Source organism: Hylobates moloch, unplaced genomic scaffold, assembly GCF_009828535.3.
Source record: "Hylobates moloch isolate HMO894 unplaced genomic scaffold, HMol_V3 SCAFFOLD_7, whole genome shotgun sequence".
NCBI classification, from domain to species: domain Eukaryota; kingdom Metazoa; phylum Chordata; class Mammalia; order Primates; family Hylobatidae; genus Hylobates; species Hylobates moloch.
In genome coordinates this window covers 56,004,214-56,075,078 of record NW_026652282.1, presented here as the reverse complement: position 1 = coordinate 56,075,078, position 70,865 = coordinate 56,004,214, and the positions used below count along the sequence as shown (strand labels likewise).

At 50.4% G+C, this 70,865-nt stretch overlaps 1 protein-coding gene across 1 annotated transcript; it reads right to left on the bottom strand.

Annotated features, from left to right (window-relative positions):
• Window positions 1-21,056: 21,056 nt before the first annotated feature.
• On the bottom strand, window positions 21,057-53,263 carry STARD8 (StAR related lipid transfer domain containing 8). The gene is made up of 14 exons (XM_032757109.2): window positions 53,180-53,263; window positions 33,788-33,859; window positions 31,385-31,466; window positions 30,326-30,389; window positions 28,123-29,540; window positions 27,353-27,526; window positions 26,310-26,469; window positions 25,611-25,809; window positions 24,979-25,189; window positions 24,564-24,678; window positions 24,083-24,307; window positions 22,888-23,105; window positions 22,611-22,787; window positions 21,057-22,412 (listed from the first exon to the last, which is right to left on the bottom strand). The coding sequence occupies exons 4-14, from the start codon at window positions 30,380-30,382 to the stop codon at window positions 22,295-22,297; spliced, it is 3,072 nt and encodes a 1,023-aa protein (XP_032613000.1). The 5' UTR covers window positions 30,383-30,389; window positions 31,385-31,466; window positions 33,788-33,859; window positions 53,180-53,263; the 3' UTR covers window positions 21,057-22,294.
• Between the last annotated feature and the right edge of the window lie 17,602 nt (window positions 53,264-70,865).

Sequence of the window (70,865 nt, the reverse complement as noted above, 5' to 3'; positions counted from 1 at the left end):
CCTGCCCTGAAGCAATTGTCCTACATATACATTTGAAGCACGCTTACCATTGTCCTATGGTATATGAGCCCTGAGGCTGAGGGGGTAACCGTAACAACACGGAATGTGTGTGGGCGGGGCATCTAGCATCTCAACTCACAGCTGTCTGAGGCATGGCTTCTGTTTCCAAGTCCCTATTAAATATTTATTTCTGAAAAACTGAATTTGTCAGCCTCTTTCTTCTGCCTCTTAGCTTCGTTGGCCTTTGGGCTTAGGTTTGCATAGACCTGCACCAAGCAGCAGACACTTTAAGGCAAAGGGAACTTTTGCAAAAACATGTTTCACAGAAGGACTCACCAGGGAAAGAGGTCTGCGAGTTTCATGACTAACTGGGAATTTACCGTGTGTTTCTCTCTTAAGTTAAATTCACTCTTCAGAGGTTGCTTTCCCACTCGAGCCAGCCCTCCTGGAGTCTCCAGAACACCCACTGCCCGGGTAAACCCCAAGCCCAGCCCTGTCCATTGCCTTTAACTCTGCTCTGTCCTTTTGGGCCTTTCTGCTCCCACAGCTTCCACAACTCCATCTGCTCACTGACTCCGCAGCTCTTTCAAGACCTTTCCTGCATGGAGTGGCTGTGAGTGGCTTCTTTCCCTCTGGGGGTGCAGTGGAGATGAAGGGGAGTCAAGAAAGGGACTTTGAGCATCTTAGTCCATTTGCATTGCCATAACAAAATACTACAGCCTGGGAAATGTATAAATAATAAAAATTTATTTCTCACAGTTTTGGAGGCTGAGCAATACAAGATCAAGTGTCAGCAAGACACGTGTCTGGTGAGGGCTGCTCTCTGCTTCCAAGATGGCGCCTCGTTGCTGCATCCTCCCAAGAAGAGGAACTAGCCCACGTCCTCATATGGTAGAAAGGGTGGAAGGGCAAGGGGACGCTCTTTTCAACCTGAAGCCCTTGTATGAGGTGCTAATCCAGAGCCTGGATCTTGTGCACACTCTCTCTCTCTTGCTGTAAGTAAACACTGTGCCACTAGAGCCTGATGTACATGTTTTCTGTTCTCACGACCTTGACTCATGCACTGGTCTCTTCTGTGGAGGTACTTATACAACTTTTAACCTTGGTCATACAGCCTGAGTACTCAGTGAATGGTAAAACAATAAGGCCAGCTCACACAGCAGTTGCTGGGAGTCAACCTTTGTGTTTGGATAAATGAGAATAATGCAAGGTTGAAGGTCTGGCAAGGCCCAGGTAAAGAGACTTACCTTGGATGTTCACAAACTTTTTGGCCCCATTGTCAGGGCAACTCTGTGACACCTTCCTGAAGGCTGTCCAGGATGAGGGCAACAGTCTGGGGAAAAGCAGATTGGAGACCATACCTCTGGTCACTCCCCATCGCAGAGCTATGGCTCTTGCCTGGGTAGTTCCCACCTGTTTTTCCTCTTTGCTGAGTGGTCTTCCCACAGGGTGCTGGACAACACTAATGTCATCCAGCTGCTGCTGAACCCCTTTCTGGGGCTGAATTCCTTGTACTTTCTGTGAGTTCTTGACCCTGTCCTCTCTTCTCTTCTCCTCACATTTGCTCCAGCCAGGGAGCAAAGGATCTGAGCTCTGTGTCTGTCTCTGTATGTGCTCCTCTGTCCACACATAAGCATGCATATATGGTGCACATGTCTGTGGGTATGTGTGTGTATGCATAGGCCTACTTGCACACAAGACAGGGACAGAGGTTTCTTCCCAGACAACAGGGGCCAAGAAGACCCCAAGTACCCCCCCTGGGACTGATGTGGGATGTGGACAACTGGCCCTAGTTCCACTCCCTAGACCATGTCTCCACTTCCACTGGATGGACTTTGAGGAAGAGCAGGGTGGGGGATTTTGCTCTCAGTTCACAAGCAACAGAGTTGAGACAAGATCCCATGGCTCCTGATTCTCAGATAAGTATTTTTCCTAGTGCCCTAGAGAAGAGAGAAGAACTTTCATCCTGCCTCTCATGGAGCATTTGGGAAGCCCATGTTAGCCAATAAACAGAGCAATGCTTGGTTGGGTGTAAAGGGCCATGTGGCAGTGAGGAATGATTCTTGGATATTTTGTCTCCTTGGCATGGTTGGCATGATGTTGAGCCCCTGGAAGGAGCTCAGTCCTATCTGCTTGCTTGCCACCCTCTGCGTACCTGCTGAACAATTCTCTCGGCCACATGCCTGCCTTGTCTGTCTGTATCCAGATGCCCGAGCTGAACTGGCCATGAGGGCCTCTCCTTCAGAGCTCTGGGAATATGGCTGTAGTGTACATAGTTCCTTATATTCCTTGTTTCTTCTTCCTTTGCCTTCTTACCCTTGATCCCTGGCTTGAGGGACCTTGGTCCTATTGGTCTTGGCCAGTTAACTTCAACTGCAGCTGGAAGGATTTGAGTTAGACCAGGGTTTTTCAACCTGGACACTTGTACCCATGGACTGGTCCCTAGAAGAGGAGCTCAGCACTGCTGTTTGCCAGGGAATTTGAGTCCTTGCATATTCTCCCCAAATTCTGGCGCTACTTCCTGGCCTTATGGGAGTTATTTTAGATAGCCCTTTGCCTCCAAGCAAGATGCTGCCAGATAAGTTTGTGCTTTAGTGATCCACAGAATAAGGAAGTTCTTCCTGATGTTTACGTCAATTTCTCCAGCTGCTCCCTAAACCTACCTTTTCTCTTTCCTCCATGGACGTGGAAAACCACTTCTCAACAGCCTCTGGGTGAAGACTAAGTTCAGTCTTTTGTTGCTATGTCTCTGACTATGCTCCATTTTCGGTTCCTCTAACTCTGTTGAGTTTATCCCACTGGTTCGAATGCCCAGCATCCTGCCCAATCCCAATCTTTCTTTGGTGTTTGGAGTCTGCCAGACCAAGCTTCAAATGCAGCCTCCCTCGTTTGCTAGCTCTGTGAAGGTAGGTCCCCTCATCTCTATGGGTTTCAGTTTTTCTCATCCATAAAATGGAACTACAATCATGTATCACTTAACCACAGGGATACATTCTGAGAAATGTGTCATTAGGCGATTTTGTCATTGTGTGAACAACAGAGAGTATACTTACACAAACCTAGATAGCTTACTATATACCTAGGCCCTATGGTATAGCCTATTGCTCCTAGGCTACAAACCTATACAGCGTGTGTACTGAATACTACAGGCAACTGTAACACAGTGGTAAGCATTTGTGTATCTAAACATCTAAACATAGAAAAGGTACAGTATAAATATGGTATTATAATCTTATGGGGCCACCATCACATATGAAGTCTATCATTGACCGAAATGTTATGTGGTACATGACTATGTTAATAATGGGGTCGTTGCAGAAGGAAACAAGCTGATGAATAAAAGGCACTCAATCTATGACTGGCATAATAAGTGCACAATAAGTGTTAGAGCACTGGTCCCCAACCTTTTTGGCACCAAGGACAAGTGTCGTGGAAGGTCATTTTTCCACAGATGAGGCCTCGAGGTGGGAGAAAGAGGGGTGGTTTTGGGATGAAACTGATCCACTTCAGAAGATCATCAGGCATTAGATTCACATAATGAAGGTGCAACATAGATCCCTCGCATGCATAGTTCACAATAGGGTTCATGCTCCTATGGGAATCTAATGCCGCCACTGATCTGACAGGAGGCAGAGCTTAGTCGGTAATGCTCACTCGCTGCTCACCTCCTGCTGTGTGGCCCGATTCCTAACAGGCCATGGACCCCTACCGGTCTGTGGCCTGGGGGTTGGGGACCCCCACATTAGAGGAGGAAAGGCAGGTAAAGTTGGTAAGCAGTGACTGGTATATTGTAGGCACTAAATAAATGTTAGCTACTATGCTGATATCCACCCCAGGGTATTTTGGAAACAAATCAAGTGCACTTTTTTGGAGGCAGTGCAGAGACTGCCACTCATCTCTGACCTTGCCACCATCACCTCACTGACTGGTCTTTTCCCACCCACCCAATACTTTCAAGTCCCCCAGACCTAATTTGTTTAAATCTAGCTTCATCACTAACTAGCTGAGTATAACGTTAGGCAAGTTCCTTCCTTCACCTCTTGGAGCCTGTTTCTGCACCTCTAAATGGGGAATTCAAAAGTCTACCCACCTGCAAGGTTTTGTGAGTATCTAATGAGAAAACAGGTGGGCGAACTGTATCAACCACTTTGGAGAGTTTTTATTTCTGTGATTCCTCCTTTTTTTCCTGGGCCCAGCGCCCCGCCTCCCTTCTTAGCACCTTGCCCTCTTACCCCCTATCTCATTCCCCATCTCTACCTCCTCTGCTTCCCCTCGTCATAAAGTTGTCACAAGCCAGGACATAGCAATTTCCTGCGCCTACACAAGCAGTGGTTATTTATTCTGGTGTTTTTCTGTGACCTGGACAATGTGTTCCACTCTATGGACAAGCTGGAGCCACAGATTCAGCTTCCTATCTCTCCACCCCCACCCCAGGGGTGCTGATTGAAAGGAGGCCAGCCTCAGGCTGGGCCCAACTCTTCTTCTTCCCCTGAGAAGAAAGGAGGCTGGGAGCCATGGGGCTCTCTCTCCCTAGAGCCGCCTCAGGCCTTGCTCCATCCTTTCCCGGTCAGTAACCCTGTGCCATAAATGGCTCTCATTTGACAGTGATAAGCTTGCCCAAGGTCATAAGAGCCAATTAGAGGGCCTAGCAGGAACCTGCTTGCCTCTCTGGACTAGAATATGGCTGCGGTGGAGTTGAGAAATGAGGAGTCTCTACGCTCACTCCATCAAGGGAGGCAGCAAGTGTTGCTGTGGTCACAAGTGTGAGCTGCGCTGAGTGTAGAGACAGACTTCTAGCTGCCCAGGCCTTAGTGCCTCTCTCCCCTGGGCAGCAACGTTCTCACTCTTTTGCAGTCTCTGTGCTGGCCTCTGCCAGGGCTGATTTATCATCATTAGGCATAGTAGGCCCAACACCTAGGGCTCACAGAAATGTTTTAATTTTAATTTATTTTAATATTGGAAGAAGAAAAAATGAATATATTAATAATATAGGATGATTGATACAGCCTGGACAATATTTGTCATTATATCAATGCAGTCATGTAATACAATTTTAATATTGTTTATGGAGGAAGGGGCCCACTAAAGCAAAAGTACTTAGGGCTTATGAAAATTCATACGCAGCCCTGATTTCTGCTCAATCCCAGGCTCATCACCATAGGCCTGTTTTACAGGTGCTGCAGCAGCCCAGGGCTACCCTAGTGCAATTCCTGACCACGGCCAGAATCCCAGAGGCAGGGCAGAGAAGGCTGACTCCCAGCAGGCCATCAGGGCGGGCTGAGGTGGATGAAAGCAGCCTCTATGGACTGCTATGCATCCTAGCAGCCCTGCCGCCTTCCTCCCTCCGGCTCTCACTTCTCTTCAGCCAGCTTTCCTCCAGCGCCCTTATTCAAAAGCATTTCCTGGTTTGTTCAACAGCTCTCACACCTACCACTCCTGCTTCCCTCTCAGCTCTCTCCCCTACTCCTGAAACCACCAGCAGGAGGTAAGAGTCACCTCTCCCTTTGCATTGGGCTGCTGTGGAAAGAAGACAGGCTTGGGAGTCTGGGTTGAAGTCCCAGTCCTTTGCCTCTCGGGCTCTCAGATCTCCATCCAGGAAAAAGGGGTGCTAACACCTTATGGGGGATTTTTGAGGTTCAAATGACATCTTGTCTGGGAAAGTACATGGCATGGTGCCTGGTGTACAATGTACACTCAGTATCTACATGCACTCCCCTCATCCCCAGGGAAGGGAAGGGTTTTTGATGTCATCCTCACCCACCCTTCCCCAGTTTCCTTGGAGTTCCAGTGTCCCCTTCCATCTCCACAACCCCTGCCTCATGTCGTCTCATGTCTCCCTGCTCCTAAACACAAATATTTAACTGCACCCAGTGCACACTCCTTGACCTCCTTAAGCAGTGGCTCTTCTAGACCAGATCCTGTGATGTACACTGGGGCCAAAGAGATGACTCTCACCTGGCCCTGTCCTTAATGTCACAGCTTAGGCCAAGAGACTGGCTTATATATTTGAGGTTAGTTTGATGTGACAAAAATCCAGTTGAAAAAGTGCTTCACAAGGCCAGGCACAGCGGCTCAAACATGTAATTTCATTGCTTTGGGAGGCCAAGGTGGGAGGATAGCTTGAGCCTAAGAGTTCAAGACAAATCTGGGCAACATAGTAAGACCCTGTCTCTACACATGGTTTTTTTGTTGTTGTTGTTGTTTTGTTTTTTTTAACTAGCCGAGCATGGGTGGTAAACACCTATAGTCCTAGCCACTCAGAAGGAACTCGAGCCCAGGAGCTTGAGGCTGCAGTGAGCTATGATCACGCCACTGCACTCCAGCCTGGGCAACAGAGGGAAACTCTATCTCTTAAAAAAAATGCTTCAGGAGCTCGGGCGGGGGGGTGCGGGTTAGTTAGGGAAGGGTGGTTGAGGCTTGAAAGGTGTGAATTAACCCAAAGAAGGGAAAGAAGGGCATGCCAAGTGGGGCCCTAGAGAAAATGAGCCAACATGATGAACAGTGATTAAACACTCATGTCATGACTATGACTCTACTGGGCACTGTGATAAGTGCATAACACACATTTTACTGGATCTTCTCAACACTCTAGTAAGGTAGGCACCTGTATTAGTCCATTCTCATGCTGCTAACAAAGACATACCTGAGACTGGGTAATTTATAAAGGAAAAAGTTTTTTTTGTTTGTTTGTTTGTTTTTTTCGAGACGGAGTCTCGCTCTGTTGCCCAGGCTGCAGTGCAGGGGCCGCGATCTCGGCTCACTGCAAGCTCTGCCTCCGGGGTTCACGCCATTCTCCTGCCTCAGCCTCCTGAGTAGCTGGGACTACAGGCGCCCGCCACCACGCCCAGCTAATTTTTTGTATTTTTAGTAGAGACGCGGTTTCACCATGTTAGCCAGGAAGGTCGCGATCTCCTGACCTCATGATCCGCCTGCCTCGGCCTCCCAAAGTGCTGGGATTACAGGCTTGAGCCACCGCGCCCAGCCAGGTAAAAGGTTTAATTGACTCACAGTTCAGCATGGCTGGGGAGCCCTCAGGAAACTTACAATTAGGCAGAAGGGGAAGCAAACACGTCCTTCTTCACATGGCAGCAGGGAGAAGAAGAATGAGAACTGAGCGAAGGGGGAAGCCCATTATAAAACCGTCAGTTCTCATGAGAACTTATTGACTATCATGAGAATAGCATGGGGGAAACCACCCCCATGATTTAATTACCTCCCACCAGGTTCCTCTCATGACACATGGGGATTATGGAAACTACAATTCAAGATGACATTTCTGTGGGGACACAGCCAAACCATGTCACCAACCCTGCACCCATTTTACAGATGAAAACACTGAGGCTCCAAGATTGAAGTGGCTTGCTCAAGATCATACTGCTAAGAAGTGGCAGAGCCAGGATTTGAACCCACCTTTGTGTGACTCTAGATGCTTTTCATTAGGCCTCCCTACCTCCCTGAGCCAGGCACTAAGAAGGGCTCAGAGATGAACCCTGTGAGGATCATGACCCCAGATGCTCACAGAGTAATGGAAATGCTGATAATGTGATTGTTACCCAAAGGACCCTAAGATGAGGCATAAACAAAATGGAGGCCTTGAAAGAGATGCCAAGCACAATGACAACTCAGAGAGACAAATGATATCTTGCTGGAAGCTTTCGGGATGAATGATTTCATGATGGAGGCATATTTGAGTTGAGCGTTGCCAGACCAGTGGGGGGTTAAAATATAGTAAACCCTGGGTAGGGTGATAGCACTTTGCAATAAATAATCTACATTGCTAAGTAATCCACACATCTCTCTGAGCCTCATTTTATGTATGGGGAAACTGAGGCCCTGAAAGGTTAAATAATTTGCCCACAGCCCCATAGACAAGAACTGGCAGAGCTGGGACATGGAACCTGGGTTCTCTGAGCCCAAGAGCAGTCCTACCTCCACTCCTGGCAGAGGGACCCAAAAGAGCATATTCGGGACATGGCTGGAGAAGGAATATGAAGGAGAAGAGAAACTTGGCGGATAGGCCAAGGCCACATAGTGGGGTCCTGAATACCACAATTTAGTAGTCAGTTGGGGGAGGTGGGGGCATTGATGGGCTTTAAGCAGAAAGACATACAATGATACTTATTGGTAGAGAGAATCACCTTGCACCAGTATAGCTGGAAATGAGCAGGAAAAGAGAGAAAGGAGGTGAGGGCCTCTCCCTGACATCCAAGTGGAAAGGAATGAAATGGGAACTAGTGTGCTGGAGACACTGGGACAGAGGCTGGGTACAGGAGATGCTGCAGAGATGGAGTAGACAGGACTTGAACAGTTCCTCATTGGGGCCTACATGATCTGGTCCTACCTACCTCTTCCACCCCATCTCCTGCTGCTCTTCACTTGTTCCCTGCACTTCAAGCACACTGACTGCTCACCCTTGAAAATACTAATCATGTTCCTACCCCAGGGCCATTGCACATTCTCACTATTTAGATCTTTGCATAGCTGATGTCTTCTTCTCATTCAGGCCTTAGCTCAAATGTTACTTCCTCAGAGAAGGCCTCCGTGACCACCTGATTGAATAACCACTCAGTCACTATTACTTCATCCTGCTTTGTTGCCTTCGTAGCTGTGGGAATAGTGGAAGGTAGCTTGTATGTGTGTTTATTTATCATATACCTCCCCCAATTCATCTGTCTACTAGAGGGGGCTTGAAAAGAAGGTAAGAGCCTTGTCTGTCTTGTTCACTCTTGTATTCTCAGCACCTCAACAGAGTCCGGCATATACTAAACATTCAATAATTACTTGTGGAATGGAAAAATGGATGGAAACATGCATGCATAGGTTGTAGGGGAAGGCAAGAGGGACTGAGGAGTTATGGTTGATTTGGGGATCTGAGCTGAGCAGCTGGGGAGACAAGGGCACCACCCACAGAGACAGAGCAGGGGAGCAAATTGTGTGTGGGATGAGCTTGGCTTGGGTCTGTTGAGCTTGATATGCATGTGGGGCCTCCAGACGGAACTGCCCACTCATGTAGTGGGAAATACTGGCCTGAGCTCAAAGAGATGGAGACTCTGGGTAGTGATGTAGGAGGCATCAGCACAGAGGCGTAAAACTGAAACAATGACTATCAACAAAGTCTTTAGTGAGCAAGGTGAAGCAGGGAGAACAATAAAGAAGAACTCTGAGGAATTCCTGAGGTTGGGGCAAGGCTGAAGGAGAAGAGAAGTGACAGGGGGCAAGGAAAGAAGGCCAAGGAGCTGTGATCAAAGAATTGAGACAAGGTCTTGGAGCGTGGAGGAAGGAAGGGTTCAAGAAAGAAGATATGGCCATGGGGCTAAATTCTCAAGGAGGAAGTAAAGTGAAAAACAATTTATTAGTTAGGGTGCAAAGAGGCCCCTGGGATGTTTCAGGGCTGGGGAAGAGGTAGGTGTGTCCAGTATGGTGGAGGCTGAGGCTATGGGGGTCTGGGGGACAAGAGGGTAGACAGAGCCTTGGATGCCAAGCATAAAATGATATACATAGTTACACACCCAAAGTGGGAGTGCACACCCTAAGCCCTGCTTTTCTTCAAACACCCACTCTTCTTTTTTAAAAAAAATTTTTTATTTCAATAGCTTCAAGAGTACACATTTTTTTTGTTACATGGGTGAATTGTATAGTGGTGAAGTCCAGGATTTTAGTGCACTCATCACCCAAGTGGTGTACATTGCACCCAATAGGTGGTTTCTCATTGCTCACCCATCCCACTCTCCCTATCTCTGAGTCTCCAGTGTCTATTTTACCAATCTATATGCCTTTGCATACCCATAGCTTAGCTCCCACTTATAAGTGAGAACATGTGGCATTTGATTTTCCATTCCTGAGTTACTTCACTTGGAATAACGACCTCCAGTTCTATCCAAGTTGCCGCGAAAGAATTTATTTCATTCATTTTTATGGTTGCATAGTATTCCATTATATATACACTTTTACTTTTCTTTATCTATTCATTGGTTGGTAGGCGTTTAGGTTGGTTCCATATCTTTGCAATTGTGAATTCTGCTGTGATATACATACATGTGCAGGTGTCTTTTTGATATAATGACTTCTTTTCCTTTGGGTAGATAGCCAGTAGTGGAATTGCTGGATTGAATGGTAGACCTACTATTAGCTCTTTGAGAAATCTCCATACTGTTTTCCACAGAGGTTGTACTAGTGTACCTTCCCACCAGCAGTGTATAAATACTCCTTTTTCACCACATCCACTCCAACATCTGCTTTTTTTTTTTGGTCTTTTTAATAATGGCCATTCTTGCAGGCGTAAGGTGTTATCTCATTGTGGTTTGAACTTGCATTCCCCTGATTATTAGTAACATAGAACTTTTAAAATATGTTTGTTGGTCATTTGTATATCTTTTTTTGAGAAATCTTTATTTATGTCCTTTGCCCACATTTTAATGGGATTATTTTTCTTGCTGATTTGGTTGAGTTTCTTGTAGATTCGGGATACTAGTCCTTTGTCAGATACACAGTTTGCAAATATTTTCTCCCATTCTGTGGGTTGTCTGTTTACTCTGATGATTATTTCTTTTGCTGTGCAGAAACTTTGTAGTTTAATAGGTCCCATTTATTTATTTTTGTTTTTGTTACATTTGCATTGGGGGTCTTCGTCACAAATTCTTTGCCTAAGCCAATGTCAAGAAGAGTTTTTCCTAGGTTTTCTTCTAGAATACTTATGGTTTCAGGTCAGATTGAAATCCTTGATCCATCTTGAGTTGATTTTTGTATAAGATGGGAGATAAGGATCCAGCTTCATTCTTCTACATGTGGCTTGCCAGGTTTCCCAGCAACATTTATTGAATATGGTGTCCTTTCCCCAATTTATGTTTTTGTATGCTTTGTCAAAGATCAGTTGGTTATAAGTATTTGGCTTTTTTTCTTCTTTCTCTGTTCTATTCCATTGATCTATGTAACTGCTTTTATGCCAGTACAATGCTGTTTTTGTTACTATAGCCTTGTAGCATAATTTGAAGTCTAGTACTCTGATACCTCCAGATTTATTGTTTGTTTAGCATTGCTTTGGCTATTTGGGCTCTTTTCTGATCCCATATGAATTTTAGGATCGTTTTTTCTAATTATGTGAAAAATGATGTTGGTATTATATTTTGATAGGAATTACAATCTGTAGATTGCTTTGGGCAGTATAGTCATTTTCACTATATTGATTCTTCCAATCCATGAGCATAGGATGTATTTCCATTTGTTCTTGTCATCTATGATTTCTTTCAGTTGTGTTTTGTAGTTCTTGTAGAGATCTTTCACTTCATTAGTTAATATATTTCTAGGTATTTTTTTGTAGCTTTGGTTCTTAAATTGACTCTCAGCTTGGTCATTGTTGGTGTATAGCAGTGCTACTGGTTTGTATACATTGATTTTGTAACCTGAGAGTTTACTGAATTCATTTATCAAATCTAGGAGTCTTTTGGAAGAGTCTTTAGGGTTTTCTAGGTATAAGATCATATTATCAGCAAACAGAGATAGTTTGACTTCCTCTTTTCCAATTTGGATGCTCTTTATTTCTTTCTCTTGCCTGATTGCTCTGGCTATGACTTCTACATCCAGTCTTCTGCCCTCTAACCTGCCTTCCCTATTTCCATCCCACCCATGGGACCTCATCACACTTCCCAGAAGACCAGGAGCTGGATTAAATATTATAGCAAACTTTGGAGTCAGATAAGACAATCCATTTGCAGCTCTATTCACATGCCTCACACTGAGTGTGTTGGAAGGACACGAAGGTTTCATCCATGTTGTGCACCTGTGTAAATTGCTCCAGTTTTTTTATTAAAAATAGAAACAGGCTGGGCAGGCGCAGTGGCTCATACCTATAATCCTAGCACTTTGGGAGGCTAAGGAGGGGGAATCACCTAAAGTCAGGAGTTCTAGACCAGCCTGGCCAACATGGCAAAAACCTGTCTCTACTAAAAATACAAAAATTAGCCGGGCACGGTGGCTCATGCCTGTAATCCCAGCTACTCAGGAGGCTGAGGCAGGAGAATCGTTTGAAGCCGGGGAGCTGAGGTCGTAGCGAGCCAAGATCGTGCCACTGCACTCTAGCCTGGGTGACAGAGTGAGACTGTCTCAAAAAAAAATAAAATAAATAAAATAAAATAAAATAAAATAAAGTAAAATAAAATAGAAACAGATTGGAGTGTAGTGGGACAGTTATAGCTCACTGCATCCTCGAACTCCTGGACTCAAACAATCTTCTCTCCTCAGCCTCCAAGTAGCTAGGACTATGGGTGTGTGCACCGCATGTAGCTAATTAAAAAAAAAATTTTTTTTTAGAGACGGGGTCTCACTATGCTGCACAGGATGGTCTCAAATTCCTGGACTCCGGTGATCTTCCTGCCCCAGTCTCCCAAATCGTTGTGATTACAGGCATGAACCACCACCCTTGGCCTATGCTAGTTTTATTGAGGCTGACTTCTTCCTGGCAGTTGAGCACTGCCTCCCAGTTCCTGTTCACTAGGATGGTCTTCTTTATATCTGGCTCTCCAAGGCCTGACTTCTGTCTTCACACTGTCTTCACACAGCTCATGTCTTCACCTACTTCACCTCTGTCAAATGTCACTTTCTCTATAATCACCCTATTAAAATGACAGAGAGCACTCCCAATCCCCCTTCCCTGCTTAATTTTTTTCTAAAGCACTTGTCACCTTGAAACACATATGTCATTGAATTATGTTTGCTCCTCCCTCTAGAATGCCAGCTCAATGAGGGTAAGGATTCTTATTTATTTTGTTCACTGCTCTGTCCCTGGTATCTATAACAGTGCCTAGCACATAATAAACACTCAGTAAATATTTGTTGAACCAATAACTGGCCCATTAGAAAGGATAGTCTTGGATCCCAACAGACCTGGGTTCCATCCCAGAACTGCCTCTTCCCTCCTAGTGACCTTGGACAGGTCTTACTGATGGTCTACATCTTGTTTCTTTTCTTTCTTTCTTTCTTTTCTCTCTCTCTTTTTCTTTTTTTTTTTTTTTTGAGACAGGGTGTCACTCTGTCACCCAGGCCAGAATACAGTGGTGCAATCATGGTTCACTGCAGCCTTAACCTCAGTAGCTAGGACTACGGGTGCCCACCACCATGCCTGTCTAATTTATTTTATATTTTGTAGAGATGGAGTCTCACTTTGTTGCCCAAGCTGGTCTCAAACTCCTAGGCTCAAGTGAGCCTCTTGCCTCCCAAAGCGTTGGGATTACAGGAGTGAGCCACTGTACCTGGCCACACCCCGTCTTCATTTGTTCAATCAGGAGATGAACTAGATAGTGAATCTCAACTTGGAAAGAAATTCTCCCACCCCAAGGGACCAGTGGGAGGAGGAAAGGAGACAGAATTTTTAGGGCTCTGTAATGGAGAATGGCAAGATCTGAGGGGTGGGGAAGCTGAGGGAACAGGGAAAGGAACAACACCTGGAAGACCCTGTGAAGGAAAAGGGGCAGAAACTGGGGAACACTGAGAAGACTTGGAGGTGGGGGCAGATGCTGGGGTTGAGTCCCAGTAGCTTCCTGATGCCTGTGGCCCATCTTCCCACACAGAGCAGCAGTGCCCCCTTGTGGGCCCTGCCAGGGCCTGGCTGTTTTGGGGTTGATGCTTCCCCTCCACGCTCTAGCGCCAACTCTCACAAGGGCTTTCTTGATCCCAACAATTTCTTCTAGTGCTTCCAAAAGTGTGCACAACGGCAAGCCCAACATAGACAGCATCTCTTCCTTTGAGAACCTGCTGCTTCACATCTGTGTCTGGGTTATCGCCTGTGCCACTGATATAGTTAGGCTTTGTGTCCCCACCCAAATTTCATCCTGAATTGTAATCCCCAGGTATTTAGGGAGAGACCTGGTGGGAGGTGATTTGATCATGGAGGCAGTTTCCCCCATGCTGTTCTTGTGATAGTGAGTGAATTCTCGTGAGATATGATGGTTTTATAAGACAGTTTTCCCTGTTCTCTCTCACCTGCCATGTAAGACATGTGTCTTCCCCTTCTGCCGTGATTGTAGATGCGCTTTCCCCTTCTGCCATGATTATAAGTTTCCTGAGGCCTCTCCAGCCATGAGGAACTGTGAGTCTTTATAAATTACCCAGTCTCAGGTATATCGTTACAGCAGTGTGAAAGCAGAATTATACAGCTACCTACCTGGGAACCTTTCTCAGGTGTGCATGCACACCTGCTTTCTGTCCGAGCACAGCCCACATGCCATGGTCTTCAGTGCCTATGCTGTGATGACAGGGCAGCACTGGGGTGGGGAGGGGCTGGCCTATACAGGAACTGAGCCCAAAAGTGATGGGATCCCTGGCCATAACCCTGGAGGGAAAGTCACATTTTGCAAACGTTGTTCTAGAGTAGAGGGTGCAAACCAGTGGGCTATTCATGTGTGCATGTTGAGCCTGTTGCATGTTATGTTAAAATTTTGTCACCAACATTTTTTTTTAATCTTTATTTTTTTCAGAGACAGGATCTCTTTCTCTTTTCCCGGCTGGAGTGCAGTAATGTGATCCTACTCCCAGGCTCAAACGATTATCTCACCTCAGCCTCCTGAGTAGCTGGGACTACAGGCACATGCCACCATACCCAGCTAATTTTTTTTTTTTTTTTTTTTTTTTGTGGAGACGGAGTCTCACTGTGTTGCCCAGTCTGGTCTTGAACTCCTGGTCTCAAGCAATCCTCCCACTTCAGCCTCCCAAACTGCTGATATTACAGGCGTGAGCCACCACACCTGGCCACCAATATTTTAAAAGGGTAGATTTCACATAAAAATCTCGATTTGGGCAAACGTGGTCGTTCATGCCTATAGTCCCAGCAATTTGAGAGGCCAAGGTGAGAAGATTGCTTGAGCTCAGGAATTCGAGGCTATCCTGGGAAACATGGTGAAATCCCATTTCTACAAAAAATACAAAAATTAGCTGGGTGTGGTGGTGCGAACCTGTAGTCCTAGCTACAGGAGGCTGAGGTGGGAGGATCACCTGAGCCTAGGAGGCAACGGTTGCAGTGAATCGAGATCATACCACTGCACTCCAGCCTGGGTGACAGGGCCAGACCCTATCTCAAAAACAAAAACAAAAACAAAAAACAAACAAACAAAAAAACAAATCTGGATTTCTGGATTCCCTGGAAAAATCAGAAGATGTAGCTATCCATATCTGGACCCACATTCCCGCCTGTCCATAATGGATGAGAAGGGAATAGCTGCTGCCCTCTTTAGATGGGGTACAAACTCTGCAATCATTATGGTCTTTACCCAGTATGCTTTGCTTATCTGTGCTAACTGCCTGGTTCCCACAGGAATTTCAGTTTGAGATTCCTGCAGTTTTCAGGAAGAGAATTGACAGCATTGTTAAAATGAAACACAAGCCATCAGGGTGTGAGCAGTGGAAGATCTTGAAAGGAGAGTCTCAGAGGGGAAGAGCCTTAAAGTCAGAGACCAAGTAGTGATATAGCTTGGAGCCAGAGGAGGGTATGGAAGAGCAGGCAACCTTTCTGTCCTCTTCCACAGACCCTCCTTCCCGAGCTCATCTCTGCCTAAACCTAGCAGTGGGCTCTGTACTGTGTAACAAAAGAAGATGTGCAGTATTACTAACAAGACAAACAGCAGGTGATTTGCCACTTTGAAAGTACCCACCAAATGCTAGAAACAATCAAGTTGACTACTCATAACCTCCTTATAAGGTAGTATTATTCCCATTTTAAAGATAAGAAAACTGAAGTTCAGGGAGTGTAAGTAAGCCATGCAGCTATAATAGAAAGTGGTAATGCCTTTGAGCCCTGAGTCCCTGGTCTGCAGGGACTGAGGGGGAGTTCAAACATCTTCTGATTTGAATTCAGTTGAGTGAAATTTATGTCATCAAAATCAACCTCCTCACTCTATAGGTCACTGGTTTTCAAAGTGTGATGCCTGAACCAGCAGCATCACCATCACCTGACATCTTGCCAGAAATGCAAATTCTCAGGCTTCTCCCCAGACCGGTTGAATCAGAAACTCTGGGTGTGGGGCCTAGCAGCCCATGTTTTGACAGTCCACTGGGGTGATGCTGATACTCACTGAAGTTTGAGGCCCACTGGAGGAGTTAGGAGCACACACTCTGGTACGAGGCAGACTGGGTAACTAGCTATATGGCCACCTGGGTTACTAGCTACATGACTCCTTGAGAAGATGACAGAGTTACAGAGATAGTAAGTGATGGTGCTGAATTTGAATCCAGGCAGTCTGGCTCCAGAGCCCATCCTATACTCTCCTGATGTGATGGATCCTAACCTGGGCTTCCTGATTCCTGAGATGTGGCAAAGGTAGTGGTCTGCAAGCTATTTTTTTAAAAAATTTTCAAATGCCTAAGGGAAAGCAGGTTTTTATGTCCGGTGCCTTCAACTGCCCCAGATAACAAATTCTGGTTGTTTCATGTAATGAATCCCCAAGGTCCCCTTTGAATTTTGCTCTCTCCCCACCAACCCCAGATTTTAAGTGATCCCATCAATAAAACAAACAAAAACATTCTTTAAAAATTTTTTTAAACTTTTATAGATACATAGTAGGTATATATATTTATGCGGTAATTGAGATGTTTTGATACAGGCATGCAATGCATAGTAATTGCATGAGGATAAATGGGGTATCCATCACCTCAAGCTTTGATCCTTTGTGTTACAAACAATCCAATTATACTCTTTTAGTTATTTTTAAATGTACAATTTAGTTGTTACTGACTATAGTCACCATGTTGTGTTACCAAATAGAGGTCTTATTCACTCTATTTTTTTTGGTACCCATTAGCCATCTCTACCTCCCCCCATCCACCCCCTTACTACCCTTCCCAACTTCTGGTAATGGTAACCATCTTTCTACTCCTTATATCCATGAGTTCAATTGTTTTGATTTTTAGATCCCACAAATAAGTGAGAACATTTGATGTTTGTCTTTCTGTGCCTGGCTTATTTCACTTAACATAATGATCTCCAGTCCCATCCAAGTTGTTGCAAGTGACTGGATCTCATCCTTTTTTATGGCTGAATAGTACTCCATTGTGTATAGGTAGCACATTTCTTTATCTATTCATCTGTTGATGGACACTTAGGTTGCTTCCAAATCTTAGCTGTTGTAAACAGTGTTGCAGCAAATACGGGAGTCCATATATCTCTTCAATATACTGATTTCCTTTCTTTTGGGTATATACCTAGCAGGAGGATTGTGGGATCATATGGTAGCTCTATTTTTAGTTTTTTGAGGAACCTCTAAACTGCTCTCCATAGTGGTTGTACTTAATTACATTCCCACCGACAGTGTACGAGGGTTCCCTTTTCTCCTCATCATCACCAGAATTTGTTATTGCCTTTTATATATAAGCCATTTTAATTGGGGTGAGATGATATCTCATTCTAGTTTTGATTTGCATTTCTCTGATGATTAGTGACGATGAGCACGTTTTCATATGCCTGTTTGCCATTCGTATGTCTACTTTTGAGAAATGTGTATTCAAATCTTTTGCCCATTTTGATTAGTTTTTTTTTCCTATAGATTTGTTTGGGCTCTTTATATACTCTGCTTATTAATCCCTTGTCAGATGGGTAGTTTGAAAATATTTTCTCCCATTCTGTCGGTTGTGTTTTCACTTTGTTGATTGTTTCCTTTGCTGTGCAGAAGCTTTTTAACTTGATGTGATCCCATTTGTCCATTTTTGCTTTAGTTATTTGCTTTGGTTACCTGGGCTTGTGGGGTATTACTGAGGAAATCTTTGCCCAGACCAATGTCCTGGAGAATTTCCCCAATGTTTCCTTGTAGTAGTTTCACAGTTTGAGACCTTAGATTTCAGTCTTTAATCCATTTTGATTTGACTTTTGTATATGGAGAGAGATAGGGGTCTCATTTCATTCTGCATATGGAGATCCAGTTTTCCCAGCATCATTTATTGAAGAAACTGTCTTTTCCCCAGTGTATGTGCTTGGTACCTTTGTCAAAAATGAGTTCACTGTATGTGTGTGGATTTGTTTCTGCATTTTCTATTCTGTTCCATTGGTGCTGTGACCCCTTGGGCAACTGCCATGGCAACAATGGCATCTGCTTTCCTCTCCAGCTTGATGCACGTGCAAGTTCAGCTGCCCGGGGCTATTCCACGCTATCAGCTTCTTGAGTGAAGATGGGGACATAATGGGCAGGGGCCAAGCTGCCAGCTTCCTGACCAGTTTATCTGGCCCTGATGAAGGGGAAAGTGTTGCTCTGATTCCCTCCTTGGCACCTGGTGGGTAGCTAATATTCAGACCTTGCTACCAATTGGCTCATGAGTGACTCTCTCCCCAGAAAGCATTGCATTGGTTGCCAGCCCCAAGCCACTTTCTGAGACTTTTTTTCCCTATTGGCTGCAGCTTCGTGCAATGGAGTCCCCATGCCCATCTCTGAGTTCTACTGTTTGCCTGCCCTGTTGATGGACCTGATTGCTGACTCCTCTCCATCCCTGAGTGAGGGCCACAAGCTATTGAAGTTCCCTGGATTTCCATAGCCCCAGCCCCATCCCGTGTGTCTCCATGCCAGACTGCCCTGGGCTTTTTCTTTACCACTGCCCCCCCACCCCCCCAGGCCTTGAGCAAGGAGCTCCGAAGCTTTGTTACGAATAGATGTAAAGCTCCTGGCCGTCATTGCCATCATCTTTGCCTATACCAGTATGTTCTGCTCCATCCACACCACTGGGGCCCACTTGCATGGTGCCGTCCCCCCATGAAGTCTCCACTGCAACATGCTTCTTCATTGTCTTCACTGACAACGGGCAGATGCTGGCTGCTCATCTTTGTCCTGATGGGAGAAGAGCCCACCCACTCCTCACTATCTTGGAGCTGGAGATCCCAGATGAGGGGACCAAGTTCTCCCTATGGAGTCTCACTGGCAGGAAAGACACAGGGCAGGAGGGGGGCTACCATATTTTGATGTCTGCTATGTGCAAGGCACTGTGCAACCACATTCACAACTATTGGCTCATTTAACCTTGATAACAACCTTACAAGATATAAATGATTCTTACCCTTATTTTCTGAGAGGGAAATCAGAAATGTTAAATGTGCCACTTAAGGTCACACAGCCAGGAAATGATATAGCTAGATTTGAGCCTGGGTCTGACCACCATCTACCATCAGCCACTCTGGCAACAGGGCACTGGAGACTAGGAGACAATAATCAAAGCTCACAGGCGGATTGTTAGATTTCTATGCAGGATTCCCCTGCGGCCTGGTTTCTTTGAGGCAGTGGGTCAGGGAAAGCACAAGAGTAGACTATGGGCAGCAGGGCTGGGAATTTGAAGGCATGTTCTCTGGCACCAGGGAAATGAAGCCTACTCGGGGTGGGCAGAGGTACAAGACTCGGGGCTAGAAATGGCCAGGGGAGGTGCTTGCTTTGTGGGTGGGAACGAGAAGCCTGGGCAGCCTCATCATGAAACTCATTCCAACATCTAGAGGCACAGTGGAGTAGGCAGAGATGAGGGATGGGAGCCCTGTTTCACACAGGACGACGTTAAGGCCCAACAGAAGCTCTCCTACTTGGAGCTATCTCTTCCATAATGCCAGACACTGGGCCACTGGGTCAGGGTAGCAGAGTCCAGAGCTGCAAGGTTTGGGGAACTCTCTGGCCCTTCCAAGAGCCTCCCTCCTCTTTATCCATCTCCTAGCAACCATCACCTGAGTGCTGAGTCCCATTCTCTGTACCCTACCACCAACCTCCTTCCAAGAGAAGGTGAGCAGTGCTTGGGCCAGAAGACTCCGATGCCTTCCTTAAGAACTACTGGCCAGAAAACCACACTGGTGTCCCTTAAGCCCAGCACCACCAGAGTGATCTCCCAGCCCATACTCACACACAAGGCGCCTCCATTTAGTTTTCCCAAAGGCAAGGGGCTGACTGGGTCCTCTGCTCTACCACACTCACTTCCAGGGCTAGCCAAGACCCCCAGGTGGCAGCAGTGAAGAAAGACCAAGGCATGTAGGGACAACTGAACCCAAGAGAGAATGGAAGGAGGTGACAGAGCAGCGGGACTGGACAGGCACCTCACTGTTCAGGCCGGGTCGGAGTGCAGACTTGGGTGGTGCAACCTGAACACTTGCTGAGACAGGCTTGTGGCAAGGTACGACTGGCCTCGTTTGACCCATGAGGAGGTTGAGGTACCCAGAGAGCAGGGCTTGCCTGCCCAGGCTACTGACAGCACTTCAGGGATGCAAACGTCCAAAGCCTGGACTTTCTCTAGCTGTTCTTTGGAGCCTGGGAATTTTATGGCCATATAACATGGTAGAGGAAAGCCCCTTCCTTTGGGGAAGTCCAGATGAGAGGGTCTCTCTAGCCCCCTGGGCTTTGCTGGTCACTGGAGCCAGACCAGAGGCTGCCTTAAGGCACTCCGACCTCTTAGGTTGGCTTACAGGTGGCACAGGGCCCCCTAAGCCTCCTGGGGCTGGGACTTCACTCTTCATTCAAGCTGTTTAGAAGGGGAAGGAATGGCCGCTTAGCCAGGCTCATCTCTCCCTAGGATGCCTGAGGTCATGCTTGTGGCCAGGTCATGAGATGGGGTTTGCAGCTTCTGCCCAAGTTCTGGCTAACTTTCCACCCCTTCTCTGCCCCACCCCCCACCACCATGCCTGGCCGCAAATCCCTCTCCAAGAGAAGAGCTGAGGCCCTCCCCATTCCCCCTGTGGATTCACCCAAGTCTTGCTGCCAGTAAGCTAGGACTCAGCAGAGGGTGGGGTGAATGCTCAATGCTCTGAGCCCTAACACTGAAGCCTCAGTCACAACCCCAGTCCCCAGTCCCTAGCCCATTCTCAGCAAAGACAGCCACACAGTTAAAGTGCATCTCTGGTAATGCTTTATTGATCTGAGGGATCCTGCTGCACTTGGCTCCCTACCTCTCCATTCTCATCTGAAGTGCCCCTTAGGCCTTCCAGAGCCTTGCCCCCGCCAGAGTTTATAATACACTCATGAGAATTGATATATGTGTGTGTCTGTGCAAATGCGTGTGTATATATATGTGTGTATATATATGTGTGTATATATATATACACACATATATGTGTGTATATATATATACATACATATATGTGTGTATATATACACATACATATGTGTGTGTGTATCTCTGTAAACACACATACACACACACACACACACACACATATATATATATTAGCTGTACAGTATTTACAGGTAACAAATAAAATAGGCTGGAAAATTACAGTGGTGGTTGGGACCCATCTCATTTCAGTTTACTTAGCAGATAGAAAAATAAAGCACCAGTGGCCTTTGAATGGCATTTGCATTTCCATGTGAGCAAAGATGGCTGGCCGGTGGGACAGAACAGGTTTGGCTTAAGCTCCAGCTGGCTAAGACAGGCCCTTCCATCTGGCTGGCCCAGGGGCCAGGTCTCTGCTTGAGAAAGGGGCTGTTATGTTAGCCCACTACCATAAGCAAAAGGGATGATGACACAGACCCTTGTCTCTTAACCACACCCTGCTTTTGCTTGGCCTGGGCAGTGGCAGTGCGTGGCCAAAGGCTACACAGGACCCCATGGGGTGGTAGATAAAGCGTGAAACCCAAGTCAGGGAAAACTGGTTTCATTGGCATCTCAAGACTTGAGAAAGGAAGGTTCTCCACTCTCACATCCCAATCTATGCCAAATCGTCATGTCACATATTAGGGGCCCGTCAGTGCCCACTCTTAACTCAGCCTCATAAAATTCAGCATCGTATTTACACAAATGAAACAGATCGTGGTGATTGGGGCTGCCCTGCGCTCCACCCCTGTGCCCATTCACTCCAGTCCAATTCCTCTGAAAAAGACACTTCAGGGCCAGCGCTGGCCCCAAAGGCAGGACCAGAACCTCCTGTCCAACCTCAAAAGCATCCTTGCAGCAAACAAGACGGCTTGCCCTCTCAGTCTGGCAGAGAGCTGGGATCACACACTGCTGTCGACCTCTTTGCCCCTGCAGGCGGGGAGCTGTGGAGGCTTCAGGCCAAGTGGCGGCCTCACAGGCAGGTGGCTGGTGGCAGCAGTCTTGCTACTCATGCGATTCTCTTCTCTTTTCGGGAGAGTAGAATACAGGGTTGGGGGTGAAGGGGGAGTGGAGTTGCCTAAATTCTCTTTTTCTCCCCTCTATGTATGTGCAGAGGAGCTTTAGGAATGGGGACAGGACAGGCAGCTGGAGCCACCTGGGCCTGGCTGTGCTCCTGACAGCGGCACCCAGGGGGCTGCTCTGCTCTTATTCTCCCTCGATCCCTTGGTGCCCAGGGGGCCTGGGTGGTGCCACCCTGGGACCAGCCCAAAGCTCACAGCTTTGTCTCAGGGCCCGCTGTCTGCAGGGTGGGGAAGGAGTCCCGGATCTTTGCCACTTCCATGGCACACAGGTGCCCAAAGACTTTGTTGTACCAGTCAGGAGAACGGCCCCTAGGGAAGTAGAAGAAACCAGGCATGAACGATGGGTTTTTCCCTGGAGCCCTCACCAGGGAGAAGGAAGAAAGGACTTGTCCCCAGCCCCAGGGATCAATAGCATGGGGCAGAAAGTAGGGGCAGAGGCAGGGGAGGGGGTCAAGGCCGAGGGGGTCAAGGCCAAGGGGGTCAAGCAGGCTGTCCCAGGCCTGGTACCTGAGGTCAGCCCGGCAGATGTGTGTGAGCCGAGAGCGGCCCAAGCCGCAAGGCTCCATGAGGTACTGGGACGTGAGCATGAGGGCCCGCACACCCGACTCTGGCACAGGTTGCTCAGGATCCAGGGACTGGGAGACAAGCAGGCAACCCCCACGAGGCAGGTCAGAGCGCCACATCCTATTGGAAAAGGGACACGTAGGCTCAGATTCCTAGTGCTGGTTTCCACCCCACTTCTCCACCCCCCAAGCACAGGAGGGTAGCAGCTGCGGCCCCTCACCGAAGCACCACAAAGTCGCGGCAGGGATGGGGTGCCATGCTGTCGGTGACATAGTGGTACAGCTCCACACCCGGCATCAGGGCTTCCAGCACCTGCGCCCGCAGCAGATCCTCATCCCAGAGGGCCCGCTCCCGGAGAACACGATGCAGCACCACAGCTGGGGGGGCTGCCACCTCTGTGGACACCTTCCATAGCCGCAGGGGGTGCCCGTCCGGTGCCTGTGAGCCACAGGAGTGGGGATGGGGGCAGCTGTCAGGGCTGGAGAACTCTGACTCCAGCCCTAAGTCCAGGCCTCAAACTGCAGGGCCTGAGGCTTAATAGGGTAGGTTGCAGAGCTCCTCTGCTAATCCTAGCCAGACTGAGACAGTGCTCCCATGCTCCCTGCCGTCTCTCTCTCTTTTCTGGATGTCTGCTTTTCAGTCTGTTAGACAGCATAAAGAGATGACGGGGCCCACATTCTCAGAAGCCTCTCAGGCCCTACCACGATGGGCACAGTGCTTGGAGGTGCAGGAAGATGGTGATTGTCAAGGAGCTCGCCATCTAGCACAGGCAGTAAAACACATGCACAACAAAAGCTGCACTTACAGAACCTTTAGTATGTACCAGGCACTCCCACTCACCCTGATCCTACATGGAAGGTTTTGTTATGACGGTTTTTTACACAGGGCACTTCAGGCTTGCAATCTTACTCAGAATCCACGTCCAAGAAAGAGCATGACCAGTGCCCAGAGGGGAACAGAGAGAAATCCCCTCCATCCTGGGGCATGACAGAAGGTTCTGAATGGAGGAGGAACACATTCCGTTGTCGCTAAAGGTGACTCGAGAAACGTAATGCTTGTGGTCAGGGCAGTCCAGGCAGCAGGACCGCACAAAGGTGCAAATGCAAGGATTCAGCTGGACTGAGGGGCAGGGAGAGATGGGAGTTGAGGCTATCAAAGCAGCATCGTATCTGGAATGGGGCTTTTGGAAGGTCATTCTGGCAGGCGGTTCCTGAGAGAGTTCCCTTGGTCTCATTTGGTTCTTGATTCCTTAAGGTACTTTCTTGACTCTCTGACATTCTCCAAGGACCAGGCCGAGGCACAGCGAGACTCGGGGGGCAGCTCCTCCCCGGCTCCTTCCTTTGGGTTCCCTGACTCCCCTTGCATGCACCGTGCTCTCCCAGCCCCATAGCAGCCACCCGTGGTGTGGCACTCACCTTCCTGCAAGCCAGCTCCGTGTGCTGGGGCCCTGGCACACTCATCCAGCCCTTGAAGCGCTCAGCAGCATCACGCAGCAGGTCCTGGACACTCTCTTCCATGTAGAGGCTCAGGCTTACCCCTGCAGCTTGGGCCTGACGCAGCTCAGCCAGGGCTGGGCCGGGAGGGCTGAGCTCAGCTGCGCTGTAGGAGCTGCACAGCTGCAGCACCATGTCCTGGGGCACCTGAGAGGGCACACACACAATGGGCTGCAGCTCCAGAGAGCAGGAGACCCCATGGGGTCTGTCAGGTTCACGTGGCAGTGGAGAGGTGCAGCTACCACAGCAAGGTAGATGAGAAACATTGTGGAGGAAGAGTTGGGGGTATAAGCTTGAGGGGTATGTGTCAAATTGGGTCCTATCCCTGACTTGGGGCACCGAGGTCAGGCCTGATGGTTCCCCCAGATCTGGTAAGTAGGCGCCATGGCCTGGGGTTACTCACCTGGAAAAGTTTCTTGCAGTCACTGATCATGTGCGACAGGCCCTGGGTGGCTGCCATGTTGTCACTCAGGTCCCTAGGGCCTGGCCTGCCAATGAGGCTGCGTTTGCTCTTGATCCTAGATGGAGCAGGAGGTGGTGAGAGGAGAGATGGCACAAGGGCACAAGACAAGATGGCAGACAGGCTGCCTTCTAGCTGCCAGGAAGCCACTTTGCCAAACCTGGCCACAAAACAACCTGCTGCCTTTTGGAAGGCCCTGCTCCACAGCATCCCACCAGCCCAGGGCCCCTGAGGAGTCAGGCTCACTCCTTGTGGTGAGGCCGAGACACAGCAGTGCCAGCCATCAAAAGCCAAAAGTCCAGTGGGGCCCAAACTGTCTGGACCCGGCCCGGCCCTGACATGCCGTGCCCCATTTCACCTGGGAGAGGGGCTATCCTTCTTAGAGACATTAAGGTGGAAGATGGAGGGCGCCAGGCACACTGCCAGGTTGCCTGCTGTCATCTGGTTTTCCTCGGCAGAGGCAATGTCACTTAAGAAGTAGAGCAGGGTCTGTAGCACCTCTCGGTTCTCATCGGGGAGCAGCAAGGTGGCGGCTTGTGCTGCTGCCAACCACTGATCTTTGGGGAGGACTGTGAGGAAGCAATGGAAGAAGAGCCTTCCTTTACTTCCCCAGAGGCCTTAGCAGCCAGCCTCCTGCTTCCAAGGGGGCAATAGGCACAGCAGTCCCAAGGGGAGCGGTGACAGGGAAGGGAAAAGGTCAGTTCTGTGAGGTCTCTGGGTGCTTGATCTAGCTTTATTACTAACATACAGTGTAACCTTAGGTAGTTCCCCTTTCTTTCCTCAGGGCCTCAGTCTGCCCTTCCACATAATGGGTTTGGGGAAGCAGAATGGTCTCTCTGCAAGGGCCTTTCCAACTCCAGATAGTAACTGTTTCAATCAGCTCACAGGTCCAGCTACACGTGCCTGCACCAGGTTTATCTTCCACAAGGCCTGGGATTCAGGGAGGTTGAGAATGGGGCAGGTTGTTGGGGGTAGGAGTGGGCGACTCACGCTGGTAGATCTGGAGGAAAGTGGTGGTGAGCTTGCTGGTGAAGATGGGCTCAGGCAGGTCCCGGAAATACTGCTTTAGCAGGTCAGCCACGTCGTAGGCTGACTGGCCCTCATAGCAGACGTTGTCAGGCGAGGTCTCATTCATTTGACGCAGGTTCTGGATCCTGGACTTGACCCCAGACTTGCGGAAGATGCCTACCTAGTCCATGCAGGGGAGGGAGGGAGTGAGGAAAACATGCGTGAGTAGGAGGCAGACTGTGAGGCCAGTCCTGGACTGGGTGTCAGGAGCCTAGGCCACCCCAGAGACTTCAAAGCCTATCGGGCCTCCTGAGGGGCAGGGTAGGAGACAAATGGGAAAACCAAAGAGAAGGATTTTTACAGCTTCAGGACAAAAGAGAAAGGATGCTTTTGTGGAGATGAGTAGGAAAAGGTGGATCTAGGCAAATTCAGGCTCCCAGAAGATAAAGACTACAGAGCCTGGGCCAGAAAGAAGGTAGCACAGAGCTGGGCCTAAGCAGTAGAAAGGAGTTTCATCCTTTCTGGTCCTTGCTGAGAACAGCAAAGGCCTCTGGTGGACCAGCCCAAGTGAGGGGGAAGGCCAGAGCAGTTCCTCTCCCCAGCTCCTCAGCCTTCAGCCCAGTGCCCACCACCATCCCACCCCTGCACCATCTCCCCGCAGGCTGCCCCACGAGGGCTCACTTGGTCCAGGCACTGGCTGCGCAAGTAGCGCATGGCTTGCTGAATGCTCTGTGGCAGTGGCTGGCCCGTGCGCTGCACGTGGATGAGAGGTGGCACCCCAAATACGTGCTGTCCCCGGTAATCTGGGGTCTTGTTCCTCCTCATAAACTTGGGCATTGACCTGTATCGGAAAATGACAAGTGATCAGATAGGGGGAACACAGTTTGGAGACCCTGCCTGCAGTCTCAGGATCAGGTGGGGTGAGGAGGGTAAGGCACACACCACTGCCCCAGAGTCAACACTCATTGAGCACCTGCTTTGGGCCCAGCCCCAGGGAGTCACAGAGGAACACAGAGAGCTCTCAGTCTGGCCAAGGAGATAACTGTGTCAATAGGCAGTAACAACTCATGTGGCCAGTAGGAGGCCAAGAACTTAGGGGAAGACCCATTGAGGGAGGGGAAGACCCATTGAGGGAGGGGAACTGTACCTAGTGAGTTAGGGAAGACTTCAGAGAGGACGTGGTAACTCAGCAGGCTCTTGAGGGATAAGAAGGCATTGTCCCAGAGGAGAAATGGGGAAAATGCATTCCAGGCAGAGAGCACAGCACAAACAAAGGCAAAGAGGCAGGAAAAAGATCATAGCACGTTCACGGAAGGATGACTGGTCCCACTGGTCTGTAAGGTGGGGTTGCTTAGGAGTGGTAGGCTAAAGAGCCAGAAGGACGGTGTGGGACCAGAACAGGAAGGAGTCACGGTGGGAGGGAATCTGGACAATGGGGAGCCAGAGAAAAGTGTTTATCTGGAGAGTGACAACCACAGCTGCATTTTAGGACAATCTCACTAGTTGCAGCACGGAGGTTGGGATGGAGAAGATACAGCTGGAGGACCTCAGGTCCTCTGCCCCATACCCAGCCTCACCAAGCCCCTCCAGCCTCCTGGCATATCACACTGGTCCCCTGGCCTGTGGGCCCTGCCTGCCTGCACCCACCTCCTGGGCTGACCCTGCCTGGGGCCGTGGACCTGAGTCAACAGTTCCCCACTCTCCATGGCCCAGGAGCCACTCACCAGACCCAGCCCTGCTTGTGGGGCACAGTGTACTTCTCCATGAAGGCGGTAAGCCGCAGCAGCGAGCCCTTGTGCAGGAGGTTGATCTGGCCTGCAAACTGCCGGTTGATCTCCAGCGACTCTGAGTTGAGGCTGGGCCGATGGGAGTTCTGGAAGCTATGCCAGCGGAGCTTCCTGGTGGGGGGGCGGTGAGAGGGGTGGAGAAGCCCAGAGGAGCAGGTTTGGCTAAATCTTAGAAAAGGTGTGTGTTATTGTGGTCCCCTTTTTTCTCCCCAAAGAAAAAATGCAGGGAGCTGGGACCACTTTCAGCACTGCTGCTGAGGCCCCAGAGTGGAAAAAGCTTGGACTCAGCTTCTTAGGGGCCAAGAAGTTCTTGGGGAGAGTGGCACAGAGCTCAGGCCCATCTAGTGCCAATAAGCAGTGAAGCCCCCTGCCCATTCCAAGACTAACGTGGAGGGGCTACTCCAAGAAACCCTGAATGGGCAAAGCTGGGGACCAGAGACCATCTCCTCCATCCTCCCTCACTTTACAGATGAGGAAACTGAGGCCCAAAGAGGAGAGCATCATTTCCTCAAGGCCACAGCACAGGCAGGTTCTGGACCTAAATTTCTGGATTCCCAAGTCCTGTACTCTCTCTCCTGAGCTGGCTGTGAGGGGATAACGCAGCCCCCAAGCACTTAGCCCCGGGCATCATGACTGAGAAATCAGCTTCAGAGACAGAGAGAGAACAGGAGACCCTGCATCCACCCCATCCCAACTCAAACTCTCACCTGCAGGGTCTGGTAAGTGAGGCCCCAACACCTGAATCGCGCCGTTCACGGGGCATTGATGCCTGGAGTCCAGCCAGGGGCCCCGCAGCCTCAGCCTCATTCATGGAGTTCCCACTACTGTCAAGTTCGCTGGAGGAGGCCACAGTGTCAGAAATGGAGTGTCCTTCTTCCACAGACAGGCTAGAGGCAAAGGTGGGTTCCCCGCCTGATTGTGCCTCCCGCTTACTGTCCTGGGCTGGGGCCAGGGCCGGGGCTGGGACCGGGGCCTCAGCCTCTTCTTGTGACAATGGCTCAGCCTCAGCTGAAGCCTGAGCCGCAGCCAGGACTGCTGGCTGGACTTCAGCCTGGGCCCAGGCTGGGGACTCTCCATGGGCCGGAACCTCCATCCGGCTGAGAGCCTCAGCTTGGCATTTGACCTCAACTGTGGCTATCTCTACTGATGAAGCGGCCTCCTCCTCTTCCTCATCTCCAGGTCCCAGGTCTGGGTACATGGCCCGAGACCACAGCTCTACTCGTTGCTGTAGCCCCCACACGTGCTGGAGGATGTCATCTAGGTGAGCATAGCTGCCCCCACTCTCCTCATCATCTTCATCTTCAGCCTCGGCCCCAACCATTACAGGCTCAGCCGGGTACAGCTCAGGCAAGTTGTCATACGTGCTGGCATGGCTGCCCGTTGAGCCACAGGAGCCCCGGCGCCCCTCACAGCCCCACCGCCTACCTGGCTGCCAGTCTGCCAGGCGGTGTCCGTCCTCAGGACACAGGCTCTCAATGGACAGGGAGCGAGGGAATGTGCCTGGTTTGTGGTCCCCAGGCACGTGCACCAGGCAATCACCCTGGTGTGTCCTCTGAGGATGCCGGAATGAGGCCACAGGCCAGGCCTCCCAGGCCTTCCGAGTGTTGGCACCACTGCCACCGGCTGAGGTGGCGGCCCAGTTCTTGGCCCTGTAAAATCCGGCTGAGAGGAAGCCACGACAACTGCGGAATGATGAGGCTTTGGAGACCTTCTCTGAGGTGGCTGGACTACGCTCGGGCTCTGCTTGCTGGCTGCCACTCTTTTCTTTCCGCCTCAGAGACTCAAGGTGCTTGAGGAAGCTACGGTTACGATGGCGCTTCTTGGCTTTGTCCTGGGGACCCTCCTGGCCCTGGGTGGGGCTGAGGAGGGGCCGGTCACTTGAGCTGGGGGCACGGCCTGGCAAGGGCAAGTCCGCTGGCTCAGGTGGTAGGCTCACGGTGATGACTGGCAGAGAGGTGGCGCTAAGCTCAGTGAGGACACTCTCACAGCTTGAGGTCACTGGCAGGCCAGGGCTCGGTGGGGCCAACAGATCAGAGGACCCCATAGGAGACCAGCACTTACTTTCCTGCTGGAAGCCCCAGTGGCTACTGATGGTACACTGCTCTTCCTCTTCTGAGTCTTCATTCTGGGAAAGGCACTGCAGGGTCAGGTCAGAGAAGCCCAGGCCACAAGTCCTTGCTTGTACTCCACTCTCTGCTTCCAAACTCTTGGGGGACTCTGAGGTGAAGGGCCCTGCTTTCTGGCTGAGAACATGGCCTAGGTGGGGAGAGCTAGCTCGGGGAGTGCCAGAGGAAGCCAGCAGTCACAGACAGAGCCCAGATGTATAGTAATGGTAATGGTCAACTAATTAATCTAACCCCCCTTCCAATTTTACAGATAGGGAAACAAACCTACAAACCAGAAGCCACTTGCCCAAGGTCAATGACATACATTAAGTCAGTGACAGACCTTCCCAAGCTCTAGGCTGTAGTCTTAGATTAGAATCACAACAGAGCTGGATGGAATTGGAGATTTTCTAGTTCATCTCCTTCTTTGCAAAATGGGGAAACTGAGGCCCAGAAGGGAAGAGGTTTCCCTGAAGTCCCTCAGTAATCAGTGGCAGAGCTGATACCGGGCCCCATGGGCCGGCCTCCTGTCTCACAGCCCAGGGCTTTGGTCACTTGGCTGCCCTACCTGACTACAGCACTCTGGTATAGAAAGCCCCAGAAAAAAAAAAAGCAAGAAAGTGAGTTCCCAGGAAAGAATGGGGTCATAGATCTCCTCCATCTCTACCCCTAGCTGGGGAAGGGCACTGCTCTGGATATCTCAGACTCCTGGGATACTGGAGCTAGTTTTACAAATGGTTTATGTATGCCCTGGGTTTCCTTATGGCACCACAAGACCACAGACCCACCCTTTGCCATGACTCACCTGCTTGCTTTGAAAATGAACCTCCAGTTTCATCGAGGCACAATTATTCAAGGTCATCAGCCTCCTGTAACAAAATGGAAGTGTCCAACCAAGGATCCCCATCCCCAAAGCCTGGCAGAGCCTACGAAGATGCATCCGCCACTTCACATGCCCAAGCCATCAAAACTTCTCGCGAGCTCAAATATTCGTGAAGGTTGAAGAACCAGACACAATGCTGGGAAGATTATGGCCTCTGCCCTCCAGGAGCTTACACAGAGAGTGGAAATAAACCCTACAGAAATGGGACATGTTCAAAGACAGAGCAGACAGAAGGCACAGCAGACAAACACAGGGAGAGACAAGCAACTTCCATGAAGGAGGGATGCAGTCAGAGAAGGCTTCCTGGAGAATGCAAATGGGATTTTGAGGGTGACAGAAACAGGGACTCTTACCCAAGTTTACACAGGACACTGTAGGTGTACAGTCAGCAAATAGACCAGTGTAGGCATGAGACCAATGGGCCTAAGGCTAATGAGGCAGCTCGCAAAGGGCTTTGGGTGGTATGCTAAAAAGTCTTTGCATTTTTATCCTTACAGAAAGAACAACCATTTAAGCAGAAAGAACAACCATTTGGAGCTGTTACAATGCTGACACTGGTGGATCTAGATGGATCTGGGAGTGGGGTGAGGGAAGGGGGAGAGGGGAGGGGAGAGATAGGCTATCAAGACTAAAGCCAGTTAGGCTGAAGCCTTGTGATCGATCCAAGGAGAAGCCATGGTTTGGCCGCAAACAAGGGCCAAGCTGGTGTAAGTAGAGAGAGACTGAAGCAGGGGAATATTTGGGGGCTATAACTTTAGGAGAAAAGAAATAAGGCCAGATCTTGGCTTTCTAGCTAGAGTGACTAGGTGGTTGAGGGTGTCACAAACACAAAGAACAGAATGAGCAATGTGACCACAGAAGATGAGTTTTGTTAGTAAGCTGGGCTCCTCCTCTGTTAGAGGGTACGAGGGATGTTTTTTTCCATGAGGAAGCTTCAAGCTGGGCCTTTGGCTTCCCAGGCCTGGCCCTCAGCCCACCTACCTACACAGGGCCCCCAAAGAGTCCTCGTCCAGAAAACCGTGGTTTTTCTTCACAGAGCCAATATCCAGGGGAAACGAACCTTCTGTATGGCAGAGAGAAGCAAAGATGAGTGCAGTGGTATATCACAAACTCAGCCTCAGCGGCCCCTGAGCTGGAAGGGAACAGCCAGGAAGGAGGGGGAGCAGGAAGACAAGAGGCAAAGCAGAAGGAGAAAAAGTCAGGAGTAAAGGAGGGTGCCCAGGGAGTTCAGGGAAAGGTCTGGGAGAGGCCTAGAGGGCTGAGCTGGAACCAAGAATTCTGTCAGTCAGGGAGGCAGGTCTATGGGAGATAGCAGGCCCAAGACCCCAGGTGGCTGCCAAGAGCCCAATACGGGCTCCCCCATTCCCCTTTGAATCCTGGGCTGCTCAGGCAGGGAAACTTCTCCTTGGCCCAAGGTGAACTTGGGGGAGTAGGGCGGGAGCAAGGACAGAAAGGACAGGACAGCACAGTAGCCAAACAATACCTTGCATCCCCCTGTGGCCCAGAGCAGTAGGAGCCCACTCCCTGGGACTTAGGGAGGGGAGAGGGGAAAGAAAGGAGTTGGGAGAATGGAAGAGAGAATCTGAGAAGCCTCACAGCTCTCTACCTTACTGGTGAAGCAAGCCCATTTGTTCCTTTACTCATTCAACTAATGAGTATCCAACTGAGCATTTACTTTGTGCCAGAGACTTGAGCAAACCACACAGCATACAACAGTGAACACAACAAAAATGGTTCTTGCCTTCATGGAGTTTACACTCTTAAAGGAAACAGATAAGCAACAGTACTTAAAACCAAGATGGTGCAGTCATGGAAGACATCAGCCAGCATGATAGTGTAAAGGGAGGCTGGGAGGGGTTGGGGCTGCTTGTAGAGAGGTGGTCGGCAGAGAGCTTTCTGAAGCAGTGACATCCGAGCTGAGTCCTGAAAGATGAGAAGCAGCCAGCTGTGCAAGGAAATTGCAGAGAGAGTTCCAAGCAGGAGGAACATCAGCATCAAGGCTCTGAAGAGGGAAAGAGCTTGGTGAGAGCAAGTGTAGAGAGGAGTCGTGTGAACAAAGGTAAGAGTAATCAACGGAAGTTGGAGAATGCAGCCTGACAGGCCAGAGCAGAGCATCTGTGTGTATTTCATTCTGAGTGTGCTGGGAGGCCATTGGAGGGTTTGGAGCAGGAGTGACAGTCAGACCTATGGCCAAAAAGAGCCCTCCAGCTGCAGTGTAGAGATGAGAGTGCAAGAGCACAGGAAGTTGCTGCACTAGCCCAGGTGAGCCATGACACTGGGTCACACCCGGCTGTGGCAGTGGAGGTAGTGAGAAGTGGATTGATTGAAGATACGTTCTGGAGGGAAAAAGGTCTTGCTGAAGGGTTCGAGATAGGAGATGGGAACAAGGAGGAATTAAATTAAGGACGGCTCCTGGGTATGGGGCTGAGCAAGTGGGTAAATGGTGGTACCATCAGGAGTTGGTTTCAGACCTGTTTAATCCGAGACACCCATCAGACATCTGAGTAGAGAGATTGAATTGGCAGCTCTGAATATATGAATCTGGAGCTTAGGGATGAGGTCTGGACATTTGGAAGTCATCAGAATATGGATATTACTTAGACAAAGATCTCATGAGAAAGAAACGTTGAGAGAGAAGAGGGCCCCGGACAGAGCCCTGGGATATCCTAAACTTTAGATATCAGTTAGAGGAAGCAGAGTCAGCTAAGGAGACAGAACCCAGCCAGAGAGGCAGCCAGGAGAGGGGGGCGTTCCAGAAGCCGAAGGAAGGAGTGGCCAGTGGCACCGAATGCTGCTGAGAGATGGAGCAAGATGAGGGCTGGGAAGTGACCACTGAGTGTGACCACATGGAGGTCACCGGTGAATTGACCAGGCAAGTTGACCAGGCGAGGTGGAGGTGAAGCCAGGGTGTAGTAGGGGTGTGGGAAGAAAAGGGGAAGGGAAACAGCAAGTGTGAAGAACTCTAGAAAAACACGAAAGAGAAATGAAGGAAAACAGAGAAATGAGGTCATCACTGTGGGGCAAGTGAGGCCAAGGCTGGGCCAGCAGGGTGTACAACTCCAGGCTGCATTCTTCACACCGTGTGTACCTACATGGCATCCTCAGGATTGGTACCACGTGATGACCCTGGTCAAGACAAGGTACTTTAAAGGCATGGGCAACAGCAGAGCTTGTGGCAGTTGTGAGAGCAATCCTGTAGAGATGATGCGGGAGAGAAAGGTGCAACTGCAGGAGCAAAGCCCCTGAAAAAAATCGGAGCAGGGCCAGGAGACACTGCTTGTGTGTAATTGGAGAGAGAATCTGACTTGGCCCATTTAACAGATGAAAAACTGAGGGCTAGGGGAAGTATGGAACGGGGGAGGGTAAACGATTGAGTGGCCTTACCTTCAAAAAGCTGCACATACTGAGGGAATCCTGTTGCTCGAAGCCACTCACAAGCTCTTTTGGCCTCGGCTTCTAAAACAGAACAAGGGAAAGAAACAGGCAAAGAAACGGGGTTAGGAGGGTGCTGACACCAGGGCCCTAGGTGCATGCTGCCCAACCCCAGCAGGCAGGCATGTCTCATTCTGGTGATCCAGCAATGGCAAGAGAAGGCCAGAGGTCCTACCACATTTGCTCCAAGTCATAGCCAGCCAGGAGGCCCTCTGCTCCCCAAGCTCTACTGTCTGGGCATCCTGGCCCTGGCTTTCTTGAGTCTCATTCCCTGCCTGTTCTAAACCCCTCCCACTCTCCCACCCCCTGCCCAGGAACCAGGATCATCTGGGGTCAAGGAGGCCTGCTGGGATAAGAAGCCACAGCTGTGTCCCCCCCCCCCGAGCCTTTCTGAGGGACTCACCCCCTTCCAAGGCCCTGGGTAGACCACCCTAGTCCAGGCAGGAAGTAGGAATGTTCAACCATTCCTATCATTCTCTTTCTCATCATCGCATCTAACATTCTTCAGCACTTTGACAGCCAAATCTCATTTCACACACACAATAACCGGTGATGGCTTTGCTATCCCCATTTTACAGACATACAAACAGGCTCAGCCTATGGTCTCACAGTGGACAAAGCAGCAGTGCCAGGGTTGGAATCCCAGCTGAGTCTGACAGCAGCACCCCCATGCTCATTCCAGTCCTCCCTCCTCAGGGAGCTTCCCAGTACTGCCCCAGCTCTCTTGGCCTATTTGTGTCATAGTGCAGTGCTGAGTGTCATGAAGACACAGTACTGGCCTGTCGGGGTCTTGGGGGGCCATGGCTAGGTCAGCCTGTCACCTCTGCTCTGGGAGTTCTGCACAGAGTTAGGCACCCCTGCCAGCGCCAGCAGAGATGTGCAGCTGGACTGAAGCCACAGAGGAGGCGCTCCTAGTCAGGGTAGGCCAAATACCAGCAGCAAAGCCCTGCACCTGCCCGGGCGGTTATTTGCTTTCCACCCAGGTGATGCCAAGATGAGTGGGGCTGGGACCATGGGACCTGGCATCACCGGGTTGGTGGGGGAAGTCAGCTGGCTTTGGCAGAGCTGATCTTGCCATGGAGTCCCGCCCCCAACACGTCCTCCATTTCCTCAGCATCTCTGGCCACAGTCTTGCCTGGCCCCCCTGACCAGAGGACTCTAAGGAGGCTGGTGAGGTTTTTCCAAGACAGGAAGAGCTCTCTCTTCCCAGTGCTCACTCACAAGGAAACCCAGGATGAAATCCTAGTGGCTGGGGCAGATAAGATGAAGGACAAAACAGTATTTCAGAGATGCTAGGTGAGTAGACAGTGGAGGGAAGAGGGGGGGGAAGTTAGAAGTCAGTCAGAAAAAGTAATGGGCTCCTCAAGGGTCACACACTGATGAGGATTTGAGGGAAAGAAGAGAGGGCTCTGCAGCCCCTGGAGCCCCTGCAGGTTTTGGGGGCAAATGGGGGTAAGGGCAAGGATGAACATCTGTGCATTTCTGTGGGTGCATGCAACAGGTCAGTGCCCACCACAGCATCTGTCTCTACATGTAGCTGGAGCCAAATTTGCTCATGTCCATGACTCATGAGGATCACTGTGGGACCATGCACCTGTATACACCCACAGGCACCTCAGTCCGTGCATGCACCCGCCTCTCTCTCTCTCTCTCTCTCTCTGTCCCTCTCTCTCTCGTCTCTTTCTCTCCGTGTGTGTGTGTGTGCACGCATACATGTATGTTTTATGTTACTGCAACTTCCTAACCTAAGATAGAGGTCTAGGAATCGCCAGGACCTCTGAGGGGTCCCTGGAAAGTGTCTGAATGAGCCCTGCTAGCAGTACCTCCACCTGTCTGGCAGGGGGCAATGCAAGCCTGAAAAAGGATCATGTGCTCCAGGCCAGTGGTAGTCTAGGTGACGTAAGACCAGTCCAAAGGGAGCTGCCCAGGGAGCCTTTGAGGAACATGGTTCTGCTGCTAGGACAGCTGAGCTGGCTGCCACAGCCACTTCCCTGTCCCTGTTCCTGTCACGCCCCTGGGATGAGACCCTTTCCCCATCTCAGCACCCATCCTGGCAGCCAGCTCTGCTTTCCTGTTATTAGGACAAAAGGGAGGTGCCAGAAGATGGACCAGGTTAGGACTTCTAGAGAGGCGGGCACAGGAGCAGACAGTGGCACCTAAAGGGTCACAAGTATGGCCACCCCAGGAAAGGGAGCAAATCTCTAGGGTAGGCCTGCACGCCAGGAACACACCCTTAAAATCCCACTGCAGCCCTCAGTTACTCACGGCTAATGGAGAGGGTAGGAGAGACACCTCCCTCCCTGATGCTAGGCATTGGCCCTAGCTGGGGGTTGGCAGAAGGGGACCGTCTCACTCAGGTCAATGCCGAGTTCTTTCATGACTACCGAGAGCCCTGTAGCCCCTTGCTACCCCTTGCTACTCAAAGTGTAGTCCCGGACTAGCAGCATCAGCATCACCTGGGAGCTTGTTAAAAACGCAGAATCCCAAGCCCCACACCCAGAACCACTATATTCAAGAAGACCCTTGGGCAAGCACATTAAAGTTTGAAAAGTCTTGGTCTAAATCACATTGCTCAGTGACTGTCACCCCTGGATGCACATAAGAATCAGCTAGGAAGTGTTATTTTAAAAAATACCAGTGCCCAGGGCCCCTTCCCCAGAAGGCTGGCTTAACTGACCTGTGGTAGGACTCTCCACATTGGTATTTTTTGAAAGTTACAGTATAAGGCCTACTGAGGCCCAAGAGACTTCTCCAAGGTCATACAGGGTAAAGTGTCACAGCTGAGACTATAACCCTGATCTTTTCGCTCCATGTTCAGTGCTCTTTGCCATTGCATTATGCCACCTGCCCTCATGCCAGCCAAGCAAGGAGCTCAGACTCAAAGGAACCAACCCCAGCCCCCCAGGCTGTTTTCCTGCTCCTTCTGGTCTAGTGGAGTCACAACTCAGGGTTCAAATCCTGATGCTGTCAGTCACTAGCCCTTTGACTTTGGGCAAGTTGTATAACCTCTCCAGGTTTCTGTTTCCTTCTCTGTAAAATAGGAGCCATGGCATCCACATCTTTTTCCTATTTTTACTTTACTTATTTTTCATGTTTATGGGTTTTTTTTCTTTGTGAGACAGGATGTTACTCTATCAACCACGCTGGAGTGCAGTGGTGCTATCACAGCTCACTGCAGGCTCAAACTCCTGGGTTTGTGTGATCCTCCCATCTCAGCCTCCTGAGTAGCTAGGACTACAATAGCATCCACCACACCACAGCTGGCTAATTTTCTTTTTATTTTTTTGTAGAGACAGGGTCTCACTATATTGCCCAGGCTGATCTCCATCTCCTGGCCTCCAGTGATCCTCCTGTCTCCCTGTCTCAGCCTCCCAAAGTGCTAGGATTACAGGTGTGAGCCACCACACCCAGCCAACATCCACATATAATAGCTACTGAGCACATTAAATAAAATACTGGAGAAAGTAAAAGCCCCTGGCACATAATACCAAGCACTCAACAAATGTGTTCCACCCCAGCTCTGACTCTGAAGGGTCCCAAAGAAAAAGAGGAAATTAGAGAAAGAAGCCCAGCTGCTGCGTTCCCCTGTGGGTCTGGACAATAGCTTTGCCCAGACCACCGTCAGAACTGCAGCCAAATGGCTGGGGGAAGTGAGGTAAGGAGGCAGAAGTTTCAAAGAGGCTGCAATTGCTCCAAAGACAAAGGAGCAAAGGAGTTTGGAGTAGGGCTACAGACTGAATTCCCCACCAGCCCTCTTTAACAGGAATCTAGAGAATGTAATGGGTTATTACCAAACAGGATGTCAGGGACATTGGCTCCCCACAATACACCATCTCATGGAGGGCTGGGAGGCCCCGAGGCTCCCTCCCAGATGGATCAGTCAGGGACATGTGTCTTGGTGATTAAAGGCTGAACTGAGGTGCTCTGCTTTGTCCCTCCCACTCGTCTCAGCCTGCCCAGGCTGAGGCCAGGAGCGACCCCACCCCCACCCCCAGTAGACTCGATTCACCTGGGGCTGAAGCCCAGGTGGCCGGGACTGAGGATGGGCTTATGTATCTGGTGGGGAGAGTGACAACGGGCAGGCTGAGGTGAGTGAGGTAGGAATGTCTGTGGCCCCTTGCCCTACCTCTGTATCCAGATGTGCAGATTCCAAGGCATGGCTGCCAGCAGTTTTAAAGGCTATATTCTGCAGGCAGTGCATGCTCTGGCCAAAGCTTAGGTGATGGGCCAGGAGAGGTCAGTAACAGCAGTCGGCTGGCACAAACTGGATTCCACTGAGACTTAACCCCTGGGGGAGGGGCCCAGATGATCCAGGCTGGGAGAGTCAGGGGAGAGGGCATACTAGAAAGCTCCAGAGTCCAATCAGGCCTCAGAGCCAAACCCACAGGTCTCCTGGAGAGAGCCATCAAAGAAGGAAAGGCTGAGCAGCAGCACATGCTTTCTGAGGTCAATGACAGTATCTGCACCTACATTTACACAGGCCACGTCCCAGAGACAGCACAGAGCAGTTTTCTTTGCTGAGAAGGATGCAACCAGGAAAAAAGCAGGCCTTCTGGTCTTGAGAAACACTCAAGCATAGGGCTTATGCACCCAGCAAAGAGGCAGCAACATTTCTCACTGGGAGATGCAATAATGCCCAAAGATTATCACTAAGTTGGAAAAAAAGCTTTTTTCCAATCAAGCCAGCTTCCATGCTTGCCACTAAGTCATCTGAGACAACTCGTGTCATTCTCTAAGCTTTGGTTTCCAAATTTATACAGTGGAGACTAACGACTTTCCTGTCTACCGCTGTGGTTACCTTATAGATTTGATCGGGCTTTTGCTGGTTTTGAAAGTGGCTATATAAAAGTTATCATTAATGAAGGCTATTTTTGTTATGATGAGCTGAACTTTGTACTCATCTAGTCTTTAAGACATAGTTCAGATTGTGTACCAGTTGAAAAGAGGTGAGAGAAAAGAGCCAGGAGGAAGAGAGAAGGCAACAGGCATCTAATCTAGACTACAGGAAGTAAGGCCTCAGCCAGCCAGTGTCACCAACCCCACTCTTGGGCTGGGTACCCCCTCTTCACACCACTACTAGGCAAACCTAGTCCTTGTACCTTCTGGTCACTCAGTGGGTTATAAGAGAGCTGCCCCGGTCCTGGGTTCAGCCTGCTCGTGCCTAACCATAAAGACAGTATCGGGCATGGGGACCAGGCGGGAAGATACAGGACTCAAGACAAGCAATGGATGGATGTCACAGGGACATAGATGAAAGCATCCTTTATTACTGCTGGAGCTCTTGGGTGTCCTGTCCCATTCCTCCCTCACCTCTCAAACCTGGCTGCACATTAAAATCTCCTGGGGAGCTTTTACTAATGGGCCCCACCCATGACTAGTTAAACTAAACTCTCTGGGGATAGGGTTCATTTTTGTTTGTTTTTGAGAGCTCTCCGGGTGCTTCTAAAGTACAGCCCGAGATAAAGACCACCGCCCTAAACAGAAAAGGCCTGCTAGAAAGCCACAGATATCGGTCCCTGGAAAATTCTATCCAGAGACCAGTCACAGGCCTGTTCTATTCACAGGCCCACGTTCTCTCTAGACCTGAGTGCAGGAGCAGGGAGAGTGACCAGCATCAGTGTGAATGTCTATGATGGCTGAGGGAAGGCAGGCAGTGGGTGTTTGTGAAGGTCATTCAGTTAGCTGACCTGCTCCTTAAGGTGACTTTAAACACGTGGTGGCCTCCTTTACCTGACTTAGCTTCCTATTTGGAAAAGCATCTCCTCCGTGGCCCTCGCCAGAGGATGGGGGCCTCCAAAACAGGGTCTGGTCTCCATGTTGGTCTCTCCCACCTTCGGTGAGTGCAGGAGGAAAAGCCAGTGTCCTGAGCGGCGGAGAAAGACCTGTGATGCCACTATCTATGTGACAACCCCAGTTCCCAAAGCAGGCTCTGTGAGGTTGGTCCCTCAAGGCAGGGCTAGGAGGCAGGCAGGGAGTCGCCTACCACTGCAGGCCCTGCTACTGCTGCTCAGAAATGCTAGGCCCCAGGAAACCGCTTCTCAGATCATTTCTTTTGGTTGCTACAAGGCCCATTTCCTTTGCCCGCTCTCCAACCCTAGAGAGGGACCCCTCTCAGGGAGAAGGTGCTGGCCTTTTGGCAGAGGGCTTGTATCTCAGAAGCTACCATCCTCAGCATGTGGCCCCAACTGCTCTGAGCAGCTCCTTTTACCCTCCCCTAAGGAAACACTAAGGGACCCAGGCCAAAATAAGCTTGCCCACCAAGCCTTGAGCCCTGGCACAGGGCTGCATCCCTCAGGGGTGCTGTTTCATTTGAATTTGCACAAAGCTACCCTCTAGGTTGGCAGTGCCCCTAGAAGAAGTGCTGTAACGGGTGGCTGACTGGCTATGCCACCTCTCTCCCTGGGGGACAGTGGGAGAGGGACCTTCATAAGGACCTGTACTAAGAGCTGTCAGGGATTACAGGGCCGCCAAGACTTTCCCTCCTGACCTTGAAGCAGACATGCAAGGGGGTCTGCAATGCCCTATCTATGGGGCGGTCCAGTTCACTGGTGCCTCTCTCTGCTCCTGCTGCTCTTCACTGGAATCACAACTCTAACTTGATTCTTACAGAGGGAGGCACAGGGAGGAAAGGAGACAGCACCAAAATAGCTCTCATCCCACATTCCAAACCTCACAGGAGGGGCACTACAGGAAGGGCCTCTGTATTTCACCCAGCCTAGGTTGGCAGTGCTGGACCCTGGCTGGCCTCTGGCTTGTTAGGTCACCGGGCAGAACTCAGGGCCCTGCTGCACCTGTTCAGATGCCAGCCTCGGTCTCGACCAGGGCTACAGCTGGATGCCAAGTTCCAGGCCCATGCGAGCAACACTTCTGGAGCCTCCCTGTCACAAATGAGGCACCACCAAAGCAAACAGCCCAGGAGGGGCCCCCTAGGACAGGGTGGCAGGAAAAACAAGCCACTGAATCTTTTAGCTGGCCAGTGGTAGGTTCAGGTGTGTGGTTCTACCTTCTATATAACATCCCTTCTCTCAACACTGCACACCCCAGAAAAAACTTCTAGTCTCTACCACAGGGATTCTCAACCAGGGACAATTTTTCCCCCAGGAGACATTTGGCAATGTCTGGAGACATTTTTGGTCATCTCAACTGGTGGGGGTCAAGGAGTAAATGCTGCTAGCATCTACTCAGTAGAGGCCAGCGATGCTGCTGAACATCATACACCGCACCAGACAGCCCCAGACAAAGAAAGGTTGACTCCAGTTCTGAAGCACGAGACCCTGAGGGTTGGCCTCTGCCTTATCTGGGGCCTCGGGCCCCTCTGGGCAGCCCACCCTCCCCCCCAGGATGTCCTGGGGGCTGAAGTGAAGAATGGGTGCAACATTCAGTGGTGGTCCCTAGCCTTTGCACACTGTGGACACCTTGCAGGATCGGCCAGGAAGAGTGGCAATTCTGGTTTGGCATTTTATTTAAAAATGGAAGTTACACAAGAAACCCCCAACTGTGGTTCCCCACTCCTCTCCGTGAAGCAGTGGCCTGAGCTCCTGTGTGCAGCTGTAAATGAGGTAGAGTCACGAGCACCCTGAGGTTAAACCAGACCTCAGGCCCACTGAGGCTGCTGGAGAATTTGGGTCCAGAGGCGGCCCAGCCTGTGGGCTCCTGGGCTTGCGCTTGGCATGGCGGGACCAAAGTAGACAGCTGACATTCCTGCCCAGCACTGGGTTTCCCTATGACAGGGAAGGTCAAAGCTGTCACCTGCTCTGCTGCAGTTGCTCCATTAGTTTTCTTGCCCCCAAGGGGCTCCTGCCCCCAACCCAGTCCCAGGTGCTCTGACAAGGTCACGGTGCCTAGGAAAGAGAGAGTTGTTTTAATGAGCCATGTGCTACTCCGCCATCTCCAGTCCCTGGCCTGGAGATAAATGATGCCAGCCAAACCGGTCTGGGGCAGATATTAGGCCAGCGGTGACTGCTCTCCACTGTGGTTTGCGTGGAAAGTATTGGACTAATGGTCAGGTGAACTACCTTCTGGCCTTAGCTCCATTAGCAACTTGCATAACCTCAGGCAAGCCATTACCTCTGTCTGAACCTCAGTTTCCGCATCTCCTAATGGCCGTTCCCCAAAATCTAGAGCTGCAGCAGAGGTGTGTGTGATGCGTAGTGGCTGTCTCAGTTGGGGGAGCTTTCCTCCTTCACATTCTCTTCTGAGGACCCAAGCGAGGATCCTCAGTGGGATCGCAAACCAAACCCATCTTTCCCCACAAACCAGCTCTCTATATGTTCCTGCCTCCCAACACGCCCACTGCCTAGGCTTAAACCTCAAGTCATCCTTGCTCTCTTCTGGCCACATGTATTTAGTCACCAAATTCTACCAACTTTTCCATCAAATGGTTGGGTTTTTGCCTGCCCAACTGTGCTCTGGGTTCTCCCGCCTGGATTACTTCAGCCCTCCAAGTTCCCAGCCTCCAGCCTTTCCTTTCAAGGAGCCATCCTGCCAGCTGCTTCTTCCAAGAGCCCAGCTCTAACCTGGCCGCTCCCCTACTCTACAACAAAGAGCTCCCACAGCCTGGAGCAGATAGCCTTGACTGCTCCCTGGCATTCAAGGCTCTGAACAATCTAGACACGGCCTGATTTGAAGCTTCAAACTGCTATTTATTCATCAAGCTGGAGGTCAAACACCCCCTCCCGCGAAGCCTCCCCTGACCTCTCACCAACCCCCTAACACCCAGTGGCTCAGTTCAATGAAGCAGTCCCCTAACACATTTCCATGATCATCTCGGCAGCATGTGAGTCTATCCCCCATTCAACTGGGGGCTTCTCTGCACTGGATACTTTCGGTCTTTGTGTTGCCACTGCAGTGTGTTAAGGGCTACCGAATGTTCTGGCAACACACAGACAGGAAGCCCTACTTCCCACTACACAGTGTGCAGGCCTCTGACTCTGCTCCCTTGTCTGGTATCACCACAGCACTAGAAATGGAATTGAGCACATGTCTTCACCTCAAAGCCTTGCCCTAGGACAGAAACCACATAGCCAGGAACCAAGGCTCAGAGGTGTGAGAACAGAAAATGAACTCTGCTTGATGGTGGAGGCATTATGACCTGAAGGAGCACTTCACTCTGTCAAGCTCAGGGGAGAGCACCCACGTTCACTTGAGAGAAGGGGCATGCCTACCTCCTGCCTCCCTCTCTTGGCCTGGAAAGTCTTGGCGCTTGTCTGTTTTGACCCTGTGCCACCACGTCTGCATCCCACCCCCTTGCCTACTTCCCTTTCCTTTTGCTCAGGCCAAATATAAACTCCTGGGCAGGAAATGCCTTAAAGGAGCCTGGCCCCACCCTGAGATCCAGAGAAAATTGTCTCTGATAGAAAGGAAATGGGCCTGAGAGAAGTGGCCTCCCTGGGAAGGGAGCAGACACAACCCCTCCCCCAGCCCCAAGGAGAGCCAGAGGGAGGGCTGTGGTGCTGAGCACAGAGCACGGGGCCGAGCCTAGGGCTCTGGGGGCAAGGGTGATGACGTGCATGCTCAGGCCATGGTAGGGCCAAGGGAAGGAGAACCCCAAATGGTGGTCTTACAGCTCTGTAAGGCCTATGGGCATAGAGGTTACAGGGTACAGTGGGAAGAGTTAACAGGCTAGCCACCTGAAGACGTAGCCTATTAGTCATGGCTCTGTACCTCTTCCTTTTCTTTTTTTAAAATGAGGCCTCACTCTGTCACCAGGGCTGGAGTGTAGTAGCACGATCACAGCTCACTGGAGCCTCAACCTCCCGGGCTCCAACAATCCTCCCACCTCAGCCTCCAGAGTAGCTGGGACTATAGGCAAGCACCACCACGCCCAGCTAATTTTTGTATTTTTTATTTTTTGTAGAGATAGGTGTCTCTCTATATTGCCCAGGCTGGTCTCAAACTCCTTGGCTCAGGCAATCTTTCTGCCTCAGCCTTCCAAATTGCTGGATTATAGGTGTGAGCCACCACCGCCCCTGGTCCTGGCTCTATACTTCTTACTCATTAATGACAGCAATATTTATGATACTGAATGTAATTATTAATAAAATATAGCAGACACTAATAGTTATACAGTACTTACTACGTGCCCTGAGCCACGGACTTTGTACTGAGCCATATTATATCCCAGGCATTTCTTTAAGTTTTTTTTTTAATGTGTATTATGTCATTGAATCTTCACAACAAACCTGTGAGCTAAGTGCTCCAATAATATCTCTATTTTACAGAGGAGGAAACTGAGGCCCAGAGCTATGGAGTAACTTGCCCAAGGTCAGCAGCTAAGAAGTGGTGAGCCGGCCGGGCGCGGTGGCTCATGCTTGTAATCCCAGCACTTTGGGAGGCTGAGGTGTGTGGATCACGAGGTCAGGAGATCGAGACCACGGTGAAACCGCATCTCTACTAAAAATACAAAAAAAAATTAGCCGGGCGTGGTGGCGGGCGCCTGTAGTCCCAGCTACTCGGAGAGGCTGAGGCGGGAGAATGGCGTGAACCTGGGAGGCGTCGCGCCACTGCACTCCAGCCTGGGTGAGAGCGAGACTCCGTCTCAAAAAAAAAAAGTGGTGAGCCAAGATGCAAATCCAGGCAGTTTGGCCCTAGAGTCAGAGCTACCAAGTTAGAATCTTCCTCATTAAAGAAACGAAATTGTCTAGGCTGGGGGCCTGGCACACAGCAGACACGAAATTATCTACCAGGGTTTTTGTAGTAAGAGTGGTTAGCCTGAATTTAACTTCCTATCAGCCGGGAAAGCACTTGATCATCCTGTATGTCATTTGGTCCCCACAAGAACTCCTCCAAAGCAGGTAATGCCTATGGTACAAATGGGAAAACTGAGGCTACAATAGGTCATGTAGCTTCTGTTGGACTACAGACTGGGCCAGAAGCCTACCTAAACACGCACAGCCCTCCTGTTGACCTGCTCCCATTTCAGCCTCCCTCGGCTCTCCCCTTAGAATCCACTCCCCGTGGACTGTGAATTTATTCAACTAATAATACCCAAGCACCTACTTGGTGCCAAGCCCTATGCTGGGTACTAAGGTCTGAAAACAGAACAAAAACTGAACTCTCCTGCAGCACTTGGCCGGAGCTGCCGCCAGGCCCATCCTTCTCAGGGAGACAGAGGCTAACATGGACTGGCCTTCTTAGCACTCCTTGGAGCTTGCTTTGGAGGCAAGATAAAGGGGTATAAGCCCTGCAGCAATGGAGCTGGCAGCTAGTACAGCCTGAGGGAAGGAAGCTTGCAGGCCCCAAGACCCTGAGATGGAAGCACTTCGGAGAGGGCTAGAGCTTCCGGACAACCTCCTCCCACCCAATTCTAGCATGGGACACGCCAGCTAGTGATCATAAGAGCTAATCCAGCCAGCCTCCTGCCTGCCCCTAACCACCCATGCCTTCTAAATAATGCAACCTGGTTGTCAAGAGAGCATATTCAAATGTCTCTTCCTCCCTGATGCCACCCAGCACCCTGTTCTCCACCCCCAGTACTAGAAGGTGCTAATCAGGCAGGCCTGGTGCTGATGTCAGAACCACACTGCCACCCCCACTGCCCAACTCCCTCCTGCACTCCCTCCCCACCCCAATGCAGCTCTGTTTTAGAGCATAAATACCCACTCCTCCATGTCTTCCCTCCTATCCATCTGTCCACCTTGGTGATGGAGGGTGAGAGGAAGTGCACAGAGCAGACAGGCAAGGACCTGGGGACTGCCTGTCCAGAAGTGACTGATCACTGGTGGGTGTGATGAGCACTCAGGCAGGGAAGGAGACCCGAACCTCAGCTCTTGCCTCCTGGCCAGGCATCTGGAGAGAGGCATGGCCCAGTCATTAAAGATGTCAGGAGGTGGAGTCAGACCACCTGGGTCCTGATCCCAGCTCCATCACTCCCCGGATATGTGACCTTGGGCAAGTTTATTAAATAAAATAGAGACAAAGATAGCAGTACCTACCTTACGGAATTGCCACGAATGCTAAAGAAGTTAAAATTTGTCAAGAATTTAGAAGAGTTCACTATTATTATTGGTGTCACCATCACTACTATAGCCTGTTGAGTGTCGCGAATGCCACTAAAGAAGGCCAGAGGAAGGGAGCCCTGTGGGTGGGCATGGCCAAAGGGAGCTTTTCTGGGTAAGATGGACTCTGAAATGACTGCAAAGTCCAGACCGAATGCCCAGGAGGTAGCAGGTTTGAGGACTGCACACCCCCAGGTCAGTGAAAAACAGCAAAATGACAGGACTGCAGAAGGTACTACCAAGCAACAATAATGGCAATAATTTTATTTATATTGTTGGATTTAATATTCAGTAGCCCCATGAGGCGGGTACGTATCTCCATTTTAGAGCTGACAAAATGAAGGCTCAGAGAAGTTAAGTAATTTGCCCAAAGTCTCCCAGCACTGTGAACACGAGAGCTTGTGTACAGCTCAGGATGTATTTTACTTCTGCTCCACTCTGACCCCTTTTCCACATTCCCCTCTCTGTTTTTCCCATTTAGAAGGCCCTGCTGGTGTGAGCACTGCTCAGGACAGATGTTTGGGGGCAAGCTCTTCCCACAAGCTCACTGCCTCTGCCACAGCCTGACTTGACCTCAGCCTGGAGCAGAAAGGCTGGCTGCAGGTGCCTATCTCACACCTCAGACAGACCAGCCTTTGGCCAGCCCAGATAAAGGATAGGAAATCCTAGGCCACCTCCCTTGGAGCTCACTCTCTCACAGGAACAGAGTTGCAGCCAGGGCAGAGGTTCCTCTGTGGTGGGGAAGCTGCCGAGTCAGCCCCGGCTGCCATGGCTGCTGGGTGTGGTTTGGGGAAAACAGGGAGGGCTGAGGGTCAGGAGACCTGGGCTTCAAATCCTCCCTCACTGGAGACTGTTCCTCCCTTCCCTGGGCCTCAGGTGGAGACCACCACAGATCACTCCGGCGAAATCATACCATCTACTTTACAGGGCTGCTCCAAGAACACAATGGGATCATGGAAGTGAAAGTGCCTTGGAAACTGAAGAAATGGGAGGACTCATAGTCATCGTCATCAACTGCTAGGGGAAGGACTGGCTACGTTGGTATTTCTCACTGTCTGATTCACTCTTCTAGGCCCCACTGTGGGCATGGCTCATACTCATTTCCGGCTTCAGTACTCCCTAAAATATCCCCTTCTCTCCACCACCCCAACCCCAAAGATAAAACCGAGTGGCAGGAAAGCAGGGTACGCTGGAAGCCCCCCACGTATTACATTGTATTCAATTCATCAAGGGGAACACCTACTAACACCAGGCTTGTCCTCCACTATGGGGGCACCAATAAGAAGGCCCTACCTTCCAAGGGCCCTCCAATCGTGAGAGCTGGCTGGACCTGAACAATAAACAAATCAGCGTTGTCTAAGGTATTTGCACCCAAATTCTGGGGGTTAGGAGTCTACCTGTTGGGGTAACCAGAAAAGGATTATGGAAAAGTCATCTGAACAAGTTCAGACTATAAATAAACTAAGGGGAGTGAGGGGTTTCCTGTGCCCCATTTCCTGCCCCCACATGTTAAGGGGGCCATAAACAGTAGCATGTAGGGAGGACAGAGGACAGTGATGAGGCTGGGAAGGGGGCTGCTCCAGGTCTGAGGAGGAGCACAGACGCTTGAAGGTTGTTTGGCCTAGAGAAGACACAGGTGCACTTGGGTTCCGTCCTCACACCCCTGAAGGTCAGAGAGAGCAGACAGGGTCCAGGCGGTCCCAGAGGGCACAGTCGGAACCCAGGGTTAGAAGCCTCAGGGAGGCACAGTTAAGTTCAACATGAGAAAAAACTTTCACACATTCCAAAGATGAAAGCAACTTGCTTGAAACATATCACATTCCCAGGTATTGAACATGAGTGAGCAGGAACTGCACAAGTACCTGTCGGGAAGCCCCAAGCTTCAGAAGGAAAGTTCGACCTAGTGCCCTCTAAAGGTCCTTCTGCCCTGAGCTCTGCCTGCATACCTACCTCTAGAGGGGTTGTGGGAGAGAGCATAAAGGTGACTGGAGCTGGCTAGGCCCTTGGCTGCTTCCCACAGGGACCTGGGATCCCAGGAGCACCTTGGGCTGGTATGACCCAGGGGGAGCAGTTCACTCATTAACTTGTGGCTGAATGGGTCAGAGAGTGGCTGGCCACTTGGGACAGACACAGGCTTGGGGAGGGGCCAGAGGGTAAACTGCAGAAATGCCCAAGCACAAGGAGAAAACAAGCTGTGGCAATTCAGGGCTTGGCCAGCTCCAACTGACCCAGCCAGCTGAGAACGTTCAGTGTCTGGGCCTGGCTGAATTTGAAGCCAGCTCACCATTGCCCGGTAGATAAGAAAAGGGTCTTGAGTGGGGAGGCATACTTGCACAGGTGAAAGGAAGGCTGACAGACCACTGAGTCTGCCTGCCAACTGCCCTACCCACTTTATAGTCGTGGAAATTAAGGCCCAGAGAAAGCAAAAATCACTCACCGAGAGAAAGCGATAAAGGGGGCAGAACCAGAAGCCGTTTCCTAACTGTAATAGGCCCACGGGGTGGTTGCTTCCCTTCCTACTGAAACTGCTGAAAACTGCATGTGGTCTGGAGCTTTCTAAATTGGGTCTGGGTCTGGGTCTGGGTCCCAGCCCAACCCTTGCCAAGTGCCACTGCTTGTCCAGATACAGGCTCCTGGAGGAAGGCATCCTCCTCCACTCAAAGAGGTCCTCAGCCTCTCAGCAGCAATCATGTGGTTGGCTGTCCCCATTCCCACTGCAGCCTGGTGTGGAGGGACCCACAGCTGTACTGAAAACAGACACACATTCACACAGCCTCACCTCATCCCCAGCATGGGCAGACCCTTTGGGTGGGCATTTCTTGCTCTTTCAGACTTTCAAATTGAGATGAGGGGATCAACTACTCCTAGAAACACCCCTACCCCTTTTTAACTCTGATGCTGGACCCCACTACCCATCCAAATCCCCATCAATTCACTCCGCTCCCCTTCTCAATACCATCCAAGCTGAACCCATGTCCTTCAAACGGTGTGAATAACTGCTTCTGTTTGCCAAGTAAAGGACGGAGGGGCAGACTTTTCACTGGCTCCAGAAGTTCCCGTGAGTGAATGTTTGTCAATGTTCCCTTGGGGGAAGGTGAGGGTTCAGGATATGGTCTCTTTAAGGCCTGGGGTGGACAGGGAGTTAGTTAATGACCATCTCCTAGAGATGACTTTCCAAGGTGGTTATTATGTGGCTCAATGATTAACCAAGCAGTGGCAGGACCCCAGGCTTGTTGGAAGGAGGCCGCTCTTTTCCCAAGGACAGCCCAAGAGCAGGAGCCTGCAGTCAGGGAGAACATTCCAGGGGTCTTTCTCTCCCTCTCCGACAGGCTGTGGTGAGGTGGGTGGGAGCAGAGGCCTGCACTGAGGGAATCTCTCCCTCAGCCCCGCATGGGGGTAGAGGGCTGGCCCGGATATGGAGGAAGTCAGCACACCCTTACTGGGGCGGAAGGGAAAAGAGAGACAGTGAGGGTTTTTATCATGAATGAGAGAGGAAGCTCCAAGCTGGGCCTTGGTGATTAGATGACAAGCAGGGAAAGACGTTCATCCTGAATGCATCCTGTTTTGCTCTGAACTGGCCTCAGGGGCCAGGCGCAGGGGAGGGGCCTAGGTGGAGAGCAGCCTCCCAGAATTCTCCCAGACCTGCGGACCCCAAACTCCTGGGCGCCCTGGACTGGGGAAGCAAGCGTGAGAGCGAGAACTGTCATTTACTGCTAGAGAAACAAAGGCAGGAAGTCTCCGCAAGAAGCCTCCATGGGTCAGCCTCCAGACCTGGAGCCCTAGAGGCGGCTAACATCTGGGTTGGGACCTTTCCTGGGCCTCTCTTCCAAGGTTCAGCTCAAATGCCACTGCCTCTGTCCGTCACCTTCCCCTCAGTCAAAAGCAATCACTCCCTGGAATGGATTTCCCAGGGCAGAATGGACGTCCAGGGCAAATAAGTCCTTCTCAACAATTGGAAGTATGAACACTTACCGGTTATTTGATAATATTAAGAAACTATTTTCGGTGTGATAATGGTTGTTTTTATGAATCCTTATCTTTTAGAAATACGTATTGAAATATGTATAGATGAACTGATAAGGTTTCTGGGATTTGTTTCAAAATAACAAGGGCATGATGTAGATAGGAGTGTGGATAGGGCAGGATTGGCCGTGGGCTAATGGCTGTTGAAACTGGGTGATGGGTACGTGGGGTCTTAGTACACTAATTATCTCTATTTTTATATATGTTTGAAATTATTAATAATAATTTTTTAAAAGTCCTCACCAAGGTATTATTATTTAATACATAAATAATTAGTGGCATGTATTATTTATGCCACTAACCCCCAAACTAGATGGATAGATTCCCTGGAACTGGGGGTTTTAACTCTGTGTCCTCCACAAGACCTAGCACCAAGCCTGAACTTAATGACTAATAATTTATACAGCACGTGGTAGTTTACAAAGCACTTAGCTATGGATCCCCTAGTTTAATCCAGTGAAGTGGAAAAAATGAGGAGAAACCCAGAGTCGGAGAATTTAAGGGGGGCGGCAGAGCCTGGAGTTAAAGCTCCCCATGTTCAACTCCCAATCCCCTGTTCTTTGCTCCACGCCACCCTGGACTCCTAGGGTACTTAACACTCAGTTCTAAAATTCCTGTGTGTGGTCGAGGTAAACAGGAACAGCAACTGTTTAGCATGCAAGTTACCAACCTGCAGGGCTGGGGAAAAGGAAACTCCACCCACAAACACAGCACTTCAGACTTGTGACAAGGGCCCAGGCTGTGGCCTCCAGTCCACTGATTCCTATCTTCCAGGACCCTTCCCGAATGCATGCCCCTGCACACGTGCGCACACACAAACCAAGACCCCTTAATAAACACTTGACACCAGCAACTGTGTGCCCAGCCCAGTGCTCAACTACCCTGTTGTGGGGTGGGGAAGAATGTAAAACTCACCTGGATCTCCGGGAGCTCACGCTTCCCACCCTAAAGCCCTTGCATCTTTGAAATCTGCTGTCCCTATTTTATCTGCTGAACAGCTTTCCCAAGGCCCAGGGCCATGACACCTGATCCTAACCAAACTGGGAGCCTAAGGCAAAAGGTCCTTCTCTTCTTTTCAAGGCAGAGGCAACTCTTTCTTCTAGCCAGAAAAGAGGTGAGGGCACAGCCTGCATGTGATAAACCTGCCATCTGTTGAACCTGAACTTTCCATGGCTCAAATAAGGAGCTCCAGGAGTCTCCTAGCAGCAAAGCAGCTGCAGCTGCGACAGCTTCCCAATGGGAGACTCCATCCCCTCCTCCCTTTGGGACCTTCTTGCCTTTGTGTCCCTGTTGCTATCCTCTAAACCTGGACACAGGGGTCCTCTGCTCCCTCTCCAATTTGTAGTCCCAATAATGGAATTTTAAAACTTCAAGAGGACAGAGAGGGACAACATTCGAGTCTTCTTGGTGCCACTTTCTTTGCTTCTCTGCTGGAACTCAGGAGGTATTGTGTTTGAAAAAGGAAGGCTCTGCCATCCTCCCCACATGACTCATTGCAAGCCCTGTCTCAAGCAAGCACACAGGGCACACAGCCCCTTTGCTTTGCACACCTTCAGTTCAGCCCTTCTTGCTCTAAACACCTCCAGATATCATCTGTAGGCAGCCTCTCCTCTCCAGGTGGGGGAGGGGAGCTGTAGATGCATAGAGAGGTTTAGTATACTTCTCCAAAAACAGGAGAGGCAGTGTCCAGTGTGGTGTTTCCTAGCACTAAATATAGAGGTCTAGGGAGCAGAAATCCAAAATCTAAAGTCCAACACATTAACAAAAGGCCACGTCCCTAAAATGAAAACCAGCCCAGAATGTCCAGCTAGATGGCAGCTGTACCTTTAGAGTGAAAGAGTTTCACTACCCACCCCTATGCCCTTACAGCGAAACACCACCCTTCCCATCACACTCTTCCCACTGCGAAAGCCACCCAGAAATCACCTGCAGCCTTATTCTCCATGCCTTTGGGCTGACCACCTTCCCATCCCATCCGCAGACAAGATTTGTCCCCCTTTCATTCCAGGAGGATGAAAATGAGAGGAAAACTCAGAGGGCAATAATACAGATTGGGGGGACAGGGGGCGGCAAACCCTAGAGTGGGGAGGGAGCAGGTCGCACAGGAGGAGTCAGGGTTTGAAAATAGCCCTGGGTGTGATTCATTAACCCCTCCTCCCCGCTTAGGCTCTGACTGGGAGAGAAGCCAGGGCCCTGGGACTTGGGGGTAAGCATAGGCTCCAAGCCAGCCCAATCTCTGAGGCCCCCAACCTCTGGGGCCCCAGGCTCTGGAAGAAAACTCCCACCTCTCCCTACCTTGGTCTGGCTGCTGTCGCCCACCCCTCCACGCACACTCTAGTTTTCCAGCTGGCTTAGCTGCATAATCACCACAAAGCTCTCCATGTGTATAGCTGCTGCCACCCCGAGCGTCTCAGAGACAACCTTTTACCTGCCAATTAGGAGCCTGACCCCAGGTACCAAGTAACCAAATGTCAGGGTGAAAGAGACCGGGCCCTTTAGATACTGAAATCAAGCTGCCACGTGAGGTGTGGCTGAAAACACTATGGCCCACACAGTAGTATGACTCGCCTAAGGTCACATGGACTGGCTGAACCCCAGTTTCCTGAGTCGTAATTCAGCGCGCAACTTTCACAAGTGTCAGGAGGAGCATGGAGAGAACCCCACACTACCTAATTTGGAAATTCCAAAAACTTCAACTAAAGAGCCTTTCCTCTAATCCAAACCCATTTTGGACTTTGTGGGAAAATGAGGGCTATGAAGATGAGACGTGTCCAAACGTTTTCGCTTGGACCCCGCAGTTACCTTAATACCAAGAAGTCCTGGGCATTTCTCAGAAGAGAAAGCAATGAGGCAGTGGCCGACGGGAAAACCCATACAGCCGGACTGGGGCTTCCTGGAAATGCCCTCGAAAGCAGAGAAAGGAGAGGGCAGGAGATCCGGCGCGACCTGGCAACAGAGCCTGAAGCCCTGCCGCCCCCGGCCAGCTGCAACGCCCCTCCAAAGCCCCAGAGCGACGGCTGCGAGACCCACGGGCCCGGCGGTAACAGGCGGACAGCTGCCTTCCACCGCCCCACTCGCGAGGCTTCGCTGGAAGACGCGCGGCTGGCGCGCTAGGGGGTCCCCCCAATTTCGGCGACCCTGACCCCCCAAATCCCAGGGGCGGAGGTGGCTCGGCTCGCTTCCTCCCTGTCTCCTGCGTATGCCGCCCGGCGGAACCGCTAGGAGAACGGCCGAGCCGGAGCGCGCCAGAGAGGCAAGACGGGGAGAGGGAGCCCAGGCGCCCCCGTTTGTCTGGATCTCCCCCTGCCGTCGCCCAGACTCCTACCTGGAGGCCGCGTCCACCCCTTTGGGTTCGGGCGCTGACACAGAGCGAGCGGGCAGGAGGCGAGCCCAGGAGGGACTGCTCCGTCCGGGGCACACGCGGGGCCTGGGGTCGGGCAGGGGTAACGGTGCCAGCCAGAAGAGCAGCTGCCGCGGCTGCTTAGCCGTTGTCACCCGAGTCCACTCGGCGCAGGTGGGGAGGGAGCGTCGGCGAGTAAGGCTGTAGGGACGCCCCGCCCACCTCCCCTCGGCCAATCGGAGCGCAGTCTGGCCCACCGGACTCGCCAGAAAGTCACCCAAATCTGAGTGGGCGGGGCACTGCCTGCCGGTCCTCCAAGGCCCTCGCCGCTGCCTTTCCCTCCGGTCACACCGCTGCCAGGGAGGAGGTGCAAGCCCAACGACTGAGGCTCAAAGAGTGACTTGGCCAGGCACACAGGCGAATATTTATTGAATTCTGAATGAGTCTGGCACTGTTTGGGGGATTTAAATACATATGCCATGTGCCCGAGAGGGTTCAGTGACTTGCTCGGATAATTTATGGGATGTCCAGAAGACACAAGTTCGGTGAAATCTCCAATTGGTAGGGGAAAACCGGATAATTAGGAATTTGAGCAGGAAGCTGCCATCCCTACATTGCTCAGGCCCCAGTGGCTCTGCAACTTCCCCAGTACCCCAGGCTTCTGTCCCCTACCCCAAGTCCAAACTCTACCTCCGCAGAGAAATGCATAAAACATGGGGCACGAACATTAATCGTGGCAGGGGAGGGCTTCCAGGAGTTCTGATAGTAAGCACCACCAGAAAGTCCATTTAAATTCAGTAAGAAACAAGAGCCTTCGGCTTTGATTTCTCTCTGGCCTTTCATCACAAGGGTCCAACACAAGTTCACAACCTTGATTTCATTGTTGAATTGAGGACTCCTATTAGTCAGGACTGAGAGTATCCAGGACCTCATGCAGTTCAACTGCTATCCCTCACATTTACAAAGACAGAAACTGAGCAGAAGTAACTCACTTAAAGCTACCCAGCCTGGAACTCCTGTAGTCAAGAAAATCTCCTGCCTCAACTTCCTGAGTAGCTAGGATAACAGCTGTGTGCCACCATGCTCAGCTAATTTTTACATTTTTTGTAGAGCTGAAGTCTTGCTATGTTGCCCAGGCTGGTCTCACACTCCTGGCCTCAAATGATTTACCCAACAAATCCATGGCAGGGTCAATACCTGTACACCGGTTATTTTCTCCATACCATTCCTAGAAGGCAGGAACTGCATCCATCTAACTTGCTTGTTAGAGTATCCGATACAGATGAGAGCAAAAATATCTGTCTCTGAGGGCAGCAAATTTATCAAGGTCACCCAGGGAAAGACAGAGCCAGACCTAACCCAGCCCCAAGTGCCCCTCTCCTGTCTAGCTTTCAGTTCACTAGGCCAAGCTGAAATTCTCCCACATTCCTTCCCTGCTGGCCCTGATGAGAGTCAGAGGAGCAATGATAAAGTGACACTACCACCACTGTGTGTATCCCATGTATCCCTCTTTTCCTCTTGATGGCAGGACTGCCGCTCCTATCCTCTAGCAATTTGTTCAAGGTGAGCCAAGTCCCTGTGGGTCTATGGATGAGGCCTGCACACCAGAAGTTACTCCCAGAAGCAAAATCCTTCTGGTGGGTGGGAAGGGATATGACCTCCTTCCTGAGGCTGGGCTTTAACAATTGTAAGCATCCTTAAGGCTCTGAGTTGAAGCCAAAGGCATCTTGCCTGTGCACAGTGCTAAAAAGGACAAAAAGTGGGGTCCTGCAATGATTTTATCATTTCCCTAAGGGCAAGAAACCCTGTCAAAGCCAATTCCATCCACTCCAGGGCACCAAGCACAGTGCTTACAGTACTTGCCTCACTATTGTTTGCTAATGAATGAACAAATGTTGAAAGATATTCAAAGCACAACCAAAAATAAATGACAATCATATGACTAATGAGCAAAGTCAACTTATCTTTTAGTAGATACATTTAACTGAATCAGATATCATGGGTTCTGAGACACCAGCTGTATTTTTTTAAAAGCCATCAAACCAGGAAACAAAAAAGGAGGGTATAGTATGAAAACTACCAAAAAATGGGGCACTGCTATAAATACTTAGAAGGAGAACTTAGCAGTGCCTGGCATAGAGTAGATGTTCAATAAAAATGCTCGTTGAATGACAATGAACACAATTGTCAGGGTAAGCTACAATCATGATATTTGCCATGCACATTGTGACATTTTGAAATGGCCCAAGCGATATCAGGGCTATTTCTTTTGGTCTTTTTTGATCTCCCTCTTTTATTCTGGCCAAGAGAGCTCAGCCTGTTCAGCAGGGCAAAGATAGCTCATCCCCTTCAATACCCCTGCCAACCCCTGCTCCCTGCCCCTGAGTCTTGCATGGATTAATAGTGCCTGGAATGGATGAAAAAGAGTACCTTTTCACAGGCCCATTTCTAGGTTGCAGCCTGAGTGGCTATGGAAGTAACTGGAGGCTTTAGGTTCTTGACTTCCCCTTTTCCTCAAGCCCTCACTCTTGCCTGTGTGTCCTAGAGTACCATTGCTGTTGCTACCTTGTCTGCCAGCTCAGTCATCAGGCAAGGGAATGTAGAGTGCTTGAAGCAGGCCAAGTCCTGGCAAAAAAAAAAGTGTCTGTGTGTATGTTTGTGCGTGTGTGTGTGTGTGTGTGTGTGTGTGTGTTTCTATGCCCGAGGCATGGGGCTTTCCTCGTTCTACCACGCCCACAGACCACGTAAGTCCCACAAGAGGGAGTATAATGGACTCTGGAGCCAGATGGCCTGGGTACAAATGGCCTCTGCTACTTACTAGCTGTGTGATTCTGCCTCAGTTTCCTCATCTGGAAAGTGTAGATGATCATCACAACCCTGACCTTCAATGGCTGCAGAGCAGATCCACTAGGCTAAATAAACACTTAGAATGATGGCTGGCACATAGTAAGTGCTTATAAGCGTCAGATATGGTGAGAAGCACTGAGCAATAGTAGAATGAGCCCTGGATTAGGAAGCAGTAGAGCTAAATGCTGGCCCCAGTTCTACCACTTTCTTGTTATGCCACCCAGGACAAGTCATTGTGCCATTCCAGCCATCAGTTTTTTCACCTATAAATAACAAGACTAGAGTATAATACCCACTGGGTAGAGTAGAGACAATAAATGTGAAAGTATACCGTAAAGGACTGTGGCAGGTGGCAGGATGACACTGAAGGTGCTATAGAGCTAACCTTTGGGGAACCTATCAGCCCTTTTCTCCCAGGCTGTGGCAAAGAGCAGTTCCATATACCATTCCCCTGAGCCTCACTCTGAGACCCTTGGGTCCCAATAAGTGCCTACCTGAGGACTCCCAACAGTCCCCACCCGCTCCCTGCCTGGGAATGGGAGTTGCTTGAGCTGCTGCCGGCAGACCCATGCCCCCACTCTGGAATGGCTAGGTTAATATCCAAAAGGAACCAGATAGACTCTTCTACTACTGTTTTCCATAGGAGCTAAAGAAACCGCAGCAAATCACTTCAGGGAATTCAGCTGGGAAGTTTTTAGAAAAGGGGTAGGAGCAGTTAGGGGAAAATGAATTACACTCAGACCAGACCCACCAAGTACATGAGCAACGGTGGCCTCACACACAGGCTCTGACACTTCTACGCACATTCCCGCATGCCTCATCAAAGCCTGCTCCCTGGTGGCTTGGGGCCCCCGCCCAGCCTCATGAAAGGGGACTACTGATCAGGTCCCACAACAGAGGATAGTCATGGTTCATTAAAACAAACAAACAAACAAACAAAACAAAACTAAACTAAACTAAACTTCCTGAGGAGCCATGACCATAGGAGGGAGATTTGCACTAAGAAGACAGCCCAAGCACAGGCAGATGTGGACAGAGGGAATACAGTGGTGGGGAGGGGTTTGAAAAGATGAGGGCCACACAGACACCTCACTGTCTATACATTGCCAAGTGTGGACGGAGGACAGAAAGCTACACCCTGGAAGGAGCACCCCCTCTCAGCCCACAGCCTAGGGGACTATCACGGTTGCGTCCACCCTCACCCCAGAGCACCCTGGAAGGAGGAGCTCTGTGCTGAGCTCAGAGCCCTGGGCTGGCAGTGAGGGACTCTGGAGCACAGGTCGAGCCAGGCCCAGGCCAGGGGAGATTCAGGGGTCACCTAACCTCTCTGACCTCGCCCTCCCTAAGCTCAGACATAGAGGTATGGGGCAGCTCATGACTGCCTCCAGGCACTTGGACTGGGCAGGTGGAGCAGGATAACCCAGGCCTGGCTCTTTCCCAGACATGCGGGGGCCTGTCATCTCCCCTCAACCAACACCAGTCAATATGCCAGCCTGATGGAAGGCTGGGCCCCAGCATCTACTCAGTAGAGCCCCCGGGCCATGACAGTGCCACAGGTCCCATTTCACACCCAGGATGGGTCTCCAGACTGACCTTACTGGCCCATCTCAAAGGGGCCAGAGGTTTTCTGCTGCAGGCAGATGGAGCACCCCACTAATCCTCCGGGAGGTCTGCCTGCCCAGCCCTAACAAATAGGTGGGGTCACCCTGGACAGAGCAGTTGGTGACCGTGGTGGCACAGATGCCCAGAGCAGGATGTCCACCCCGACGCCCCACCCCATTCCTGCCCTCCAGATTCCGAAGGTCACAACGTGCAGAGGAGATGAGCAAAGGCAAGCCCACCTCTGACACAGCCCCACACCCCACACACAGCAGGTGAGGCCAGGAGTGCTCCCCTCTGCCCAGCTTAGTCTCAGTCCTCAGCCCTGGAGCTTGCTCCTCCCTGGCTAGGCCCACTTTCCTCATCTGGAAAAACAGGCTGGGGCCTGGTTCTAGGGTCCCTTCCTTCCAGAACGCTCTGCTTCTGTGAGCTGTTCTGTGTGTTCCCATGGGGGTGAGGCATCTGCAAGTCCAGCAGGCACAGGGCTTCTGCAGAGCACGGGAGTGGGGGTGGCATGATGGTCCTCTGAGGATGGGGGGTACCTGGGGCCAGGGGAGGAAAGTAAGAAAAAGGAAGGGTGGGGAGCCTGGGGGAAAGGCAGGGAAGGGGAGGGCTGAGGCTAAACCGCCCCACTCCTGGAGCCCTAGTCTCTGCCCCCAGCATTGCTCCCAGCTCACTCTGGGGCTATGGGTACCCAGAGTCCTTGAACAGCCCTCAGGATTCTGACTCCTTGCCTGGGATCCTTTCCAGTGTCCCTCCAGGGCTGCAGCTCCCAAGGAAAAAATCTGGGAAGGGGAGGAGGAGCCGGGGAAGCAGAAAGAGAGGCTCTTCCTTCCCATTCACAGGCTCCATCGTCAGCCGCCACGGCCTGACCCCACACTGCCACCAGACCTGGTGCCCTGGAAGCTGGAGGGCTGCTTGTGGAGAGGTGTGTGGCTCTTATACGCCCTGCCCCCAGTCTGGCCCAGCCCAGCCCTGTGAAAAGGGGTCTCTAGGGCTTGACAATGTCAATTCAGGCTGGCTGAGCCTGCCCCTGGCCAACCAATCCCCTGTCTCCTGACCTTGAAGGGCAGCCCTCAGAGGCCCCAGGATGACATCGGAGAGGGCATGGGATGTGTTCGGATGGTTGAGGCCCACTCAGCAAAGGGCTCTGGGCTCAACTTGGACTTGGAGCTCGTCTACCCTCTCAACAGAACTTTCCTCAAGGACAGCTCCCCCCTTTCCCCTCCATACATACACACTTACTAAGCAGGAGTTCTGATTTGCCCTCAGCCAGGGCTGGAACTTCCCCACACACATGCATCAGCCGATCCCATAACATGGTTACCCAGACCTTGTCTGTGCCGGGCACTGGGCAAGGGACAGGGTCAGAGAGTGGGGCAGGCAGGCCCACAGCCTGGGTACCTGCCTTCCTGAAGCTCCTGTGTTAGTGGGGGAGGCAATGGCAGCCCCTGACAGAGAACGCCCATCCCAGGCAGGTGGGTAGCCAGGTCAGTTCCTAGAGGACAGGGAGGGAGGGGCAGCCAGGCTCCCAGGGTGGATGGGACCTGATGACTCTATATCAACAGACCCCCAAGGAAATGATCCTGGCCCCCAACACCCAAGGCTCCTGGGTCAGGGACAGGCAGCTGTCACTCTGGCTTCTACTTTGTTTCTACCATGGAGGAACTGTGTGATCTGGCTGACAGTCTTGCCCTCTCTGGCTCTCAGTGTCTCCATAAGTACAATCAGAGTCTGTTCTCAGAATCTCCAAGGATCCTGTGTTTCAGCGTGTTCAATTCCATGTTAAATCTACGGTGAGAAACCCAACCCAGTTTGCTATTTCCTCCCTGCCCTTTAAGTGGAATCAAGAGCAAGTTAGAGCTGGGTGCAATAATCCCAGCTACTTTGGAGACTGAGGAGGGAGGGTTGTTTGAGCTCAGAAGTTCGAGTCTCGAGAGAGAGAGCGAGTATGAGAATTACTCAGAAGTAGTAGCCTGGAAATATAAGTACCCTAAAACTTTTTTTTTCAATTTTTAAAAAGACAAAATGCCAGAGACTTTGGGAGATCCCTCAGAGACCCATTCCTTGGGATGGAGCTCCCAGGCAGTGCGAGTTGATTATAAAGGTGCTGCCAGGGTTGCTGGGCTGTGTCCTGCACCTAGGGTACAGAGTGGGAAGGTAAGGGGCCCTTGGAGTGATAGGGGGATGCAGGGAGCTACTGTGTAGGTGATAACACTTAAGGATCTGGAGACAAAAAATAAATAAATAAAAATAAAAGGATGAAAGGACAGACGGACAACTCAATGACAAGGAAAAAATATAGGTTGAGGGTTAGACATATAGTGGGACAGGAAGACAGGAGGGTGAACAAGCAGACACCAAAGGCAGAGACGAAGAAGGTGCTGGAGGAATGGGTGTATAGGGACATACTGTTTACTAAACGCTTACCATGTGTTAGTAACCAAAGTGGTGTTCTTTTTGAGCGGAGGATGTAGACAGAGGCGGGTGGGGACGAAGCCGGATAGACTGCTGGGATAAGAGGATGGGGCACCCATAGGGCGGGGCAAGAGCTGCCTAAGAATTAGAAGAAAGAAGGCCTGCGGGGTGGAAAGCCTCAAAAGGGGGCACTGCCGGCCAGGGGTGAGGTTTTAGACAAATGGACATAGGACTCAACGATGAAAACCGGGCTGGAACCAAACAAGGAGGCAGAGGGAGCAGGGAGCTTCAAAGAGCCGGTGCGGGAAGCTCTCCGCGAAGCGCAGCTCAGCTCTAACCTCCCCGCCTGGGGCTGCCTGGCTCTCAGTTCACCTGGATTCCAGCGCGGCGCGTCCCACCGGGTGCCCTTCACACCCCACAGAGTCCACGTCCGTGGCTTCGGGACCCGCAACGCCGGACCCCAGCCCCGCGCCTGGGCCATGTGTCCGCGGGCGCCGCGCGGTGCCAGGCGACTCAGCAGCCCAAGAGCGAGCTGGCGAGCCGGAGTGCTGGCGCCTCGGGTAGTTTTGCCCCCAGACTGAGCGAACCCGGGGGGAGCCCGGAGAGGGAGGGGCTGAGCGGATGATGGCTGTGTTTCCCCGCCCCCTCGGTCGCGACTAGAAAGTTCCACGCCCCCACCTTGAGCAGGAACTCCCCCTCCTCTAGCCTCCAGTCATCTACTCAACTATTCCGCCTCCCTATCACCATCGGAAGCCTTCTTCCAGGTTGGAGTCACCTTCTTTCCAGCCTTTTCCAACTTGGCCCCCATTTGAGAGTTTTCTCTCCACTGATTCCTCTCCTTTCTGTTCTCATACCTCAGTGCAAGATAGTGGGGGTGTCTTCCTAGTTATGGGGTCAGCTCCTCCACCTCCTGTCTGCCCCCAAATCTCATCAGCCATGTGACATGGAGGAAGGCCTTATGCAACAGCCAGATGGAGAAGGAAACAATGGCTCTGGCCATCTTGGCAGACTGACTCACTCCTCGGCCTCCCTTACCGCCCCCTGCTTTTCACTCCTCCCTGCAACCCCGTTTTCTGACTGGCTGGCCTGAGCAACCGACCAGCTGGGTTCCACCAACGACACTTTGAAATCTTTCTAGTACCAGAATATCCTGAAGTGGAATCAGTCCTTATAGACTCCCTTATACTACAGATGGAAAACTGAGGCCCAAGAATGCAAATGACTTGGCCATCTTCTAGGCTGGGGCAGTTATCTCTATGTTGCAGGACTGTTGTAAGGATCTGAAGGACTGATCATGGTGCCTGGCACGGAGTATAGACTTCATTAAGAAAGATTAGCTTTTATTTTCAAAGAGTTTAGCCCCTGGCATGTACCACAAAAAAAGCCTGGACCGGGACTCTAAGGTACATAACCTTTTTCTCTAATACGTAATCCCCACCACAGCAAGCAGACTTGCATTACCTGACTTGGGGATGGTGGGGGGTCCTGGTTAAATTTGTTTACAATGGAGATAAGGCCAAAAGTTACCAACAGCTCTCAGACCAGGTCATTTCCATTCTACTTCTGTTGGTGGCCAGTAAAGGGACCAACATTCCAATAGGGCCTCTGCTCTAACTGTGGCATAACCTGGGTGATTTCTCCTCTCTGAGTCTCAGTTTCCTCATCTGAAAAATGAGGGTAATATTCCTGTGACACGATGGGAGTAATGAATGTGCTTTGTGAACGATAAAGGGGTACATGGGTGAAGGTCACAGCCCCTCCCCTCTACTGTCTCCATACCTTCTTCCTGGAATCTAGAGCTAAGCTACTCCATTTGTGAGGGATACGCTAGAAAAAGGAAGTGCAGTTTCCAGTAGATATGTGCTTATTTGCATGATACTTGCACCCACTTTTCATGAACTCAGTGCCAGAGCTAGAAGGAAATTAGAGGTTAACATGTTGATCTTCATGCCATGTATCCCTTTTCCCCAGGGCAATGGTGGCACATAGTAGGTGTTCACAAAATATTTACTGACTGAATGAATGCATTCTTCATGTGGGGAAGAGGACTTTTCCAAGGTCACACAGTGAGTTTGTTTCAGAACCAAGGCAGATCTGACTCTGCTCCTCCACTAGGCCATTTCTACTTCATGGGAATTATTTTTCTTTTCCCTTTAAATGACCATAAATCAATGGGAAGCCCATCTCTCCCAGCACCCTCTGGCCTATCAGCAGTCCCCATTCTGGACTAGCCCAGGCAGGACAAACAGCCACTGGGATGCCCCTCTCTGGGCCCAGCTTTCTGCTGCCACCCCGTTGACTCCTGAGTTTCGAGCAGTCCCTGCACTGCGCCTGTCACAGGGGCAGCCCCCTCCCCCGCGCCGCCTGCATTAAAGGAGGCCTCAGTCAGCTTCCTCCAAGCAGAGGAGTTTCCCTTTTGCTCTCCAGTTGGGCGGGAGTGTGGGACATAGCCCCCGGCAGCGGCAGCGGCAGTGGCAACCTAGAAGGAAGGGCGGCAGCAGTCACTTCCCACCCTGCTAAGGCATCTCCCCCCCTGTCCAGTCCCGCCCCTATTTCCTGAGTTCTGCTGCTTCAGCTCCAACCAGAACAGTGATATGAAAGAGCTCCGAAGATTCACTTGAATCACAGAGCCCTGGAGCTGGGAAGGACCTTCGAGGTTATTTATTCCCACCACCTCCCCACTCCAGGCAGGAATGCCTGCTGTTAGCAAAGAGGAGGAGAGGGGGCGCCTTACTGAACCTTCACAGCTTCAAGTTTCTCCACCAGATAATGGACATAATATGACACATAGCTGACAATGGTGCTGTGAGAGGAGATGCAAGAATGGATCTAATAAAAGCTGATGTGCATTGAACACAAGCTATACCAGACATTGTTCTAAGTGCTTATTTAATTCTTACCACAATGCTCTGAAGTATATATATCATCATCACCATCACCCCAGTTTACAGTTGGAGAAACTCAGGAGCAGCAAAGGTAATCCAAATTGCTCATAAGTGGCAGTGGCAGGATTGGGACCTTAAGCCTCCGCCTTCAATATATAATGGTGGTGATCATCCCTACCCCCAGAGAATGATTGGACCCCCTTGAGAGTTACTTGAATTCACAAGTGTTTGTGTTACTGTAAGTTTTGTATTCAAGTACCCCTAAGGGCTGAGAGGGAAGAATGTGATGAAACCTTGGGGGGCTGATGATGTAAACCTGAAGCATTGGCTCCAAGTGGGAATGTCTTTGCAGTCCAGCTCTTATCTTAAACATCCACTTGAATTTTCAGTTAACTCTAGTATGCATCCTTGTTTTCTTACTAAAATTCATCTTTTTCTTCCTTAAGCCTTTGAGGAAAATGTACACTCCAGGAAGAGGGGACATACCGGTCTAAAACCTTCATATGCCTCCAGGCCATGGCCTTGTACCCCACGGGTAGCAGGCACCTGGTTCAGTAAAAGATAGGCCCTTAGTCACTGAGAATAGCTAAGGTTTATGGAGTGTTTGTCATGTGAGCCAGCATTCTAAGCACTTTCTATATATGATTTAATCATCATATATAACTCTATGATAAGCTGAATTATTATTGCTACCATTTTCAATGGGAAAACTGTAGCATAGAGAGGTTAATTTGCCCAAGGTCATGCAGTTTGGACTGTCAGCTTTAGCTAGTAACCACTACACAAACTGCCTCTCAGGCCACATGAGAATTTCTCTTACCTACCTACCTCCACCACTTCCCACCAGGATGATTGATTTGATTATCGGCAGAAGCAGGCCTTATTCCAATTAGAAGATCAGCTCCTTGAGGGCAGTGACAAGGGGGCTCCCTACTGCCCCTTTCCCTATATCAATGCTAATCCTAGGGCTGGGCCATGCGCAGGGCTGGTCCAGCATTCAGATTTGGCAACTGACTGTTTCCTGGCTGGTGGCAGTCTCTTGGGCCTAGCACCTGTTGAGCTGGTGGATACAGCACTAGCATTTCACACAGGAGTCCTCTGCCACCCTCTGTGGCAAAGATCTAGCTTTAGAAATGGCTGCCCGTCACCTACAGGGACAAGTCCACACTTCTAAGATTGGCATTCAAAGCACCACACAAGCCTGCCCGGTTAACGCAGGTGGCATTCCCAGAACACATCTCCTTAACCCACCAAATCTGTTATATGTGCGCTTCTCTCTCACAAGAATGCTCATCCTTATTTCCTTTACTTATTTCACAAACATTTATATGGTGCTTTCAATGTGCCTGACACTATTCTCAGCTCTTTGCACATTTTAACTCATAAAGTCCTTACAGAAACCCTGTAGGTACTATTATCCCATTTTACAGATGAGGAAACGAAGATACGAAGAGGTTAAATTATTTGCCCTATCTCCTATACTTGGTAAAGTCCAACATACCCTTTTAGTACAGTATCTCCTATGAATAGCATAAGCTGTTCCCTTTCTGGGTGACTCCACAGCTCAGTTACATCAGCAATCATTCTATATTGGGTTAATTATCTATGTCTTCCTGCCCAATAAGGGTTTGAATTCTCTCAGCCAGGGGCTGTATTTTATTATTAATGGCATATCCATTGCTCAGGAAGGGATTTGGCACAGCGTTAGTACTTGAGAGGATATTCATTAAAAGATTGAATGCACTGGGCGCAGTGCCTCACGCCTGTAATCCCAGCACTTTGGGAAGCCAAGGTGGGCGGATCACTTGAGGTCAGGAGTTTGAGACCAGCCTGGCCAACATGGTGAAACCCCGTCTCTACTAAAAATACAAAAATTAGCCAGGCGTGGTGGTGTGCACCTGTAGTCCCAGCTACTGGGAGTCTGAGGCAGGAGAATCACTTGAACCCGGGAGGTGGAGGTTGCAGTGAGCCGAGATCATGCCACTGCACTCCAGCCTGGGTGATAGAGCGAGACTCCATTTGAAAAAAAAAAAAAAAAATTGAAGAGTAAGTGAGTAGGTGGGTGGGTGAGTGGAAAGCCCAGGAGCAACCTTGACCAAACCAAATGGTGGCTGAGAGATTTGAGGTTTTCTTTCCCCAATGTTACTGAGTGAAGGAGCATAAAAATGACTCAATGACCAAGCACGAAATGCAACCACAGGTGGTGAGAGGGGAAGAGAGAGAAGACCTTCCCCCAGTCCCACCATTGGTGTGGCTGGACCAACCCTGGGACCCTGACCACAAAGCCATTGGGCTGATGAGTCATCTAGTTAGCCACGAAAGCCAGCAGCTCTTGGGGTCTGCTCTGGAGAACTGAGCTCATTGGCTTCTCTGCTTACCCCTCAAAGGCTGCAAGCCTGCCTCTGCAATTCAGAGGTTCATATGGAAAAGAGAGAAGGGCTTAGATATCTCCCCAGGGAGTTGGGGTTTGTTGCTTTTGGTCTCAAACATTATGTTTCAGTGAACTTACTCTGTCCTTCCGTTGCTGGCCACATGCACTTGGCAGAAAAGTAAAGGGGAGTTTGGACACAACTCTGGTCTCAAGTCCTGACTCTGCCATTCAGTAGCTGTGTAACCTTTGGCAAGTAACTGATGCTCAGTTTCTTCACCTAGAAAATGGAAGATTTCTTTTTCTGCCCTGTAAACCTCAAGGTAACGGATCTGAGAGCACTTTGTAAGTGGAAAATGACCAGACACAGGCTGAACCAAAGTGGGAGTGCTACTTCTAGCAGCGTACTGCAGCTTTCCATCCGAAGGCCCCCCAGTCTCAGCCTTTTGCCTGTCTCTACCTTGCTATGGATGACTATGGCCCAATCATTCACCTTTTCTGGGCTTTAGTAAAATGGGAAGGATAATTCCTAGCCCTTTGCGGCCACGTCTTAGAAGGGTTGCTGGATGGCAGAAATAGTGTATTTTACCAGCTCCAGAGAAGGGGCCCCTAAGAACTGCAACTCTCAAAGCAGCCTTCGATGTGAACATCAGCTTCAACACTTACTAGATGACATGTCATAGAACTCTTCTGAGCCTCAGTTTTCTCACTTGTTAAATGGAGACAGTAACACCTACCTCCCTGAACTATTAGGTGGAAAGAAGTGTTTGTCAACAGAAAAGTTGCCACTTACCCCTTCACCCTGCCTCGCTGCTTTCTTCTTGCCCTTGTATCACGTAGGCCTCTCAGATCTGATGCTCACTAATTCCTTCTGCCTTTATCTGGGAAGTAATCACAGTGCCCACCCACAGCTGCCCCACCCCCACTTCCTGGCCTTAGTACACACACCGTCCCCTCAGTCAGAGCTTGCATAAGCCCCTTTTCCTCTTCCTGTCACCTGGCAGGGCACAGCACCAACACACAGTAACACATGCCTTGCAGTCTGGCTCAGGATTCCGGGGCTCTGTCCATTCATGCAAACTGGCCTTGCCATAAAGAAAAGCTGCTTTGGTGTCAGAGGAGCATTTTGCAGCTCGGAGGTCAGTACTCTGCCTCCTGTGTCCTCATCCTTGCCCTCTTGTGACTAGCCAGGGGGCCCTGTTTATTTCCATCACTTGGTGTGTCCCCCTCGGATTCTAGGCCAGTGCCTGAGAGAGCACCGAATGGTCAGGGCTTCCACACAAGCCCAGCCTGGGGCTGGTGGTTCCTCAGAGAGCATCTGATCCATGCCCACCCGACATGGGACAGATGGAGATCCTGAAGCCCATCCAAACAGAGGCAAGGAACTCAGGGCCTTGCACTTGAGCTTTGTCCTCCAGCATTTGCCCCTCCCCTGCTCGGCCCTGCAGATTGTCTTCCAAGGCTTACACGGAGCCTGAGTAGCTCACGAGGTCAGGTCAGAAGAAGGGATTCCAGGGAAGTCCCGAGCTCCCAAAGAAGTTCTCTGGAAAAATTTATCCTATAATTTCTCCTCAGGGCGGTGTCCCCAGGTAACCCATGCCAAAGTCCTAGAAACAAAAGTTGGCGACGAACAGGTTCTTAGATAAACAGCGTTGGCAGTGGCGTGCCTTGAACAGATAGGGGCGCACATACATGAAAGCTGTGAAAAGGACGGAGCATCAAGTCTACCCCCCTTACCTCCCCCACCCCAACAACAACGGGTTGGAAGTCAAGCTGCCATCCCAGAACCCTGGAAGAGAAGGAGAGTTGTGTTAATGCCAGCTCAGGCCAGGAGCCCAATCGGAAGGCCTGGATGGTGGGATTTGGCCCCAGTCAGCTGCATCCCACAGAACGGACACCTAAGGGAGAGGAGGCTACATCTCTTGTCACAACAGAACCCCAAACCCTGTGCAATGAGAGGCCCCATGTGGATAGGGCTTTGTCTTATCTTGACGTCTGGGGTGGCCCCAGCAGCATATGAATAGTCAGTGGGGCTGCTCACATCGGGGACCCCCCTTCCCTCCTGCTCACTCTCCTTTCCTATCACTTCTTTGCCCAAGCTTGGGATGTTCTGTGTTCTAGTTTAACCAAGGGGGCTGTTCTCTTTGACCAAGTGATTGTCCCTTCATGCCTGGTACCCCACTCTGCCTTTGACTTGTTGTTTAACCTTGGGCATGTTATTTGCCCTCTCAGAGTTACAATGTCTTTATCTGAGCATAAAAAGTTCAGATGGACTAGATCAGTGGGTGGGGAAGAGCCTCAAAGCCTATCATAAGGAGGCTGGGGAACGGGAGAACAGGGAACACTGAGCCAGGAGTCTCCAGGTCCCACCCCTACCCCACCTTGCTTCAATCAGAGCCATGCTGTTTTTATTTATTTTATATATTGGGGTGTCACATAGGATTCAATTTTGGGGGGTAGAAGTCTACACCTAACGAAGTTTTAAAAGCCAATGAACCATATATATTCTTCTTGCACCTGAGCCTCAGTTACCTTCTGAGTGATGATTGCATGACATAATACAGGTAAAACACTTAGACCAGCATCTGGCACATACTAATGACAATGGCAAGAATAGTCGCCATTTATTCAGCACTATGTGCCAGGCATTGTTCAAAGGTTGTATACTTGGATCAACTCATTTGATCCTTCCAAACCTGCACAGAGAAATTTGGCAACCTGTCCAAGATCATACAACTAATGAGGGGCAAAATGGGGATCTGAATACAGGCCGTTTGTCTCTAGCACTCTCATTCTTAATCAGTACATGTATTGTTTCCCAATATATATTTAGGTTTCTTCTTATTGTTGTTGTTTTCATTTGAAAATTATTGTACCTCTCATCTGTAAAATGGGCTGAGTTCAACTCAGAGTATGACTATGTGACTAAAATCAGATCATGACTGTGGAGTGGGAGATCTGGAGCCTGCTCTGGCAGCCAGGCCGGGCTGCACAGTGCCCTTGTGTTGGTGTGCCAACTCTACTGAGGTAAAAAGCCTACAGTCTGGAACTGCCTCTTCAAACAGTGGACAGTGGAAAAGGGCTGAGTTTGCTAAGAAAGTAAGGACTGGCTCATGTGCCTGGAGCGTAGAAGAAGAAACCAGGCAGCAGATCTAGTGGTAACTTATAAGGTAGCTGGATGCCCCACATGGGACAGGACTCTACTGATTTGCTGCGTTTAAGCACTCACTGACCCTATCACTCTCAATCTCCTTCATTCGTCTGGTTTGGCCTTCCTCCTTCCCTTTTTACTCCTCTTTTGCCCCCCTCTACTTTTCTCTTCCTCTCTCTTCCCTCTCTTTGCTCAGCAAGACTCATAATAACTTGCTAAACCACAACCCTCATATTTCTTCTATTTCCACTTTCCAGGGGAATTTTGCAGCTGGTACCAACTGTTTCTCCTGATTGATCCTCCCTTCTCTGGCCACACTCATCTCTTCTTGGACCCCACCCACCTTCCCCAGGCTAGTTTCCTTGACTTTAACCCTTTCAGCGGTGCATTGGTAAATTGCAGAGTCTTGCCCCTTCCCACCTTTACTTGGAGGTCAGAGCCACAAACTCCCTGCATAAGTCCCTTCCCTTTTCTGGATCTCAGTTTCCCGTCTGTCAAAGGTTGAAGGGGAGTGATGCAGGTTGGACTAAATGCTATCTGCAGAGCTTTCTAGCTGTAATTTCCAACAGTTTTACATCTGATCCATTGAGAAAATTGAATTTTCTCGGCCACATCTTTCTACTTCCTCTCTCTCTCTATATATATATGTATTATACATTGGGGGGTGGGTGGGGGGCATGGGGAACTTTGAAATCATTACTTGGAGCCAGAATCTGAGAAACTAGGAGCTGAAGGAGGTAGAGGGGGTGAAACAAGAGTTGCAGAATTTTCAAAGTAATGAAAGCACACTGGGGCAGTGAGGCTGGGCCAGTGCCCACTTGGTGGCGGAGCAGCACTTTGCAAGCCAAGTAACTTTAGAAAAATGGTCCTCTCAGCTGGGTTTGGCTTCAAAGGAAGGTCAAGTAGCTGTGGGCCCAGAACCAGGGCAGGAGCAGAGCATCAGCACCTCCAGGTGCAGCACGACTCTGGGGATTCAGTTCCATACCCCCGGCATCACCAGCTTCCCATTCTGGACAAACTAGAATAAGAGGCAATGGGGACACAGCCCCCAAGGGGCCAAGTTTCTGTTTCAAAGGTGCTTACAGTCAAGTTGCAGTGACAAGCATGGAGATAAATAGGGGCCCCCTTACAGTTTCCAAGGTGCTTTCAATCTCTTTTCTCATTTGGCCCTTACACCAACCCTGTGAGACAGGAGAACAGGACATGTTTATCCCATTTACAGAGCAGACAACTGAGGGTCAAAGGGGTGATAGAATTTGCTGAAGCTGGTCTGACCAGCAAGCAGAGAGCTGAGACTTAAATCTAAGTGCTTAGACTCCAGAGCCAACGCTCTGTTCAAAACTTTTTTTTAAAATTTTTTTGAGACAGGGTCTCACTCTGTCACCTAGGCTGGAGTGCAGTGCCATGATCACGGCCCACTGCAGCCTCAACCTCCCGGGCTCAAGCCATCTTCCCACCTCAGCTTCCTGAGTACCTGGGACTATAGGCATGTACCACCACACGTGGCTAATTTTTTTTTTTTTTTGGTAGGGGCGGGGTCTCCCTATGTTGCCCAGGCTGGTCTCAAACTCCTGGATGCAAATGATCCTCCCACCTTGGCCTCCCAAATTGCTGGGATTACAGGCATGTCACCACACCCAACCTCACATTTTCAATAGCTTTGGCAATAGAAGATTTCTGGAAAGCAAAAACAAACAAACAAACAAAAAAAAACAACAACCTTTTCAGAGCGGCTAATTCTGGAAAGTGGGAGTGAAAGACTATAGGTTGGAATTTTCACTCAGAACATGTATTTTATTTTTAATCCATATGTGAAAGGAAATAGTTCAAAATACAGGCATGATTCGTGCTATAAGACAGATATACAGTATGATGGGGATTTGAAAGAGGGAGGGAACAGTATTTGAGCTGAGCTTCAGAGAATGGCAGAGGTCTAAACAGGTTGAGATGGGGTTTGCGGGGAGCCTGAGAATCTCAGAGACTGCACAAGTTAGCCATTCCAACCCAGCAGCTGTTGCTGACTTCTGAGACAACGGGCTTGCCTAGAAGGAATTCTTCCTAAACAATTAGTTGCATATAGTGGGTAGGATTTCCTGTTTTCTTTCCTTTCCTCGTTTTATATTGTGAGGTACCTGAGCCAGATCCCAGGGCTTGGGAAACACCTGCTGTATCCACAAGCCGTCTACCTGGGCTGCAACCTCGGCTTGCTCTGAGATGTCCAGCCGAGCCGGGCCAGTTTGACCAGACACAGATACGTACAGAAGGAGCCACAGGAACCAGCAGACTTAAAAACAGAAGAGGGCCCCAGCCAGGCCCGTCCCCTACCCCACAATTGCTTTGAACTTTTTCACCCATCCATGATTCAGTGTCCAACTATCAGATGATCTGACCAATTATATTTTT

What these genes read in the sequence shown, in the direction of transcription:
- STARD8 (XM_032757109.2), bottom strand. Translation starts at nt 30,382, where the DNA reads ATGACCTTGAATAATTGTGCCTCGATGAAACTGGAGGTTCATTTTCAA. An exon ending in TCACTTACCAGACCCTGCAG is followed by an intron (nt 27,527 to 28,122) that starts GTGAGAGTTTGA and finishes CCCCCCCACCAG; the next exon opens with GAAGCTCCGCTGGCATAGCT. An exon ending in ATCTGCCGGGCTGACCTCAG is followed by an intron (nt 22,413 to 22,610) that starts GTACCAGGCCTG and finishes CTACTTCCCTAG; the next exon opens with GGGCCGTTCTCCTGACTGGT.